This window comes from Hibiscus syriacus, unplaced genomic scaffold (assembly GCF_006381635.1).
Source record: "Hibiscus syriacus cultivar Baekdansim isolate YM2019G1 unplaced genomic scaffold, ASM638163v2 tig00112343_pilon, whole genome shotgun sequence".
In the NCBI taxonomy this organism is placed as follows: Eukaryota; Viridiplantae; Streptophyta; class Magnoliopsida; order Malvales; family Malvaceae; genus Hibiscus; species Hibiscus syriacus.
This window is the reverse complement of record NW_024063306.1, coordinates 263,493-324,440: the sequence shown is the minus strand read 5'-3', so window position 1 is coordinate 324,440 and position 60,948 is coordinate 263,493. Positions and strand designations below refer to the sequence as shown.

The window sequence follows — 60,948 nt, the reverse complement described above, 5'->3', positions numbered from 1 at the left end:
TAATTCGCCGGTTGTTTTAATAGTGAAAATTAAAATTATAATTATAATTTAAAATATTCGATTCAAATTACTTACTGTTGATGGGTTGAAAGTACTACTAAAAAAGGTTAAAAATATGTTAGATGGTATAATAAAAGAAATATTAAATGAAAATTAATTAAATAAATAAAACAAATAAATCAAAGAAGGAGAATGTAATGCAGCAGTAACTCATCCACTAAACATCTATTAAGTCCATGAATTTCCTTGTAATCCCAAAAATGTGTATAACATTTTATCCAGTGGATTTCTTGTTGGTCACCACATGTCCAAATTGCCAAACAGAGAAAACACCTATTCTTCTACCGAGAGATCCACGCGTCAGATGCTTTAAGATCCAGCAATTTTAAGTACTCAATTGTTCTATCAAGTATTAATATCATTTTAGACCTACCATGCATGTAAAATAATAAGAAGCAAAACATACCTACGAAGCATTCAAACCAATAGATGTTCTCAATTGCATCCTTGAATTGTTTGATCATTGCTTCATCAAGTTCCAGTTGACAAATGACACCTTTGTCCACATCCTTTTTGGAATGTTCATGGAAATGTTGCATTATCTGAGCTAACAACGGTGCTCTCTACATGTTTGATTTTACGCCTCAAAGAGTTTCATTTGTTGTTACTGCCATAACCTTCCCTTGAAAGAGTCTCTAGAGCGACCATGTTGCTATCTATCTCTTGTCGAAGCGACAATGTCCTCAGCTCCAACTTCTTTCTCTTTTCCTTGGCTTTATCCTTAAATGTCGAGTGAGTCGAAGCCAAACCAACAACGCACAGTCCATTCGGATGTCGATAAACCTACTGGTCGTTCCCTGGTTTCTTTTGGCTTAACTTTCTGAACTCAATCGTCAGGGACAATCTCGGCAGTAGCAACATGAAGGCGAAGAACTTTCGATAACGTTCAAACCCATTTAGTCTTTGTTGAAGTAATAGCCGATGGCTTCACCGCTTTCATCTCAACTTTTCCAATGATAAATGTTCATCACAAACGAGATGCGGAGAATCTAAACGAGGCGGGTACAAGAATAATTGTGGAGTTGGATGCTAAAGGGGTGGGTCGACACCTTGAACGTTGAACCGCCTGAGAAGCAAGCTGGAAATGTACTTGCAACTATACTGCAAGAGAATGTCAAACGCAAAACGGCCGCCACTTTTTAGTACGATTATTTAGAATCTTTGGAGGCGTCGGGATTTCCGCATCTTTGAGCTATATCCCCCCTCCCCCGTCAATCTCAAGTTTTCTTTAAATAAATAGCAAGGCCCCTTATCTGATGAAGCTCTCCACTTTCCTTTTGAGAGGAAAAAAAAGTAAGAAAACGTGCGAAGTGGGTGATCAAAGTGAGAGTAGTGGAGGTTGTTGGGTGTTTGAGTGGGTGAGGTAATGGTAGATAGTGGGGCTTGCAAAAAAAATAAAATTAAAAATATTAATAATAATAACAATAAATAATGTATATATATATAAGTCCGGTCAAAAACGGGTGTCTACAATATGGTACTCGAATTAAAGTCCTGAAAAAATTATTTTGAGTTTATTTAATTCATACTCAATTATTTAAATAATGAGAGGAAACAAGAGGTTGATCAAACTTGATATATATGATTGCAACATTGTTACAAAACATTAGTTTAAGATTGAATTAGGTCAAGTAAGTTATCCTGGAACAACCGCCTGAACCATAAGAAATGAATGCTCTCGGAGGGATGGAACGGGTCGAAGAACACATGACTTTTTCTGTCGGCGCAAGGAACACTGCTCGGGAGGCACGTACGCGATTGATCCCCCGCTACATCGATGCAACACGAATCATTTATGTTCGTGAATCCTACATTCAGCGACATAGGTATAGTTTTATATTGAAGATTAAATTTATTGAACTTTAACGGGAGGAAATAAATTATTGTTTGGGCATGCATGCATTGCTTACCGTATGTTGCGGGCTGAGCAAGAACGTCTTCAAACAATTTGTACATGTCAAACAGCACGAATGTGGATCCTTTCAAGGACTTGTTGAGTTTTCTCAGAATCTTATGGAGGCGTCCATTGAATAAAGCTGCTCTTTCATTCATATCTTCCAAAAATGAAGTGTCGTTCGTTTTTTGGTGAAGATTTACAGGCTGACAGCCGAATGGAAATGCGTTGTTCACAACGAATTTCCTTGCTCCTAGCTCATACATAGCCTGCATGAGAATCAAACATCGATCTTCGGAACTTAATCGAGGAAATTTTAAGAGAGTGATTTACCTCTAATCGACTGTATAACTCGTTCGATAAGAGCAGAGTGTATTTCTTCACGGAAAATAACTCTTCGTGTAACTTTCCTAATTCCCGGTACAAGGCAAGGTCATTGCCCCCTATATGGACGAAGAACAATGAACTAGACATGTAGGAATCGAAACTTTCGAGGCTATGGAATTGACCCTTCAAGTTCGAAACTGTGTGATTGAACAATTGTATCTGTTCATCGAAGCTCAAAACATGTCCCTGATGGAGCATTCAAATGAAAACGTCAATTAAACATGTACAGAAAAGGTGAATCTTGATGCCAAATGGAACAGAAAACTCACAAATATCGGTGCTAGAGACGAAGGCAAAGGCAATATCCCACCAGAAGAGGAACCATAATTTAAACCGGTAGTGATCTTCCTCTGGGATCCAGATAATCCCATAACAGGAGGAGGAAACGGCAAACCAACAACTTGAGCTGCAGGTAAAAAGAAATTAGATTAAAAAACAAGCATGGAAACACAGAAGATGTATAGCTAGCCGGTTCGTACCGATGAAATCGACGACGGTTCTTCCGTTAGTGGGACGTCCGGTCGCGACGCCTCCGAAATCGATTCCGTAGGGTGCGTAGTTGGCTTTGGATGTTGTGTCCAGATAGTTATTGTTACCGGCATCGATAAATGAATCTCCGAAGACATAAAGAGCTGGTAGATTGATTGAACGATAGTCTAAACCCAGATATCTGCAGATTTCAGCCTGTGGGATGTTGAATGGCGGTACTGGCAACGGTGGTAGACGCTTGGAATCAGTATGAAATGAACCCAGGGGAAGAAGAAACAGGGCAAGAAAACAAAGAGAAACATAATTCATTGTATCCTTGAAGGAGAGGAGAAGAAGATACTTGTAATGTAGGGTGCTGTGTTGTGTTTCTCCATTGCATAACTCACGTTGTTTATATACACGTTCCTAGAGATGATAACATCCGTGAAGGGTAAAATACACTCCAGTTCACTTAATTATGAACTCGGTAATAAATCGTTCACTTTTTTTCTAAACATTATATCGTTCATATCACTAAACTTTTAATTTTATTAATTATAATATTAAAATTTGATTTTTATTTCAATTATACAAGTGAGCTATTAAATTGTTAATAATCATATCATAACTACATCGTTTCAGTGACGTTTCTAGGTCATTGTGCCATTTATTATTTAATAGTTCAGTGATATAATTGAAATAAAAATAAAAAATTTAATATTATAGTTAGTAAAATTAAAAGTTAAACAGTATAGATGATACAACGTCTAAAGTTTAATAGTATCCGATGTAATTTACCCTAAAAATATTATTATTTTTATAACCTAATATTTAAAAATAAAAAAGAGAGACACGCGTATAAGATGACAATTTGTAAACCACCACTGCAAATTGAAAATACAAAGGCCGACACTTTTGACATTTGCTCCATCGTAAGGCCATTAATCAGACACGTAATATGCATGTTTCTTACAACTTTGTAATTTTTTTTTATTAAGAAAAAACCTTATAACACCCAATCATACGTAAAAGATACATCAATCACGCGATCCAGGTCAAGCTTTTCTTATTCCACCATTTCTCCGCGTCTTTCCACTTGTAGGTCTCTTATAGGACAGCCTAATTTATGGCTAAAAAACAACAGTAAATAAATACGATAAACATATTATAAAAATTATAATATTTTAAGTTGAGTAAAATTTAAAATTTATTTTTTTAATATTTTTATTCAATCGAAAATATTATGAAAAACATAATATTTTCTTTTGTTATCAATCGAATATGTTATTAAAAATGTTTTCAACTGAAAGAAAAAATCTTGACATTTTAAGTTACGTACAACCTAAAATGTTATGATTTTTATAATATTTTTCGTGCGCCTTTCTTTAGTCTTAAATTAAGTTGTCTCTCTTTAGGCTTCCCTTTCTTATACAAATAATATCATATTAATACTAATTTAATGATTAAATTATAACAAAATATAATAATACACAATCTATTTAATTTAATTTAATTAATATTATTATTAATAGAATATAAAAAACATAAAATTACATAGATTTAAAATATAATATTTTCTATAATAAAAAATATTTTTTTAATTACCTATGTAAAAAAAAGCTTAATGGGGGAAATAAGTGCCCAAATTATATTTTTTGTGTCGAATAGGTGCCTACATTATTTTTTAGCCAATCCAGATGCCCAAAATTACAAAATGTTATCACTTTAGATGTCTGAGTCGTCAACGCCGTTAGTTTTACTGTTAAGTGACACATGTCACAATCTGATAATTTTAAAATATATTTTTAGTTTTTTTTAATATTATATTTATAAAAAATACGTAACTTTCCTTATATTATAAAACAGTCCCAAAATCCCAAATCCTAACTTTAATCTGCTACTGGCGCCCTTTCCAACCACTAACACTGCAGCCGGCGTAGTCATTGTCGTCATCCTAGTTATATGTCGTTGTAGTTGTCGTCGGTTCATTTTCGTAATCACGTGGGATTGCGATTTTCACCCAAGGGTTCGTGAGATTTAAAATGTTGATTTTTCGTCGATCGGGTTGTCAACTGGTCACGATTTCATAGGGATTTTGGTCACTAGGGGAAGAGGAGGTTGGGTGGAGCTTCTTTGACGGCAAAGGACAACGGTCGACATGGGTATAGGGGTTTAAATTAAGGTTTTAAAGTTTAGGGGTTATTTGTAAAATTTATATGTTTTCTTTTTTTAAAATTACCAAATTATGACACGTGTCACTTAACTGGAAAGTTAACGCTGTTAACAGCCCGTATACTTAAAGGGGTAACGTTAGACACCAGGATAGGCAAAAAAAATAATGTAGGCACCTATTTAACACAAGAAATATAGTTTGGGCACTTATTTGAAAATTAAGCCGGAAAAATACTAAATGGAATCTAATTTAAACTCTAATACTAAGATCTAATAAGGACATAATGGGTCGGGTCCACTCGAAAACAATGGCTCATTCATTTGGCTTGGTGGCCGGCTGGTTGCTAAAATTCCGTGCTGACAGCTCACCGACAACCGTACAATTTACGGAACTACAGTCGGGTCCGCCATTTCCACGACAGCAGATACACGGCGTCGTTTCGAGCAGCCTAACACTATATAAAATCTTTCTTTTGCTTCTTTCCCAATTCAGCGGCTAACAATTCAAAGAAACTGCTACTGATTGTTCCTTTCTTTCTTTTAAAGAAACAAATTTTCTCCATTTTTAAACATCGAGTCTCATCGTCTCCCTTCTTTCGTTTGAGTCAAAAACCTTTATAATCGAAATATTTTGCATTTAAAGTTTCTGCAGGAAAAAAAGGAAGAAAAAACAGTCTGGGTACTTTTGTTTTTCTTTCCTTCTTTCTGGTTTTTTAATTTTGATTTCGTGTCATTGAGAATCAATCGACAACTATGGTGTTCGAAAAGCAACCGATCGCGTCTTCATCGTCGAATAACCTCAAGTCTCCTTTGCCGAGAGAAGACACGCCTCTTATCGGTAAAGGGAAGCCTTTGTCGTCGAAATCCAAGACTTTTGCCAATGTTTTGATAGCCATAGTTGGTGCTGGGGTTTTGGGTTTGCCTTACGCCTTCAAGAGGACCGGATGGGCCATGGGTCTGCTCTTGCTTTTCTCCGTCGCAGGCTTGAGCACCTACTGCATGATGCTTTTGATTCACACCCGCCGGAAGCTCGAGTCTTTTGAAAATGGTTTTGCCAAGATTTCTTCTTTTGGCGATCTGGGTTACGCTGTTTGCGGCGCCTTCGGCAGGTTCGTTCTTGTTTTGGCTAGGTTTCTCGATTCTGTCTAGCTTTTGGGGTAAATTTCTTTTGAGATGTGAAACACTAAATTGATAATTAAATTGGGTTTAGGTACTAAAAGTAAGTTCCTGTTGGCATCTTAGGCTGTTGTTGATTATGTTATTTGGTAGATCAATGAAGTTTCTGCTTTATTGTTCTTGCCTGAGCCGAGGCTTTAGACTGTGTTCTTGTGGAAATTGTGATTAATTTGGCTAATTTTATGATTAAGAAACACAAATGACTTGTATGGTTTTCTAATTATCGGTTCCTCTTTCAACAGTTAAAACTAAAAAATGAACGACTGAATTCTTGTTGATCTATGCCTTATTCACCTGGGAAGTGGGAACCAGATTTAATAATCTTCCAACGAGGAACTGATTTTGTTTAATAATGGATCGACAGGTTTGTTGTCGACGTTCTTATTGTTCTCTCTCAAGCTGGATTCTGTGTTGGGTACCTTATATTCATCGCCAACACTCTGACCAATCTTTTCAACGGTCAAGTATCCGTGGCTTCGAGCTTAAGCTTGGGGATGTCGAGTTTTACGGCGAAGAGTTTGTATGTATGGGGATGTTTTCCTTTTCAATTGGGATTGAATTCTGTTCCGACTTTAACTCATTTAGCTCCATTGAGTATTTTTGCCGATGTCGTTGATCTTGGGGCAATAGCAGTGGTGTTGGTTGAGGATGTGCAACTTATGTTGAAGCGAAGCCATGAGGTTATCGCTTTCGGGGGTCTCTCCGTTTTCTTCTATGGCATGGGTGTGGCTGTATATTCTTTTGAAGGGATGGGTATGGTTTTTCCGATAGAATCCGAGATGAAGGATGCCACCAAGTTTGGCAAGATATTGGCACTTAGCATGGGTTTGATTTCTTTGATATATGGAGCATTCGGAGCGCTTGGTTATCTTGCGTTCGGTGCCGAAACCAAAGACATTATTACTGCCAACTTGGGGGCAGGTTGGATCAGCACTATGGTTCAGCTAGGCCTGTGCATCAACTTGTTCTTTACTTTCCCGTTGATGATGAACCCTGTTTATGAGATTGTAGAGAGGCGGTTTTGGGGAGGATGCTACTGCTTGTGGCTTAGATGGCTGCTGGTTTTGATTGTAAGTCTGGTAGCTTTGTTCATCCCGAATTTCGCCGATTTCTTGTCTTTGGTCGGAAGCAGCGTGTGCTGCAGCTTGGGGTTCGTATTGCCAGCTCTGTTTCATTTACTGGTGTTCAAGGAAGAGCTCGGGTGGAAAGGATGGACCGTGGACGTTGGGATCGTGACCTTGGGCATTGTTCTTGGAGTTTCGGGAACTTGGTCAGCTCTCGTGGAGATTTTCTCCGTCAAGGTGTAGTGGTACATCGGCCTTTAGTCCGCTTTCATGGAGGTTTTTTATCCGTGAAGGCGTGCAAGTGCAGTGTCGAAATGGAGGTGATGTTTTGAGCTTCTTCTCGATATACTGCCTGCTTATTTTCTTTAATCATGTATGTAAAGGACCGGCAATTCGACGCAAGTGTGAGTCGTCGATAGCCTAGTGTGGGACATTACTTGTGCTATTATCAGTTTATCACCATTACCTATTACATACGCTGTATGATATTACAACATCTATGTGCAATGCAGCTATTCAAGTTGCTTTCAAGATTGATACTTTGTTTTACCTAAAAGTCATCCCTTTTCGGTATTCAACGTTGCAAGCTATTTATTTATATAAAAAAAACGTCGCAAGCTATTTATAAACGTAATTACTTAGATATAATTATTCAAAGTCGAGATCCTTACAACAAAAATATTCTCTTTTACTGTTTAAATCATTTAATAATTTCTCTATTTCAAAAATATTTTAAATTCAGATGATTTTGATTACTCTCATCTTTAAAAACCCAAGAGAGGTTGAGTATCAGCGACAGTGTGTGTGCCTACATTTTCATTTGCAGCTGTCTTGATTCAACCCGCTTTGATAGGGTCTAATTTTTTTTAAAAAAAAATCGAATTTGAGTCAGGTCAATTTGTAAGGATAGAGTCGGAAGGGGTTGAGTTCGGATAGAAGGTGAAAAAACTATGACTTTACCCGACCCGAGAATAATAATATAATTTTCTTAAAAATATTATTATTATTTTTAATTAAATCGTTATTTTTTATCCTATTGATTCATATTTATACTCTAAAAATTTTACGGAACAGGCGGCGGCGGAGAGTATATCGGTCAAGTTATGAGAGATGGGAAAGGGAAGACTTGAATGGCAATAACGGAAGGAAATTTTTGGTGCAATGGGTATGGAACCCTGCTATCAAAGCTTGTGCTGGTCCCAATGCCATGGATTAATTTTCCTTTTAAAAAAAAAAAAATCAAGTTCTTCTCTTAAGAATGTTGATTTTTTAAAAACATTTTAATTGGTTTTTAGGGGGAAATAATAGTGTTATTCATACGTACTATTGGACCATGGTGTAGATTATACGTTTTCATTAAAATATTTTTCTATTAATAATATAATCTAGGATAAAATAAAAATGTATTAATGGGTTGAAATGAAAAATATAAAATTAAGATAAATTTAAGGAACTTCTAAAATTAAGACAAGAAGCTCGTCCTGTACTGGACGTTGGAATTACGACAAGTACAACAGTTTGGGATGCTATTAGATTAAAGAAAGCTATTGTCTCCTGGCAGAAAATTATCTGGTTTCCCATGCACATTCCTAAGCATAGTTTAATCTCTTGGATGACTTTGCTTGATAGACTTCCTACAAGAGAAAGACTCAACCGTATGGGACTAATCACTGACTGCAAATGTATTTTCTGTGATGATCCTTTGGAAACAAGGGATCATATTTTTCTGCTCTGTACTATGGCTACATCAATCTGGAAAAATATTTTTTCCCTCTCAGGACTTCACTTCTACCCTTGTCCGTGGGACACTTTTTGTGCAAGGGCTTCCACTACTTGGAAAGGCAAATCAATGCTAACTCTAATTTTGAAGCTATCTTTTAATACCACTATCTACTTACCGTGGGAAGAAAGAAACAGGCGAATGTTCCAGGGTAGATCCAAGAATGCTCAATAATTATTCCATGACATCAGAGATATAATTGGACTGCACTTAAGCAATAGAAAATTCAATAGCAATGATAATGTTAATATTACTCTTTTTAGGAATTGGAATATAGGGTGATATTTGTTTTTGTGTTGTTGATCACCGCTACTTAGCCCTGATTCTTTTGTATCTTGTTGCTGTACAGGTTGATTTTGGGTAATAAAATTTTAATTATTCAAAAAAAAATTAAGATAAATAACAAACTCTTTTCCTGAAAATATCAGCTGTAATACTTCTGTCTTTGGTCACAATAATATATATTTTATTTTTTATTTATATTGATTTAGAATTATTAAATGAGTGAAAATCTATGTATAAGATTAACAGTAAAAAATGAGAAAATATTTATTAAAATAAAATAAAATAAAGAGTTAATCATATTCATTTATTTTTATTTATCTGTAGATTTTAAGTCTGTATAAAATTAAATAATTTTATGTATAAATCTACAGACTTAAAATCTACAGATAAATAAAAATAAATGAATATAATTAACTCTTTATTTTTTTAATGAATATCTTCTCATTTTTACGTAAAATTATTTTTCTTCACTTGCCCTAATTTTACGTTAAATTATTTAATTTTATACAGACTTAAAATCTACAGACTTAAATGAAAGAGAGTATAACAGTCATTGTCGACGGGGCAAGTGAGTGGTGGAAACCCCTAAAAAGCCAAAACTTTAATCTAATCATCTGTGATCCACAACTCGAATTGGACGCTTTCTTTTTTTTTATTAGCCCTCATACAAATAGTATACATAGGATTGATTTACATTATGGGACTTCCTACCCCTAGACTTTATCCTCATAGGGACACGGATGAGAAATATAAATTAGGGTAAAAAAAATGGCTGTCCCTTGTTCCCATATGTAATGGGGTAAGAGGGAGGTAAGATAGTAGGCTGCCCCCAACACTAGGTTGAGAGCAACTTCCGTAGGAGACCTCCAAATTATGAAATGCCTTCCATAGGACTCGATCCCACGACCTCCAAAATTAGGGTAAGTTATGTATTTAATACTTAAATTATCATTTTTGATATGTTTTAGTATTTAATTTTTTTTCTTTCAAAATCATATTTTTTTTGGATAAGTAAGATTTAATTATCCAATAATAAAGTTCAACAAACAACAAATATCCCAAGAGGGAGAAAGAAACCCCTATTTACAACCAAAAAAAAAAACTTAATCAAGACCCCAATAGTCACAAAGATTAGAGTTTACATTATCAGATCTATTGATATCTTTACCACTAAGTTGAATATGAACAAGCTCTTTGACAGATTGGAGGATTTGGTCTGTTGTTTTTGAACCACTTTTGAAAATCCTTATGTTTCTTTCCTCCCAAATCAAGTAGTTAAAAGCATTCCAAACAATTCTTAGAATGATGGAAAGTAAGGATTTCCCCTTCCATTTTTGAACGGCACCATCAATTCTTGAATCCCAAGTACTGTAATTATCACGTATGCTGGAAAGGATCATGATAGAGCTCCAGATCGAAGACGCATAAGAACAGTAAAAAAATAAGTGATTTCTGGATTCAAGTTCTTCATTACATAGAATGCATAAACGATGATCCCCATTCTGAATAGTCTATCCCGAGTAGGAAGCCGATCAAGGAGAATCATCCAAGAAATCATACTATGTTTAGGAATATGAAGAGGAAACCAAAGAATTTTCTGCCAAGGAACCTTGTCTCTATATTCCCTTATTTCTTCCCATATGTCTTTCGTTTTAGAGAGTCCAGAATAAATAATAGGGAGGGCCTCTTCACTAAGCTTAAGAAGCTTTCTGATGCTCCAGCTAAAGGAATTACTAACATTGATTTCACTTAAATCTCTGTTTTTAATTTAAAGTTTTTTAAAAAAGATTGAAAATTTAGGTATTAAAACGGGCCAAAACTGATAATTTAGATACTAAACGCGTTAAGTTTTTAACGGTGAGATACCAAAATAAAAAAAAAAAAACTAAATTTTAAGTATGGGTTTGAAAAAATTAAAATTTTAATACTAAAACAAACCAAAACTAATAGTTTATGTATTAAATGTGTAGTTTATCTTATAAATTAGTTAAGTTTATGTATAAGATATTTAATCAATTATACTTTACTGAGTGCACTTTGGATGAAGTGCAGAGCATGCATGCAGGTTGCTTGGCTTTACGGGCTGCTAATCCCATAGACAGAAACAATGATAATGTCAGCGACTGAATCTAGAGTTCTAGAATTTTGTAACGGAATGTGTATGGATACGTTTTTTTATATTTATTAATTTGATTTGAATTTAATTATTATTATTTTATTATTTTGAGTAACTATAATGTAGCATCTGTTCCAAGATAAACTCTCAAACTTTTAACATTGAATGCTCACAATCCTGACATATATGGTACTCGAATTAAAGTCCTGAAAAAATTATTTTGAGTTTATTTAATTCATACTCAATTATTTAAATAATGAGAGGAAACAAGAGGTTGATCAAACTTGATATATATGATTGCAACATTGTTACAAACATTAGTTTAAGATTGAATTATTCAAGTAAGTTATCCTGGAACAACCGCCTGAACCATAAGAAATGAATGCTCTCGGAGGGATGGAACGGGTCGAAGAACACATGGCTTTTTCTGTCGGAGCAAGGAACACTGCTCGGGAGGCACGTACGCGATTGATCCCCCGCTACATCGATGCAACACGAATCATTTATGTTCGTGAATCCTACATTCAGCGACGTAGGTATAGTTTCATATTGAAGATTAAATTTATTGAACTTTAACGGGAGGAAATAAATTATTGTTGGGCATGCATGCATTGCTTACCGTATGCTGCGGGCTGAGCAAGAACGTCTTCAAACAATTTGTACATGTCAAACAGCACGAATGTGGATCCTTTCAAGGACTTGTTGAGTTTTCTCAGAATCTTATGGAGGCGTCCATTGAATAAAGCTGCTCTTTCATTCATATCTTCCAAAAATGAAGTGTCGTTCGTTTTTTGGTGAAGATTTACAGGCTGACAGCCGAATGGAAATGCGTTGTTCACAACGAATTTCCTTGCTCCTAGCTCATACATAGCCTGCATGAGAATCAAACATCGATCTTCGGAACTTAATCGAGGAAATTTTAAGAGAGTGATTTACCTCTAATCGACTGTACAACTCGTTCGATAAGAGCCGAGTGTATTTCTTCACGGAAAAGAACTCTTCTTGTAACTTTCCGAATTCCCAGTACAAGGCAAGGTCATTGCCCCCTATATGGACGAAGAACAATGACCTAGACATGTAGGAATCGAAGCTTTCGAGGCTATGGAATTGACCCTTCAAGTTCGAAACTGTCTGATTGAACAATTGTATCTGTTCATCGAAGCTCAAAACATGTCCCTGATGGAGCATTCAAATGAAAACGTCAATTAAACATGTACAGAAAAGGTGAATCTTGATGCCAAATGGAACAGAAAACTCACAAATATCGGTGTTAGAGACGAAGGCAAAGGCAATATCCCACCAGAAGAGGAACCGTAATTTAAACCAGTAGTGATCTTCCTCTGGGATCCAGATAATCCCATAACAGGAGGAGGAAACGGCAAGCCAACAACTTGAGCTGCAGGTAAAAAGAAATTAGATTCAAAAACAAGCATGGAAACACAGAAGATGTATAGCTAGCCGCTTCGTACCGATGAAATCGACGACGGTTCTTCCGTTAGTGGGACGTCCGGTCGCGACGCCTCCGAAATCGATTCCGTAGGGTGCGTAGTTGGCTTTGGATGGTGTGTCCAGATAGTTGTTGTTACCGGCATCGATAAATGAATCTCCGAAGACATAAAGAGCTGGTAGATTGATTGAACGATAGTCTAAACCCAGATATCTGCAGATTTCAGCCTGTGGGATGTTGAATGGCGGTACTGGCAACGGTGGTAGACGCTTGGAATCAGTATGAAATGAACCCAGGGGAAGAAGAAACAGGGCAAGAAAACAAAGAGAAACATAATTCATTGTATCCTTGAAGCAGAGGAGAAGAAGATACTTGTAATGTAGGATTCTGTGTTGTGTTTCTCCATTGCATAACTCACGTTGTTTATATAGACGTTCCTAGAGACGATAACATCCGTGAAGGTAAAATACACTCCAGTTCACTTAATTATGCATTCGGTAATAAATCGTTCACTTTTTTTCTAAACATTATAATTTAGCCACTTAATAAAATATTATTACAAACATGTCACTAACTGTTAAATATTAGACAGATACAAGCATGACCTGATATAATAATAGTTTTAGTCTCCAACACTTATGCATTCTATTAATTTCGTCCTAATTCAAAATAATTTAATAAATTTAACACTTCATATTTGAAAATTCTATCAATTCAGTCTATGTTCTTCTCTTAGAAATGTTATATTACTTTTTTAGATTCATAATAGTTTACCAATAACTTGCTAACGTTTTATGGCGAAATGCATTTATTCAGCTCTTGTTTTAATTCAATGGATTCATTTGGTTTGACAATGCTAAAAAAGATTAAATTGATGAAATTTTTAAATATGAATGATTAAATTTATTAAATTATTTTGAATCATGGTCACATTGATAGAAATATATAAGTTCTGGGACTAAAAATGTTATTATACAAAGTAACATTAGACATTAGATTGAGTTTTAACGATTGATGACGTATTTATAATAATATTTTAATTAAATAAGTAATTTATATATTTTTTTAAATAACTCATTTATTATCAGACATATAATTAAATGACTCAAAATTTATTTTAGCCAAAAAAAAAAACGATATTAATAAAATTAAGTTACTAGTTTATTGAAAAATATATATTTTCACCTTAAAAAATTATCTTGTAACTCTCAAAATTATTAATAATGAATGCTTTATTTATTAAAAAAACAATTTAGCTTTGTAAGATTTTAAATTTTGTTGATAGAAAATAACCTAAATTTGTTAATAAATTGTCTACATTAAACATTCTAAAGCAAAACGGCAAGCCAAATACTTGGCATAAATACAAAACGGCAAGCCAAGTTGTCGTAACCGGTTTTCGTCCGGGCACGAAATATTAAATTTTGCGGGGAAGTTGATGTGAATAAATGGTTTTGAAAATAATTTGGGAGTCGCCATCGGCCTTTTGGGTTAGGTAGGTCGAATACCTAAAAATTATCTTTTAACAGAGTTTTTAAGAAAACATCAGTTAAAAGATGAACTGATCTGCGTTTATAACCAAAAATTCGTTCTTTTTAATAATAAAAAGGGATTCGTGGTCGGTTACGTTTAGGGAAGGATTAGCACCCCTATAACGCCCAAAATTGGTACTTTTTAATTATAAATTGTCTCTATTATTAAAATTTAAAAATTCAAAAATATATTTAATTTTTAATCTTATTATTTCAAAAATATATTTATTTATTTAAAAATATCAGAAAAGAACTTCTAGGTGCCTTAAGACAGCTCTTTTCTTTGATATTGATAAATATTAATTTAAATAATATTGTTTAATTTTAAATTTTAAAATATCAGAATAGGACATCCAGTTATATTAAGACTGTCCTTTTCTTCGATATTAAAAATAAATATTTAAAAGTTACTATTTATTATATATATTTATGAATATATATAAAAATATTTAACAATATAATAAAAGAAAATTCTATTAAAATAATATATTTAAAAACAATAAAATAAATTAAAACATATAAAATAAATGACTAAATTACAGTAGAACTAAAATTAAAAATCTAATTCATAATTAATCAAAACTATAGGGATTAAATATGTTATTTTTTTTATTTTTTTATTTAGTGACTAAAATAAAATTATCTAAAATTCATATATTAGAATAAAATAAATTAAAAATATGAACTAGGGATTAAAATATTATTTATTAAAATTAAGGGATTAAATCTGTAATTTATCCTAAATATATTATTTTAATATAAAGGACTAAAATAAAAGAAATTAAAATTCGAAAACTGAATTAAAAATATTATAAATTCAATTTAGTGACTAAAATGTAAAGTTTACAAGTTCAGAGGACTGCGGACGGGGTTTAACTATTTTATAATTACGCGCATAGTCCTTCCCGAAACGACGTCGTTCGGGAAGGACTATATATGGTCCCAAACCGGCTGGCCCGAAGGGCCAGCTTTCATTTCTCATTTCCCTCTCTCTCTCTAAACTGAGAGAGTTTTAAAACTCTCTCGCCTCTCTCTAGAAGCCGGTCACCGGAGGGAAGCCGGTCACTGGTCGGCCACCGTGTGCCGCCGTGATTATCACCGCCGGCCACCGCATCCGGTGGCCGGAAATTTTTTTTTTATATTAATAGATAGATCGGACCGTCCTAAGGACGGTTCCGGTATTGTTTCCTCCTAAAAAGCTCCCAATCGGAGCGAATCTACAAAAGTACCTTCGGTGTTTCGAAGGTTCCGGTGAGATCCGGTGACGGTTGGGGCTCTCCGATGACAGGGTAAGCTTTTTCCTCTCTTCTCTCTTTTTTTTCTTGCTGCGTTGATGCTGACTGAGATCGTTGGTTTAGTTGTTGTTGTTTTCCTTTCTCTGTTTTTTTTTCGTTCTCTGTCTCTGTCTCTGTCTCTCCCTTTTTTTTTTCGCAGATGGGGTGGTGGCTTTTATAGCCACCACCGTTGTAGCTGTCGGACCGGTCCGAAGAAGGGCTCTCGGTGAGTCACCGGACTACCAGTGGTGACTCACCCCGTAGCTATGGCGTGGACGGCTGGTGTTCTAGCTTCTGGATTCTTCGGTTGGGACGTGGCAGCGACGGAGGCGGTGAGGAAACTGTCGGCAGCCGCGTGGAAGCTGGGGCGGCGCCGCGTGGCCCTAAGGTATCAAACCCTAGGGTTTCCCTCTGGAGCCATCTGGACCGTTGGATCGTGCCAGATCCAACGGTTGTGATGAGGCGGCTGGTTTAGATTAGGGTTAGGAAACCCTAACTGGAAACCCAAATGTTTAGGGTTTCTGGTTTGATTTGGACCGGTTATGGTTGGTTTGTAACTGGGCCGGTCTAATTGTAATTGGTATGTAATTATTATTTATATATATATGTTTAATATATATTAATAATAATAATAATAATAATAATAATAATAATAATAATAGTAATAATAATAATAATAATAATAATAATACTAATAATAATAATATGGATAAAAAATTAATATCTTCAGCTGCCCCTCTTTGCTAACACAAGAATAGGGCAAAGATGAAAATATAATAAAATTTTTATCCATTTGGCTTCACTTGATTATAATGGAGATATTGAATAAATTCTTCTCTTTCTTCAGATGAGTTCTTCTCATTATGAACTTTCTGCTGGGGATGATGATCCATCAAATGATGAATTCAAGCAAAAGATTGAACAAGTTCTTCTCATTATGAACTTCTTCTTTCTTCTTCAGATGACGAGTTCTTCTCATTATGAACTCTACCTGCAATGTTGATCCATCAAATGATGAATTCAAGCAAAAGATTGAACAAGTTCTTCTCATTATGAACTTCTTCTTCCTTCTTCAGATGACGAGTTCTTCTCATTATGAACTCTACTTGGCAAAGATAATCCATCAACTTGATGAATTCAGGCAAAAGATTGAACAAGTTCTTCTCATTATGAACTTCTTCTTCCTTCTTCAGATGACGAGTTCTTCTCATTATGAACTCTACATGGCAAAGATAATCCATCAACTTGATGAATTCAGAAAAAAGGTTGAACAAGTTCTTCTCATTATGAACTTCTTCTTCCTTCTTCAGATGACGAGTTCTTCTCATTATGAACTCTACATGGCAAAGATAATCCATCAACTTGATGAATTCTGAAAAAAGGTTGAACAAGTTCTTCTCATTATGAACTTCTTCTTCCTTCTTCAGATGACGAGTTCTTCTCATTATGAACTCTACATGTCAAAGATAATCCATCAACTTGATGAATTCAGAAAAAAGGTTGAACAAGTTCTTCTCATTATGAACTTCTTCTTCCTTCTTCAGATAAGTTCTTCTCATTATGAACTTTCTCTGGAAAAGACTGATCCATCAAATGATGGATTCGGGTAAAAGATTGAACAAATTCTTCTCATTATGAACTTCTTCTTCCTTCTTCAAATGAGTTCTTCTCATTATGAACCTTCTCTGGAAAAGATAATCCATCAATTTGATGAATTCCGGTAAAAGGTTGAACAAATTCTTCTCATTATGAACTTCTTCTTCCTTCTTCAGATGAGTTCTTCTCATTATGAACCTTCTCCGGCAATGATAATCCATCAAGTGATGAATTCAAACAAAAGGTTGAACAAATTCTTCTCATTATGAATTTCTTCTTCCTTCTTCAGATGAGTTCTTCTCATTATGAACCTTCTCTGGCAATGATAATCCATCAAGTGATGAATTCAAACAAAAGGTTGAACAAATTCTTCTCATTATGAATTTCTTCTTCCTTCTTCAGATGAGTTCTTCTCATTATGAACCTTCTCTGGCAATGATGATCCATCAGATGATGGATTTGAACAAAAAGTTGAACAAGTTCTTCTCATTATGAACTTCTTCTTCCTTCTTCAGATGAGTTCTTCTCATTATGAACTCTCTCTGGAAATGTTGATCCATTGAATGATGGATTTGAATCTTTGCTAAAATCCTTGAAATTCCTGTCAGAATTCAACATGGATAAAATGAATGAAAATGCACCTATTTTTGCAAATGTCTAAATATGATGCATGAATGTTTATGCAATCTTCATTTGACTTCAAAGTGGTGAACTCGGTTTTCCTCCACTTCATCATTTATTGCCAGGTTCACCTCTGGATATCAGTGTAGCAACTTATGCTATCAAGCTTGAATTTCTGAAGAACCATATGATCAACTTGTATCTTTATGTCTTCTTTGCTTTATGAAAGTCTCAGAAGAATTGTTTCGTTTGTGGAACTCTTATAGTAATCAGAACTATGACCTTGATGCCCCATTTTGTCTTGGATAAAACCAATTTTCTTTGCTTGGAGTTGTGCAGAAATTCGATAAAGCTTTCATCTTTGAAAAGAGAATCTGTCATCTTTAAAAAAGGAATCTACCATCTTTGAAGAGTGTAGATGTAGATATGCCTGACTCAGCGGGGATTAATTAGGAGAGTAAAGTCTGTTCTGATTTGACTCTTGAAACACATCATAAGGAGAATTTATCTCAATTCATTTCATGTCTCCATATTTAATTGGTTCCCGAACAAAGCAACTTGGACCATATAATATGTCTCCATATTTAACTAGTTTCTTGTGGTTAAAATTTCAGCTCTCCATTTGCGGAAAGAAAAAAAAATCTTCATCATATCTCATCTTATAATCTTGAAGTTGAAGAAGACAAACTTCATCTTGGATCAAAAATGGAAACCATATGATCACAACATTGGTTCAGCACCAGAATAACTGGTTCGTAAAACATTTGATAACATATTCTTCATCTCATGTGGTTTCAGCTTAGATGTAAAACACTTGACAACACATTCATCCTTTTCTGTGGGATGTAAAACATTTGACAACGCATTCATCCTTTTCTGTGGACTCTGCTTAGATTTCTCAATTATTAAAGCTCTTTGCCTAGTGTTCAAAGTTTTTGTATGATATCACAAGATCACTTGAGAACAAAACTCAGTGGGGATATAAGTGTAATGTTGGTATGACCAAAAAGTTGGTCAAATTCACGATATATGCTAGTATTGAGTTAAATTAAAGATACCAACTGATCTTGATATCATCTCGAGCAAGGGCAAGTGTGATATTGATCACGTTTTCTTCTGTAATGAGCATTGTAGGAATTAGAAACACACTCACTATAAGAGCTATGTATGGAAAGATATCCGTGGAATTCTTGCTGCTGGGGATGAAACACACATGATAAAACCCAAAATAGATGGAAACTCAATTCATCTTGGCTAGCAATGATGATCCCAAATAACAATGGGAATAACAGTAATATAAGTGAGAGTCGAGTCTCCCTTTTCAATGTCATCAAGCAAGCAAAAACTGACGTGAAAAACAGCTTCATAATCTCAATAGTATGGTTGAAACTATTTGCTAGGAATCTCAAAGAAATATTTTCAATTATCACCGACACACAGAAGGCCATATTCAATGCTGAGATCTTAAGGAACTGAACCCTGGATGGAGTAGTCTGCCTGGGGATCATCTTTATTCATGCAACCGTAATGTAGTTTATCAAAGAACACACTGTCATGTGACATACGGTTAAGAAGATTAGGTTTTTGAAAACATACTTGCTGAGTAAACATTTGTTCAACAACATGATCATAATGTAACTGCCTGATGAACGAAGCAATTATGTATAGTCAGTTCGACTGTCACTGTTTCACCATTTTCATTCTTCATATCTTTCTGTCTCATTGGAAATATTTTTTCAAGTCAATGATCTTGACACAGGATGATATGGGCCTTCAGCATGCCCCAACATAGGTAATACAAGCGTGCATAATGCATCGACATTCTTGATTCTGATTGAAATGGGCTTTCAGCATGCCCCAACATTTACTTCTTGTTAATCTGAGCCTTCAAAATGCCCCACATGGATCTGTCTGAAGGAATCTTTAAAATGCCCCAATATTTGCTGATACAGATGCTAAAAGTATGCTCAACATTACTTCTTGTTGAGATGAGCTTCCAAGAATGCCCAAATATTCATATTGTTGTGAGCCTTCAAAATGCCCCAATATTCTATTTCTGGTGGAAATGAGCCCTCAAGATGTCCCACATGAAACATTTCTGTCTGAAATGGGCTTTCGAGATGCCCCAATATTCTGCTTCTGATTTACTCTTAATGTCTGTTTGACTGGAATATCATGATCCTCATGAGGTCTAATTTTGACAATGCACTGTTGTAGGTACTTGTGGATTTATTCGTGCCCCAAATCTGTTTATCTTGAATGTTCTCATTATGGTGTCACTGAACAGCAGTGTTGTCAAGTAACTGGAGGAATTCTCTTTATGTTGTCACAAACTTTAGAAGTACTCAATCATTCTGACGGAAATGTCTGAGATATGTGTCTTCTGAATGAGGTGACCATTTTCTGAATCTAGAGGGATTTAATCAGATAGAGTAGTAAAAATAGCTTGGTAATCCGTTCCAGGCTGACACAGTGGCTTATCATCTTTCAGTGAAGGCCATCTCTGAAATATACTTTTCTGTGGGAGAGAAACCAATTTATGCAAACAGTAATATGATGCAATACAAGACTACATATACAGTGATACAGGCTCTTCAAAAATCCACACCCATGCAACATGTTGATTCTGATAACAACTCATCTGATTATGAAGCGATCTTTCAGGATGATTTAACAGATATTGATAGTTCTTCTGATATCTAGGAAATCATGAATTCTGATTCTGATGAGGAGAGTAAACTGTTATACTTGACAAAAATGAGATTCTCAGAGGTTGAGGCTTCAATAACCATGGAGAGATGTGGTTCAGATTCATCAATTGCAGAATTGACAGATTTTATATGTGCTGATCAAATGGCTAAGGTTACTGATGCACTTCTTATGGTAGAAGATAGGAAGCCATTATGCAATGATCCCAATTACAAGCAAAGGCGGAACTTGGGCTATGATTTGTGGAAAAGGAAGAAGCAGAGGAAGTTTGAAAAGAAGCTTCTTAATGAAGATGATCATGCAGTTCATCTTTCAATTCCAATGATCGGTTCTGGGGTTCCTACCGAATCAGATCAGATAACTCAAAGAACACTTTCAGAAGATGCTATTGGGTCTCCTTATTTCTACTATGAGCAAATTCATTTTTTAAATCCAATGATTGGTTTTGTAGTTCTTACCAAACCAGATCAGATAACTCAAAGAACACTTCCAGAAGATGCTATTGAGTCTTCTTATTTCTACTATGAGCACGTGGCACTTGCTCCAGTTAATGTTTGGACTGGAATATCACAGTACTTATTCGATGTATAGCCAGAATTTGTAGATTCGAAGCATTTTCATGCTGTTACACTGAAAAGGGCTATATTCATAATTCTGCCAATTGAGAACAGATTTTCTCTTATTCTGCTTCCTCCATGTGCTGATGCTTTTCCATTGACAAAGAAATGATGGCCTTCCTGGGATCCAAGAACAAAGTTGAACTGTTTATAAACATGTACAGGAAGTGTCAAATTGACAGAAATGATCTGTAAGGCTCTTGAAGCTTATGACAATGAGCCACCTTCGAGTGTCCAGAAGTATGTTCTTAATGAGTGCTGAAAATGGAATCTGGTATGGGTTGAAAAGAATAAAATTGTTCCACTTGAATCTGATGAGGTGGAAATGCTTCTAGGTTTCCCTAAAAACCATACACAAGGATCTGTATAGAGACATGTTCCATGGTGGTATCAATGTCCTGTCACTTTTCTCTGGGATCAATGATGCAGAAGTTGCCTTTTACTGTCTTGGCATACTTTTGAAAACAAATGTGCAAGAACTGAATGATGATCGGTTGGAGCAATTGATGAGTAGTTTTGTCGAATTCGACCTTGTTATAAGTGGCATCCAGCGTAACAACCTTACTGGAAGAAATAAACATCATTGTGATGGGCTTGAAGATTTTTGTTGGTGCATTTACTTGCAATGATTGCTACAACAAACTGTCTCTTCTGCTGCTTCAATATGTCCCACTCTTTTCGAATTATGGAACGGTTTAGTTGACAGTAAAATTTATCATCTTTAACTTTTGGAATCCTGTAACCAATGTTACCCTATATAAAAGGCCTATAAGGGTAGATTCTGTTCCAATATCTTATTCTGTGCCCTAAGTCCTCAAATTCAAATTCAGCAATCTTCTGAAGGACATAATGGGTATCATCTTGACAAAGAAAGTGATCGGCATAGAAGAAGTAGCAATGATGTATCAAGACTTGAGCCAGCATCACGGTATAACCAGAGTGCAGGTAGTGACTTGCTCATGGTTCTATAATGTAATCTTCTAGAGAACATGAATTGATGGTTGGAGAAAATAATCTGTCTGGTGATCCTTATTGCCCTCAGTATGAGATAAACGATCTTTCTTGATGAGCTGCTAATAATGTCATAGGAGAGTGTCACAAGTTCAATTCTCCAGACTTTCTGGCTTCTTGGACCACTTGCCTTCAAAAATGTGAAGTGCTTCATTATTCTGGCTTCGTTCATTCTTTTTCTACAACAGAGGTAGAATAAGCAACAATTGCTTTAAGGACCTTCCTCATTTGAGACTGTACTGTTTGAAAATGTTTTTTCTCCTTTCTTTATTGAAGAATGAAAGAATTTTGCAAAGTATTACCCCTTTCAGGTTCACAATATAATCGAATCATAAACAAGGAGTTTAATGAATATCAAATAAATCAACTACACTTTTAAATCATTCAAAAATCATAGTCCTATGGCAAGTGTCAAAATTATTGACTGATTTGAGGTGTAGGTTGATTTTGGTAAAGTAGGTTCTTTCAAGTTGTTTCAGTATGTCGCTTCGGGCTTCCACTAACTTGAAGAAATGGTTGTTATGCTCATCTTGTAGAGATGCTTCTCGTTTCCAGAATCTCAGGAACGTTTTTGAGATGTGTGGTGCTTTATTAAGAGCTTAAGATCGTCTCTTATGTCGTTGTTGCACCATTCAATATTCGAGCCGCCTTTTCAGGTTTTCAACTCGAATCCTCCTTTGGTTTCAAGATGTTATTTAAAAATTTATATCTTGAACCCACCTTTATCATTTTTCATATCATGCATTAAAGATTTTAAAAACTAATTTTTGCAAATAAAAATCAATCTTGGAAGGCGGAATGAATTCTAAAGATATCATCTTTTACTTAGAAACCCATGTATGATTAGAATGGACTTTTCAGGTACGTAACGTAGGCCATGGCTTATGGTTACGAAAGAAAGGGATAAAAAGGCCCAAATAAGTGTTTAAGGGTCATCAAACCAAGGATCAATTCATTCTGATGCCATCAATCTTGTTTTGTTTGACTTGGATCTGCCTTGCTGGGGAATTTTCCATCAACTGGATCCCTCTAGACTGCCAAATTTTGGATTCATTTCCATTTTCTCATATCTCCAGCATTTCTTGCTCTTCTTGTTTGTACTTGATCAACCTTGTAACTTGAGGCTCAATAAATCACCCATCTTGATTCAATTTTCATTTTTCTTTTTTTTTCTTTTTCTTCTTCTTCTTTCTTTGCTGGATGAGTATAATACTTCAATTGCTTTGAGCACCTCTTTTTCCTTTTGCATTTTGGAGGTTTTCCATTATTCTTGATTGGATTGATCTTCAAGCACTCTGTATTTGACATACTTGTAGTTCAAAACTTTCATGACTTCATGGAAACTTGTCTTCGTAATAAAACTGTATTGACAATCTTTATTCTTGTGAGCCAATATCCTTTACCTTGCTCCCTAATGTAGAGGGTGATCCTTGGTTAGGGTTGAATTAGAAGAAACATTATTCAGGCTCAAATGGGGACAACAAAGGATATATATATATATATTAAAGGATAAATGAAACAATGCCGTTCATCATCTCATACACAGAAACGTTTGTAAAAAGAGGTATCCACAGGGGGATGAATATTCAAGATTAACTTTATTTACATGAAAAAATGTAATTAATGCATGATATATTTATTTCAATCAATCACTTTCCCCTTCTTCTTTGAGTATGCCCTAATCACTCGAAATTATCATCAATGAGTTGGTCCATGATGCCTCATCTAGTCTCTTCTTGCAGTAAAATTCACGGATAATTGAAAGTTTGGTTCTTTTGAGGTCTTTTGGTTTATGATGGTTTTGTGTTCGAAAAGACAAATGTGTGACTTTTGAAGTCATGTATATGGTGGAATGTAGTATCATCAATCAATTATACCCGAAAAGGTAAACATCTGGAGTAGGTGTAAAAACAGGTGGAGACATTTCTTCAGAATCTTTGTAGTGTCAGGATTTGGTTTGAGTAATTGGCATTGGATGTGATATTGAAGATATAATTTTACCACTTGCCAATAGATCTATAACTCTTGAAAAATTAAAAGAATATTTAATCTACTTGATACTCAATAATCTCAAGATTAAAATTTGACTCCTTGCTCATAACCATAAAAGAAACACATATTTATTTATTACACAAAAGGCGGAGAAAGGAACAAAAAACATATTCAAACAAGATGCTGAAAATAGAAAGTACTACAGTGGTAGATAACACTTCCACTTGTTTATGCATCATTACTCCTCTAATGTTGGATGTATATTTGGACCAGGGTCATTATCCTTATTTGCCCCCCATTTTTTTTGATCATTTCTTGTGTCAAGACTCCCTTGTCAACGAGTGTCTCTATTTCCTTTAACAGTGACCAACAATTCCCTGTTGAATGTCCAGATACTCCCAAGTGAAAATTACAGAAGCTATTTTGATCATAGCAATGAACATAAGGCTTTGGTGACACCTTCACCAATCTTGGTGTAATGTATTGACCTTTAACCAAATGAGGGTACAGGTCTGAGATAGATTCTTGAAACACCTTCAGAGTTTTTCTCGCTCGCGAGGCTATCACCTTCTTTGATCGTTCTGAACGACTGAATGCTCTCATGTTATCGAGGGGGTTCTGAATGCTCATTTCAGCTATAATTGGGGTAATATTAACCAGATTTCTTAAGTTGTCCTTTGCCTTACTGGTTTTTGGAAAATCTGATACATATATCTGAAGTGTCTTCTGGGTTATATGTGCCTCATTCTTTCTTAGACCTATAGGCCAATCTCGAATTACATCCATGGGAGCCTTTTGATTTCTTTTCCCATTTTCTTGTGCCCAATATTCTTCGTAGGATTTGGTTACATTAGTTTCTGTTGCAACAACGGTTTCTAAACATTGAACCTTAACCCCTTCTTTTATCTTGCATTTTTGAATTGCTTGCTCTAAAGGGTCTTGAAAATTTCCCTTAAGGTTACCAGGAACCTTAGCTGAACAATTTAGAATTCCAGTCTGATTTATCCAAGGAACTTCCTTATAGGTCCAATTCTCATTTGGAGGCCACTGTGATTGATCAAGTTGTGGAGTAATTGATCTGGCTAATAGCATTTTTGGATGCAATTTTTCACTCGAACAGTGGAAGGGAGGAAATTGAAATCCCTGCACATTCTTTTTCTTCTTGATCACTCTATAAGGTTTAGCACCATGTTTAACTGAATAAGACCTCACTGTATTAACCCCAGCTTCTTTCTTGACTTTAGTATTGTCAGAGCCTCTTATCTTGCCATTCTTGATAGCCATTTCGATGATTTCTCCACTTATGATGATGTTAGAGAAATTATTAGGGACAACCCCTATCATGTGATTAACATAAGGAAATTTTAATATACTGATGAACAAAGTAGTGAACTTTTTTTTCAATCAATGGTGGATGTACTTGAGAAGCAACGTCTTTCCATCGTTGTGAATATTGTCGAAAGCTTTCATTGCACTTCATATTCATGCTTTGCAACATTGTTCGATCAGGGGCCTTATCAGTCATGTGCTTGTATTGACCAAAAAAAGCTTGAGCTAAATCCCTCCAAGAACGTATTTGAGTACGTTTTAGCTGATTATACCATCTGGATGCAGACCCAGATAAACTATCTTGGAAACAGTGGATCAACAATTTTTCATTCTCTACATAGCCAGTCATATGATGACAATACATAGTGATATGATATGAAGGGCATGTGGTTCCATTATACTTCTCACAATCTGGAACCTTGAACTTTGGTGGAATAACCAGGCCAGGGGCCAAACTTAGTTCTTTGGCATCAAACCCATAAAATTACTCAACTGTCTCTATAGATTTTATCACCTCTTCTATATTTTCCAGTAGTTGAGTGAATTTTTCCTTCTCAACTGATTTGTTTAGGTCAAGGACCTCATTACTAATACAAAATTCATCAGGCTTCAACTCAGAAGTAGTAGGACAATCAGTGGGGAACGATGCTCCAGCTTGATATGGTGAGTTCTTAACAACGAAGTAAATCGGTGATTGAATTTCATGGGGTATAGAGGTGAACTCAGGAATATGAACAGGTGTAGCATCCAAAGAATTTCTGGGGTTTTCAACAAGACTCTTTCCAGCGGTCTAATGCTTCTCAATCATTTCTTTCATATTGTTCAGTAGATCGATATGAGAATTTGTGATATTAGCTTCAATTTGTGCCAACTTGCTCCTTAATTCCTCTTGTATTTCTTTCTGCTCTATCTCAAATTTGGCTAGCCTATCCTCATTTTCTTTAGACATTTTTCTTGTGTCGTGCTGAGCGTTCTTGCTTCAAGGAAAAACCAAGATCACTTCGTTTGAAATCCTTATTTTAATGAATGAATGTTTATATATTATGACATAAAAAATGCAAAGTTGCCAAATGCAAATGTAAATATGTGAATGTAATAATAAGAATACAAATTGTGCAATACAAAAGCAAACATAAAAATACAAATGCAAAGATGCCAAATGTAAATATGCAATTGTAAAAATGTAAATGTAAATTATTTAAAATACCAGAATAGGACATCCAGTTATATTAAGATTGCCCTTTTCTTTGATATTGAAAATAAATAAACATTATTATTTAATTAAATATGTTTTAATGCATGATGTAAATTTAAAAATGTAAATGTAAATACAAACGTAAAAATGTACAAATGCAAAATACAAATGCATGTATGAAAAGGTGTTACTCAAGAGTGATCATCTTAGAACAGATTTCATTGAACGTAAAAGTTTCGGTACATCAAACAAAACTTTACATATAGGGATATATTTTACTCCTAACTTTTCCAAAGCCAAATTAGTCTATCAACTTAAGGGACATATTGCTTGTCTGGACTGTAACCTCTTCCATGACATTCTCTTTCATTTTCTGTGTCACTTCTCGGAGTTGCTCATTTTCCCTTATAAGAGATCTTTTCTGTCCAAGAAGTTCTTGAACAAGATCTTCAAATATGTTGCAGCTCTTTTTCAGCTTGGTGACCCCCGTTATCCATTCTTCTGGGGTACCTCCTAGGCCAGCATTTTGAAAGGCTTGACTGATCTTATGAAAATCTTCATGCATGGTTTTCATTTCTGTGCTCAATTTCTTGTTTTGGTCGTTCAAGTCCTTCAAATAATATGCTTGAGCTTCATAAAAATCTCCACTACTCTGAATGCCCTGACTGATGCTCTTACCATAGATTGCTTTTGGTATCAATCTGGTAGGATCTTTGTTTAATACTTTTGGTATTAATATAACCGGTTCTCTATGTACAGAACTTCCCTCGATCCTCGTAGTTTCTTCAGGATGACTTTCTTTGGCCTCATAATATTTTGTTTGATCATAAAACTTTTTGTCCATTTACGATTTCTTTCCAATATGATGAACAATCTATCAAGTCAACACCTTTTGATTATGCCATGATCATGTAATGCAAACAAAAGAAATCAATATGAACATATTAGAGCAATGTAATATACATGAAAAAAATTAAAAAAAATAGAATAGTTAGTACCAACTAAAAAAAACTATATATCAATGTATAAATCTTAACCTCATGCTTTCTAGTTCCATGCTTTGTTTGGAAAATTTAACCTAACTGCATGATTTCTAGTTCGCATGCATTTATTCAGGAAAAAGAAATAAATTAAAAGCTAGAGTTTATTTCTCCTTTGTGTATACCTACTGACAAAATTTCGGCATGGTTTCAGATCGGGAGAGTTTCTAGGGTTTATTATATGCAGGTTTTCAGTTCTAGGAGTATAGGTACTCGAACTGTCCTTGTTGATGCCCCCTTAGGCTGCTAACCCTCAATCCTAGTCCATTACAGACTAAAGTGGATCGAGTTCAATTCGAGGGGATACATTTCTCTATGCCTGACACGGAGAATAAATTCTCACGAAGACATAGAGCATATGAACCCCGGAAGTTACTTGCTAGGTCTGACACGGAGAATAAATTCTCACGAAGACGTCGCTTTCACTCCCACTTAAAAGGGACAACTCAATTATAGAGCTTTATGTTATGCAATGCAAGTGTTGTGTGTGAGGAGAAATGTTCAAACCTTCGACAGAAAAATAAATAATGAAATAAAATACTTGCAAATAAAACATATAAATATTATGAAAATAATAAATATATATAAAAATTTTAAAAAAAAAAGAATTAAAAATTAAATATATGAACTTTTAATTTTTAATTAATAGAGACAATTTTATAATTGATTTTTAAAAGTTTGACCGGTCCCCAGCGGAGTCGCCAAGCTGTCGTAACTGGTTTTCGTCCGGGCACGAAATATTAAATTTTGCGGGGAAGTTGATGTGAATAAATGGTTTTGAAAATAATTTGGGAGTCGCCATCGGCCTTTTGGGTTAGGTAGGTCGAATACCTAAAAATTATCTTTTAACAGAGTTTTTAAGAAAACATCAGTTAAAAGATGAACTGATCTGCGTTTATAACCAAAAATTCGTTCTTTTTAATAATAAAAAGGGATTCGTGGTCGGTTACGTTTAGGGAAGGATTAGCACCCCTATAACGCCCAAAATTGGTACTTTTTAATTATAAATTGTCTCTATTATTAAAATTTAAAAATTCAAAAATATATTTAATTTTTAATCTTATTATTTCAAAAATATATTTATTTATTTAAAAATATCAGAAAAGAACTTCTAGGTGCCTTAAGACAGCTCTTTTCTTTGATATTGATAAATATTAATTTAAATAATATTGTTTAATTTTTAATTTTAAAATATCAGAATAGGACATCCAGTTATATTAAGACTGTCCTTTTCTTCGATATTAAAAATAAATATTTAAAAGTTACTATTTATTATATATATTTATGAATATATATAAAAATATTTAACAATATAATAAAAGAAAAATTCTATTAAAACAATATATTTAAAAACAATAAAATAAATTAAAACATATAAAATAAATGACTAAATTACAGTAGAACTAAATTAAAATCTAATTCATAATTAATCAAAACTATAGGGATTAAATATGTTATTTTTTTATTTTATTTATTTAGTGACTAAAATAAAATTATCTAAAATTCATATATTAGAATAAAATAAATTAAAAATATGAACTAGGGATTAAAATATTTTATTACAATTAAGGGATTAAATCTGTAATTTATCCTAAATATATTATTTTAATATAAAGGACTAAAATAAAAGAAATTAAAATTCGAAAACTGAATTAAAAATATTATAAATTCAATTTAGTGACTAAAATGTAAAGTTTACAAGTTCAGAGGACTGCGGACGGGGTTTAACTATTTTATAATTACGCGCATAGTCCTTCCCGAAACGACGTCGTTCGGGAAGGACTATATATGGTCCCAAACCGGCTGGCCCGAAGGGCCAGCTTTCATTTCTCATTTCCCTCTCTCTCTCTAAACTGAGAGAGTTTTAAAACTCTCTCGCCTCTCTCTAGCTTCCCTCACCGGAGGGAAGCCGGTCACCGGTCGGCCACCGTGTGCCGCCGTGATTATCACCGCCGGCCACCGCATCCGGTGGCCGGAAATTTTTTTTTATATTAATAGATAGATCGGACCGTCCTAAGGACGGTTCCGGTATTGTTTCCTCCTAAAAAGCTCCCAATCGGAGCGAATCTACAAAAGTACCTTCGGTGTTTCGAAGGTTCCGGTGAGATCCGGTGACGGTTGGGGCTCTCCGATGACAGGGTAAGCTTTTTCCTCTCTTCTCTCTTTTTTTTCTTGCTGCGTTGATGCTGACTGAGATCGTTGGTTTAGTTGTTGTTGTTTTCCTTTCTCTGTTTTTTTTTCGTTCTCTGTCTCTGTCTCTGTCTCTGGTTTCTGTCTCTCCCTTTTTTTTTTCGAAGATGGGGTGGTGGCTTTTATAGCCACCACCGTTGTAGTTGTCGGACCGGTCCGAAGAAGGGCTCTCGGTGAGTCACCGGACTACCAGTGGTGACTCACCCCGTAGCTATGGCGTGGACGGCTGGTGTTCTAGCTTCTGGATTCTTCGGTTGGGACGTGGCAGCGGCGGAGGCGGTGAGGAAACTGTCGGCAGCCGCGTGGAAGCTGGGGCGGCGCCGCGTGGCCCTAGGGTATCAAACCCTAGGGTTTCCCTCTGGAGCCATCTGGACCGTTGGATCGTGCCAGATCCAACGGTTGTGATGAGGCGGCTGGTTTAGATTAGGGTTAGGAAACCCTAACTGGAAACCCAAATGTTTAGGGTTTTTGGTTTGATTTGGACCGGTTATGGTTGGTTTGTAACTGGGCCGGTCCAATTGTAATTGGTATGTAATTATTATTTATATATATATGTTTAATATATATTTAATAATAATAATAATGATAATAATAATAATAATAATAATAATAGTAATAATAATAATAATAATAATACTAATAATAATAATATGGATAAAAAATTAATATCTTCACAAGTACTAGCATAAATACAAATAAATTTTTTAGTTGAGAAAAGATGATAAAAATGACTAATTGCTTCCCCCCCTCTTCAAACCATTTCATTCATTTATTTTGCAGATATTGTTGAAATACCACTTTCAAAGAATTTGTAATAACCATTTTTTACCTTAGCCTCCAGTAGCTGCCAGTATGTAATTTTAATTTTAATTTTTATTTCATCCTTTTTTATCTTGAACTTCTGGTCTTCGGTTAAATAACCATGTGTGTTCTTCATTTATGTTAAAAATTGTATTTTATAATATTAGCCATTAGGATACGTTTTGCATAAGATTTTGAAACCTTTGTGTTAAAAATATTTATAAAAACTTTAATTGAATTTGCACCCGACCAATTATAATATTAATTCACTCAAAGAGTTCATATTAGTAGAGATAAAAATAATTAATAATACTTTCATGTTATTACTTTGCGGTCATCTTTTTTTATGATTGTTCATGTATAAAAACAATACCTGACAAATACACTAAAACCTGGAAAGAAGGGGTGGGGGAGTTCAACAAGTTGAAATTCATGAATGTGTCGGCCAAAAATCAGAACAACAGAATTTTATGGTTCTGGTTTGAAAATTTTATTGTAATGGTAATATGTGCAGAGCTCATTTCATGCATATGGAAAGTTGTTTATGTTTACAGTTTGCTTCTCAATGTAGAACAGACAAGCAGAAAGAAAAATATCGATCTTACCTTTGATTCATGGCCGATGAATCAAAATGAGAATCATTCCTCCGGACAAATTGCAGAAAACACTGGTAGCCTCTTCTTTGGAGTAGGACCACCGTAGAGAACACCGTCAATGTATGCATCGATGTTTTCCCTTGATGGGGTTTTGCCAGGAAACGATGTTGGCAGGGTAACATCAATCCCATCATCTTGAGGTGACCAGTTGGCTCCAATGGTGAAAGTGGTGGTGGCAGTCGTATCGGGTCCGATGGTGGAGGTGGGGCTGATATTTTTGGCTCCATGTTTCATTGCGAAATTGGTATTGGAGCGGGTGGTTTCAGGTTTTGTCTCTTCAAGTCTGGTGGATGAGTCCTTTTGGGTTATGATGGGAGTTGCGAGTAGATGCAAAAGACGAGGTTTCGAGCCGAATGTGTTTGGCACGGTGCTAGCATATGACTTGTACACCTGTGCCTAAGCAACTCAGAGAGAAACTCGCAATGACCTACTAGTATTCAAGTGCACCAAATATTTTGGTATTGGAATATATATCATAAGATACAATTTCATTTATGCTAACCTCAGATTTGGTCCTGAATGGGAAACAAGTGGGGTGTACGTCTTCCTTTCCATGTGCAAACTGCGAAAAAAAAAGTAAGGCTTCTTCATAGATTAGTGAACAACGAACACGTTCCAATAGGGTTCAACCTAATAAAAAAGGATCATCGCAGCGCATGAAGTTACATACTTGGATCAGCTAATGGAAACGTAGCTTTGATTGAAAAATAAAAAACTACAAATTGTACAGCAAGAACGTGGCAAATGAAATTTCAAGTTCCGAAAGTCGATTCATATGCCTCAATACTAAGTATCTAATGAATTTTAGAAGTTCGTGATTCATGCCAACGAGCTAATATTCACATTCACTTTCTAAAATATTGAATCATTTTTCAACCAGCCAAATCTTTAATTTTTGGATTTTCTCAATCTATTCTCATTTTTTCCTATCAAAAGGAAATTAAGAAAGACACGCATCATAGTCAACATATGCAAAAAGACCAAATTGATCAATTCATCACTATTCACAAAGTAATTCAATCCCTCCGAACAACTAAAATTCACTAAATCGTTAAATTCAATAAACAACGGCACCAAATCAAAAAGCTGCACTAAGGCCAACCAAGTGCATTTCTTTTTTAAAAGAAAATTAGGTTAAAGTGTCTTGTCTTTAAATCTTTCATTTTGCAAATAATTTTTTCATAAAATGTTTAGATTAGTGTAGCTTATTCTAATTCATATCCAACTTAACATTAGGGTATGCTATGTCATTGACTTCATAGAGAATTACAAATGAGATTCAATATCTAAAGCTTAACAGAATACTAATGACTAATGAGTAATCAATCAATTGAGTGATCTCGTTTCTCATAAAGTTTTAGAAAACTAAACAAAAGTGTTAATACAGAATATATTTTAGTATCCAAAAAATTCACAAGGCTAAAGACCATGTGTTTGATAGCAAAGAGGCAGAGTTATTATAACATTAACACGATCTTGTGATTTCAATCATATTAGACAATTCAACAGAGAAATATACCTGACACTTGGATCCATATCGGCAATGGCCGAACTCATCCCAAGCCCTGCAAATTTCAGACTTATAGAAACCAAAACTACCCGAAGACGAAGAACCGGAATCTATGATATTAGTATCAGAAGCAACAAGAACTCCGTCCATTATAAACACATCTTCATCCACAACCTTCAGTGGTGTCTTCTCCGACTGTGGTGAAACCGATGATCTGAAGCAGCTTTTCCCGGAGGAGCTGCTATTGCCGCCACTACTAGACACAGAGTTTGAGCGTAGGTACTTTATGAGGTTATCCGGTGATGAATAGTAGTTGCCACGGCTTCTTACTGGAATTGTCATCAGTTTCGGAATGTTGCTACTGTTCAGGACGTTGAGTTTGTTGCTTTCATTGTAGAAGCTCGAGTCCATTGAATTTGATTTTTCTTCATTTAGTATTAATCATCAAATATCAGCAAAAAAGAAAACGTGAGTTTTGATCGAAATGTAGATGCTAGGTTTAAGGATTTTTAATTAAGTTCCCGGCAAAAAAAGTCGATGATCAGTTTTTTAAGCAACAAACTGGAATCGATCGGATGAACTGAATCGTACTCTCCGCTTGAAATTCAAATGTCAAAAAAAAAAACATCGAAGTACTTCTACGAACATTGAATAGCTAAATCTCGAAACATAGATGAGCAGCAAGTTTCTTTTCTACTATAATAGAGAAGGAGAAACAGATCAAAAACGATTTACGATGCAGAAAAAATCAAAATGAAGACGATGAAAAAGGATTGAAAACAGAACAAAGTCGATTCAGTTCAACGAATTCGATCCTAAGCGACACAATATATAAAAGAACCGCGCATTCAATTCAAATCTAAAAGACGATAGTCTTTATACCAAAAACCTTATAAAAAAGCATTAGAATCGAAAAATTGAGAATGGAGAAAGAAATTCAGAGTGAAAAATTACCTAGAAAAGAGTGGCGTTAGAGAATTTTCAAAGGCAAACGGCGAAGATTGAATCTTCTGAGGAAGTTGAAGAGGAAAAAATAGTTTCTCTTCGTGTGTATATATATACTGTTAGTGTTGGCAGAGGGAAAGAAACACAAAGAAGAGCAGCGCCAAGTCAGCCAAGTACAGAGAGGATCTAAGATTGGTTGAAACGGGGGCGTGGGGCCCCTTTGTTTATTAGAAAATGGCTACTCTGGCCACCCCCAAAAATAATAATTTAATATAAACCCTTTGAACCATTCAGTTAAATGGAAATTTTACATTTTTAACCCCTGAAATTTTATAATTCATCTCAGCCCAGCTAGAACTTCTTGGCTTCGTCCCTGGCTGAAGCCTTTCTAATTAATAACCTTATCAACAACAACAACAATAGGCTAATGAATGTATATTATAACCACTTTGGGACATAAAAGATTACAACATCATGCATAACTGGTTCTATGCTGAATTTCTTGGGATCGTTTTGGAGGGGACAACAAAACCAACTGAAAAAGAGACAAATGACTCGGTAATTTGACTATTCTAATGGCACTATTGAACAACACAAACCATATGTGTCAAGTCTTTTGACAGCAACCAAATTTTATGAACAATTTCAGTCCCAATAAGCCAAAGAACCAAACTGGGTTTCTACATGTCACGAAGATTTTGACTTCAGGTTCCATCAAAGTGTTTCTTTAGATTCCCGCCAAGCAAGGACATGAGACCACCACCATGGACCCTACCCTACGGAACCGAGAAGTCAAAGGTATTGTTATTGACACCACCACTGATGTCCACATCGTACACATTTCTTCATTCCTCTCGCTTTTCGGCATCGAAGAAACTCAAGTAAGAGGATGAGGACTTCATAGATAAAGGAACCAATACCTGAGGCGGTATGAGTTGTTGCCTTTTCGCTGGTCTGTTCAGGGAATCGATACCATCAGAAATAACACTAGTCCCTGGGGATGAGTGATTGTTGTCCCAGCTGCTTCTAGTGGCTGTAGCTGCTGATACAAGCCCTTGGAAGACTCCAGGTGCGATGAGTCCTCCCTTGCTTGCCTCCCACTGTTGCACTATACTGCTATGAGCAGCGGATAGACCACTCCTCCTGCCCCTTGCAAATTTCTCGCATTTGCTCTCCCCCCAGGAGCATCTTTTTCCCCCACCATGGGCCTTGCAGAAGTCCGCGCTTCCTTGGGCACTCTTGCCACAATTCTCAATCTTGCATCGTTTACCACCACTGTGCCTGACACAACAATCAGTTCGACCGCGTGCACTCTTTGTACAGCCTGACACAACACACCTCTTCCCACCACCATGGGCAACACAGAAATTGGTGCCTCTATGCACACTCTTGGGACAAATGCCACCACCATTGTAGAGGCAACGTTTTCCCCCACCGTGTCCTTTACACAACGACGTGCTCCCTTTAGCGCCTTTGGTACAGCCTGCAAATACACAATGTTTTCAACCACCATGAGCCTTGCAAAACATTGTACTTCCCTGAGCACCATTACTACATCCCTGGAACTGGCAACGACGTCCACCACCATGGGAGATGCACAAACCAGCCTGTCCTTCAGCACTGCGTGTGCAACCTTCCACCTCTTTCCCCCTCCATGTCTGATGCAAATCCCTGATTTACCTCGTGCTACCTTTGTGCACCCTCCGGGAAAGCCACATCGTCTGCCTCCACCATGTGCTATGCAAAATTCTGTTTTCCTCTCGGCACTTTTAGTGCACCCCAAGTGTTAACACCTCCTCCCTCCACCATGAGCCTTACAGTAGACTGCGGTTCTCAGAACCTTTGTTACACCCTGGTTTTTGCCATCTTTGTCCGCCCCCATGACCAATACAAAGAACAGATGCCCCTCTTGCTCATTTTGAGCAGCCAGCAAACTTGCATTTCTTTGAATTGCTTACTTGATCATCTGAGGACGTCATAGTGGTGGTTTGCTCAGAGAGTGTGTCTACAGAAAAGTTGGTCTACGAAGAGGGCTCACAAGTTTGATGAAATTCATGACAGGGAGATTTATCCCCAAACTGAAAATGCTCTTGTATCTGAACCAAAGCTTTGCGACTATCCATTTTCAAAGCAAAGAGGAATGATGGCATATAACCACCAGATTTCTTGGCTGAAGTAGAACCCTCATCAACAACAGGTACTGCAAGTCTACTATCTTCCACAGAAACCTGTTTTGAAAGTGGCATACTAACATCAGTTTCAGATGACAGAGGGAGTTCAAACTGACTCATACTTTCCTTAATCCCACCAGAAAGGCCTAGTTATAGGATCGAGTCATCCTCGGGCGACAAGCACTGGGTGAATAAAGTTGCTGCTGTTTTGTTCTTGTTGAGACCAACAGTGTAATAATTATCCAAGTATACACTCGGAGTAGGGCCTAACCCCAGAACCAGCCTGCAACCATCATCAGGTGCGTTAGAAAGATTAACATTAAGATTGCTTTCTGTAGTTCCAAATCTGGCCACGTTGCTTCCTCCATAACCGAGAAAGTTCAGGCATAGGGTTGTATCACAAAATTTTCATTTTTCGAGAGTTCAGATACATGATAAATCTGTATGTTCTTATTCAAATCCATACCCTTTGTAGATGCTGCAAACAATATCACTAAGAAAAAAAGGCCAACCTTTCAAAAAAGTCTTTAATACATCCGAAAATATATCAGAAACAAATTAGGAAAATATAAGAAACTCCAATAACGTTCCTCTTCCACTTACAAACCCTGATGTATCTGCTCGGTCCATCTTATAAAGTATCTATGCAACATCACTTGCTTCAATCGTGTGAAAGCTTAGACGCCAATGTATCTGACAACTTTTCTAGGAACAAACCCTTTTATTAGAACATTCAAAGTGGATGCAGAGAGAAATCAGGGGTTTCTTCTTCTCCTTATCGACAAATAGATTAGCTTCATTAACCCTAACAAGAATAAACAATCAAAGTAACTCAATCAGGCATACTTTTTACAAATCAACAACATGCAATCTTCTATCCAATGAAAGAAGATCAAGTATACGTATGACCACCATGTTATAAGATGCACCAACAACACTTTCAGGACGATCGTCGACATCCAAACAATGAAATGAGATTAATACAGTTACATTAAACACAAATATAGGATTAAATAGTTCTGTAAAGGTATCAACATTCCCCATTTCAGCTAGGAACTGCTGTTATACGAAATATAAATATTTGTTTGAAAATACTTTTGTATCAGTTGTAATTATCCCTAGCATACTAAAAAAACAAATTATTATAGAAAACAAAATCTTACAAACAAATTTAAATCTAAAGATTTTGTATCCCCTTGCCTTGAATAGAACAAAGACTGAAAAGCTAAAGAACTGTCAGTAACACCACCTGCGCAGTAAAATGAAAGAAATTTCTAAGGTCGAACATAAGAAATCAATTTCTTCAAAATAAAGTAATAAAATTCCCTCTAAATTAAGATTTCGAAACTTTAACTAAAATAACAAAATTTTGGGATTAACCATTTAGTAAAAGCTAAAGCAGAACAATTTTTTTTATTCTCATCAATCTAACATGTAAAGATCACAATTATTATTAACAATCAACTTTCAATAGTAGTCTTACAGTCAGTGATTAAGCCTTGAGATCCAAATAAATGTTGGATTTTTCATTATATATTCAAAATTCGACGACCACCAACATGTTTATCAATTGTCAGGCTGATCCCTTGGTACTTAAGTCAACAACATCTCTTAGAATCTATGAAAGTTAATCTAAAAACCAAATTTCTTCTAATAAGAATATGTATTTAGACAAAGATATGTTCATCAAAGAAAATTATAGACCAACTGTGGCCAAAATACAATGAAAACAAAAACTTCAATATTAAACATGTGATGTAAAACTAGAAAGCCCACAAATAACTCAAGAGTCAAGCTTCAAAAACAAAATAAAATTACTGAAATACAACACAGAAACAATTAAATAGAACTTGATAAAACAAACCCATATTATTTTCAGTCAAAAACCAACGACCAAACCAAGGAAATTTCACCAAACTTCCTTCTTTAATTTCTTCAACAATACCATCGTAATAATAAAGCCATGAAAACATAACAACACAAAATCATGCATACATGGCGCAAAAACCTAACCCCTCATGTAAACCACAAGCTCGTATGAAACAGATAAACAAACATACCCTCCAAAAAAAAAAAGAGAATAAAATTCCAGAGCAAAAGTACTTGCATAAAATATGAAAACCGTGAGCTAATAACAAGTAAAAAGATTAAACTTGGGAGAAATATAAAGGAAAATTCGTGGGAATACCGTGAAGAATCCAAAATCAGAGAAAACGTGGAGAAAACTGAAGGATCTGGAGAATCTTTAAAAATTACAGAGAAATTAAGAATTTTTTAACAAAGCGTGAAAACGGAGGAAGAAGAGACAGGAAGAGGAGAAACCAAAAAAAAAAAGTTACAAATATAGATACTGAATTTTAATTTAAATGTTTTTAATAATATTATATGGGCGGTTGTAACGATTTATTTATTATTATTATTATTATTATTGTTTTTGTTTTTTTTCTCTATGCAAATTGTAGGAGGGTACCTTGGTGTCAAAAATAGCCTTGCAAAACCGGCGTTTTTACTCAAAAAGCACCAAAAGAGGTGACATGAATTTCATAGTGTATTGTATAATTTTGAGAAAGAAATTCATACATTATATATAAGTTAATTGAAAATCATGTGATTATGTGTATTTGATTCAAATTTGATAGATATGGATCTGGTTTGATTATATAAAATTAAGGGTTTTCTTTATACGAAAATGAGTTCGAATTATATTTTTTCGAAGATAAGATCATGTTATGTTCAGGTTTAAAATAAAAATATTTGATCCAACTCAAGAATACTAGTATAACCGACCTTTATATATTTAGATATAACACAAGCCTTTGTGCTAGTTGCCACCCTCGATATTTCTAATTTTCCTTTAATTTCTTATATCAAATATAATTTTTTTTATTTCAATAAATTTATCTTTATGACACGATTTTTTTTAATAAGGCAAAGCCAAGGAAGCTAAACTAAGCTTGGGTTACAGTAAGAAGAACACTTATATCACGCCTGAAGACATCTTGAAGACCGGCTGAGAGCTAGGAGAGGAGTGTAACATTGTGCATCAAAGGAGAAAACAACTTTGCGACGCCTTCAATAAGAGAGTTAGACTTGCGAGGAACCCAAGTAACTTCAATCACCCATGCCCGCTGGCAGTGCTGGAAGATGGATCGCACCAGAGAATGGGGGCTAATCGAACTATTAGGATCGTTGACAAGATTCACATCATCGGCACAATCAGATTGAATCAAGAGAAGCTCAAACCCTTGACTCCAAGTGACCTCCAGACTGTGGAAGATGACACGATTTTATCTGTCTTTATGACTTATTTATCTATACTTAAATGCCTAGTTATTGTATTAATAGTTATAATAAAATGTCATCATTATATAGTTTTTCATATTTCTTGTAAAACTAGCTGTTTGTATAAAAAATATAAACCTTTACCTTAAAATCAATTGAATATATCAAAATTTTAATTTAAATCATGATTATCCCTAAACTTACTGTTATTTTCCATATATTATTATTTTTAAAATGTATGCTAAGAATATAAGCAACATTTTTTTATTAAGCTATAGTGATGACAAAGTAATATATATTGTACATACTCTCAATCATTTGATAATAAACATCTAATCATCCTACCGTAGACGATGGTGTTTGAACTGTAGTCTCTAACAAAATCAATAATTCCTTTGATACTAAAATAAAAATAAGTTGGTTCATGCGTAAACAATATATATATTTTTAAAGAGCGGAGCTGTTTTTTTATTATAATCGGAGGAGTAAAGGCTGCAAGCATTGAAATCGACAGTTTGTGAGCTTCCCACTCTTTTATTTTTCCCGGGAACCCAGTTTGGAAATCTCAAAAGCCATGGTTTTTGCCGCGAGCATTGGTAGTAATGATGGAAGATAATTTGTGGTTCGAAAATGGAAGATGATTACAAAGCACTTCCGGGATGGGGAATAAAAAAGAAACAGGAAAAAGAAAACACCGGTGAAATACTTCAATCTTCAAATTTTGTCTAATGCTTTCTGCCTTTCCAAGTGTACAGGGTTAGGTGTTCAGTTGTTTTCCATTTCCTCTCACTTTTGTTCCTATCTAGTAGTATCTTTAGTCTTTCATTTTGTTTTGTTTTGTTTCATTCATTTTTTTTCCGTTTTGAAATTGCTTAGATTCACATTATAATTTAACATAAGATCTAAGACTAATCTGTTCACATTATAATTCGGGTATCCTAATTTTTTTCGGATTTTCGGATCGGATACGGATCGACCAAAATCTAATTTCGGATTATCCAAAAACCCGAAAAAAATTGGGCTATATTATTAGCCCAGAGCTGTTTGGGCTATATTAGTAGCTTCCTTTCCTTCAAGTTCCCCAAAATTTGGACTATATTATTATCCCAGAGCTGCTGAATTTAGCAAAACAAGAGTTTGGGTTTTGATCTAAAAATGGTTTTGGGTGAGCAGATTTCAGGTTCTTGAATGCGTTGAAATACTGTAGGGGTGGAGTCTTGTTGTGGAGAATCTGTTGAGAGCCCAAAATCATGGGAGTTGAAGCCTTCCAACATTGTCCTACACACGAAAGACTCAAATGCAAAGCACCTATGACTTTCTTTCGCGAAAACAGCTCCAGGTTCAATGGTTTCGACAGCAGCTCCGATATCGCATTTTGCCAACTCCATTTCCTTGACCATCATCTTCACAAAACTCCGTGGATATCATCAAACATCGACAACGGGGCACTGACGTTTAATTTCCTTTCCAAGGACCTGTTAAAGGCAGTGCAATCTAGAAGTCGCTTGTGAAGCAAAGCAATGTCGGAACCTTGGACGATATTCACAATTAAATCATATCTACTCACTTGCTGGCAGAGTTTTCTAAGTTCCAGCTGATGAACAACATGGCGAAGTACAGGGCACCCAAGGAGAATATGATGTGAAAAAATCCATAGCTATAGCGGATATCATCCTCTACTTTCACCATATATTTGCTAAACTGGGAAATCATAAGAGCTATTAAGTGTTTTTTATTTGATTAATATTTTTATTATGTTGATTTTTTTGTAAAAAAAAATCGGATTCGGATCCAGATATTCCGATATCCGATCCGAAATTTCGGATATCCGATTTTTTCGGATCGGATACGGATCATTACTTTAGGTGTACGAAATTTTCGAATATCCAAAAATTCGAATCGGATAATATCCGATATCCGATAATGCACACTCCTAGTTCATATGGTGGATATGTCGTATTCAACATAATTTCTTTGTTATTCAGAGAAGTACTATGGGGTTGATCTTGTTTATGGAAGTCAATATGGGCTTTTTTCCCACAATAATTTGGGTTAGACTCAAATTGCATTTGAATAGGTTGTCATTTTTAGTCAAGATTATTTTTTTTGTGGCATTTTCTGGTTGGTTACTTTGAAGTTTCCTGGAATTTTGGTTGTGGCATGCAAAGATGATCTTTTAAGAATTTGTTTTTTGAAAGAAAAAAAAACTTTTGGAGAGCTTATGAAATTTAGACTGGATTTTTTCCACATGAATTTTGGAACTTTGTGGTTTCTCTTTTGGATGGGTAGAATACGTGCACCCAAGGAAATAATTGGGGCAGATATGTGATTTTATTTTAATGATAAGAAACTTTTAACTCAAGATTTTCCTATGGTGCATGCACTTACGTGATGCAAGACATGAGGGAACAAACACTCACTTGACTTATCACAAAGGATAAAAAACTTGTATCTGCTTAGGGGGTCAATCCCTGTAGTAGCCTCTAGATTGTGCTGCATTTCTACTTTAGCATTCATGTGGCAGTATAATTTTTCCAATACGTGGCTAGGTGATCAAGTCGTAAAGGTCCATAATTATTAATGCAATGGTTTCGCATAAAAATTAAAGGTTGATTCCATTGGCAGCTTTTATGAAGTGAGTGGAAGCTGGACTTGTATTAGCTCTTCTGGAAGTTTGAATCGCAGGGGGAAAACGTCATCGCGATATTTAGGGAGTGCCTTATCATTCACTGCCTAGGAAATATTTTGAGAAGTGACTTGAGTGAGAGTGCATCATGCATAAGGCTCAGTAGGATCTCTATGTTCTTTTAGAACATTTCATTTAGATTGGTATATTTTGCTTTCCCTTTCAAAAGGGATGCTGGGACTTTAATTATTTAAAATGCAAAAAATTGAGGAAAGTTTGGATCCATTTTCCTTGTGTGATAGAAGGCAAGAGCATTTCACGAAAGAGGAAAAAGGAGTAAAGGAGGAAATTAGATGAAGCTGTGGAAATAGACATGTCATTCTCTGCTGAATTTCTATTGAAGTATTAATGTATGCTGTAGTCCAATAACTAATGTCAGGATGAAAAGCTCTGGACACCTACTTCTGGTCCGAAGGGGATCACTTAATACCTCTATTCTTCCTAGGCTACCACATATCCATAAATCGAGGCCTTGTCAATATATCCTTCAATGTGAAGCTTTTGATTGCTGGTTGACTGCAGTGTGATCCTATATATTCGTTAATACAGATTGGGAACAATTCTTGTTGCTACTCTTCTAATGTTGAAGCAAGAAGATTATAAGAGATTGTCTTTTTACATGTATATGTAACCAAAATGTGTGTATATGCTATGGCTTGCTACTAGGGGTTGATTGACCTTTCCATGCATAGGAAAAAAACTGTGTCTAGACTACTTATGTGGCTTGTGTAAGCTAGCGCAGCTTGATTGACAAGGTATGGAATCGAGGGTTTTCATTGAAAGACATGAATTAATGTTCCTTTCAAAATGTTCCATATAAACCAGTAAAGTTTTCTTTCCCTTTCAAAAGGGTATTTAACACTTTTAAGGATTGCAAATGCCGTGTTGAAGTAAAAGATCGGACCATTTTCCTTGCACTATAGAAGTAAAGAGCATCACACAAAGGGGGGAAATGAAATAAAGGAAGACATTAGGTGAAGGTGTGGAAAATAGTCTTATCTCATTTTGATATAGATATTACTATTAAAGATCAATGCATGCACTAGTCCAACCACTATTACATCTGGTGTGAAATGGCCAAACACACCTATACTTCAAAGCACTGACTTTTGCATGTGTCACTTCCTTGAAATTGATAATATATCTAGGTTGATGGTGGCATATAGTTTATTATAAGAACTTTTTGTGTTGTTTGACAGTGGCATGGGTCTGTATATATTTGTCGAAGTGGATGGGTTGCATTCTTACTACTCATCCCACACCGTTGCAAGAAGGTTAGAGGAGCTTGTGGTTTTTCTAAATATCCAAAACCAAAATGTACAAGCTATCAGCTTGCAGTTCTATGGCCTGTGGAATTTCCTTGCAGACTATGATGGTCCTGGCCAGGTACATGCTCTTAAAATTATAGTTCAAAATTTTTTCTATCTCCTGCTACTATTTTATGCATTGCACTCCAAAATTGTTCCATTGTTTGTTGATTGGCATACAGTTGGAAAGTTCGTAATTATAAGCAGGGAAATGGTATGTGCCATGTATTACATTTGTTTGTATCCATTTTTGTTTGTTGTTTTTCATTTTCTTATAAGGTTTCTTTAGCTACAAATTGGCATGAACTGTTTAATTTGTTTCCTGAGGTTATTATTAAAATCTCATATTACTTCATTTTTTCCAGGAATTAGGTCATCTATTCTAACCAGTTTAAAATTTTAGCTTCTGCAAAGTAGCTATCCAGTATAACAAGAGTGGAGAATACGTGTAGCAATTTTTGTCAATGGTTCACCCTGCTGTTTTTCTTTCTAAAAGAACAGAAATCATAGTCCCCCCCCCCAATTTTTTTTAATGATCGAATTGATTCTTGTAGCACAAATAGTTGCTTTTTTTTCAGCTTGCCCCTTGGCTTTGTACCAAACTCTTTACTTATTCTAAAACTACTCTAACCAGATTTCAAAGCGGGAGCTACAGCACCTGGAAAAGTACCCGAATGCAAAAGTGATTGGCCTTGGAATTGGTAACACCACAGAGCCCATTCCTGAGAGAATCAGCCTTAGCATGGCGAATGTAAGTCTTGATCAGTTCCAGTCTCTTTTAATTTGTGCTGCTATAGTTGTTGAAAAATCCAAATAATATTTCGGTGGAAAGCATGCAAGCACATACAATTTTGGTGGAGATGCACTTTCGGTGCAAGTGGCAGCAAATGACAACAAAAATGTTGAATTTTGAAAATAGTATAATCTCACATTTAGTCATTGTAATTTAAGGTATTTACAAATTAGTCCTTAAGCTTCAATTATAAATATCCTAGCTCATTTAGCTTCAAAATCATCCCAAAACATTCTAGCTTTCTTCCAATACTAGAGAGAATTTAGAGAGTTTCTTGAGAGTTGTTTTCTCCTATTTATCAAGAGATAATTAACATTGTTTTCTCCTTGGTAGATCGAGAGAAGTTGTAATTCTTATTTTCTCATAGTGAAATTCTTCTATCGTTGTCCGTGGTTTTTACCTTATATTATTTAGGGGTTTTCCACGTAAATTTTGTGTATCTTTTATCTTCATTTTTATTTTCTCAAATTATCAGTTGTTATTTTGTTCTATCCGATAGCCGTCTTCCGCAACAATTGGTATTCGAGCCAGATTAGAGTGTGTAATATATGCTTATTGTCTTTGTGGTTGCCACCAAAAGGTGGATCCTCCAACATAAGAAAATAAGAAGTTATTACCCATTCTTTGAAGGTTCCAGAGAACTATTCACGATAGTGAAATAGTGGGAGCTATCCGTAAAAAAAGCTATGACAACGAAATTTGATATTGAAAAATTCAATTGGAGAAATTTCTCATTGTGGAAATTAAAGATGAAGGCCATCCTGAGGAAAGACGGTTGTCTATTAGCTATCAGTGAAAGGTCGGTAGATTTCACAGATGACAACAAATGGATCGAAATGGACGGGAATGCTATGACAAACTTTCATCTAGCATTAGCAGATGAAGTATTGTCAAGCATCGAGGAGAAGAAGACAGCTAAGGAGATATGAGATCATCTCACCAAATTGTATGAGGCCACATCGCTGCACAATAAAATTTTCCTTAAGAGAAAATTGTACTCTCCATATGCCAAAATTTACTTCAGTGACGGAGCACTTAAATACACTAAACACTTTATTTTCTCAGTTTACATCCTTAAGCTGTAAAATAAGAGAACAAGAACGTGCTGAACTTCTACTTCAAAGTCTACCAGATTCGTATGATCAACTCATCATCAACTTGACAAACAGTAATGTCACTAATCTAGTCTTCGATGACGTTGCAGTTGTTATTCTATAAGAAGAAAATCGGCGCAAGAACAAGGAAGACAGACAAGTAAATCTGTAACAAGCAGAAGCATTGACAACGATGACAACGATGAGAGGGTAATCAACAGAACGTGGCCAAATCAGCAGCCACAAACATGGTAGATCTAAGTCGAGGAGCAAGAAGAATTTAAAGTGCTACAACTGTGGAAATAAAGGTCACTTGAAGAAGGATTGTTGGAGTCTAAATAAAAACTCCAACCCACAAGGTAATACTGCGAACACTTCAGATGATGGAGATGTTCTATGTTGTGAAGCGTCAACCACCGTAGAAGGCAGAAAAAGATTTGCAGATATATAGCTCATTGATTCGGGAGCAACATATCACATGACCTTAAGAAGAGAATGGTTCCATCATTATTAACCTGTCTCAGGAGGATCTGTGTATAGTTGCAATGATCATGCCTTAGAGATCATTGGCATGGGAACCATCAAATTGAAGATGTATGATGAAATAATTAAAGTTGTTCGAGATGTGCGGCACATGAAAGGCCTGAAGAAAAATTTATTATCTTACGGATTGTTAGATAATAACGCAAGCAAGATTGAAACACGGAAAGGAATCATGAAGGTGTTCCGTGGAACGCTTGTGGTGTTGAAAGGTGAAAAGATAGTAGCAAACTTGTACATACTGAAGGTGGAGACTTTACTAGAAGCAGAAGCCTTTGTTGCCTCATGTAGTTCAGATTCTGTAATGCTATGGTATCAGAAACTTGGACACATGTCAGAACAAGGAATAAAAGTCCTTGTGGAGCAAAAGCTACTTCCGGGCTTAACAAAGGTATCACTTACTTTGTGTGAGCATTGCATAACAAGTAAGCAGCACCGGTTGAAATTCAACACATCAAATTCCAGAGGCAAAAGTGTTCTAGAATTGGTTCACTCTGACGTATGACAAGCACCAGTTACATCCCTAGGCGGAGCAAAGTACTTTGTCTCATTTATTGATGACTACTCCAGGAGATGTTGGGTGTATCCTATTAAGAAGAAGTCAGATGTGTCTTCAACTTTCAAAATCTTCAAAGCGCGGGTGGTACTTGATTATGGAAATAAGATCAAGTGTTTCAGAACAGATAATGGAGGAGAATATACAAGTGAAGAATTTGATGACTTTTGCAGGAAATAAGGCATTAAAAGACAGTTCACAATGGTAAACACTCCTCAACAAAATAGAGTGGCAGAGCGGATGAACAGAACTTTATTAGAAAGAACAAGAGCAATGTTAAGGGATGCATGCCTAGAAAAATCATTCTGGGCAGAAGCAGTCAATACCGCATGTTATTTGGTGAATTGAGCTTCATCAACTGCAATAGAGCTGAAGACACCAATGGAGATGTGGACTGGTAAACCAGCTGATTATTCAAACCTCCATGTATTTGGAAGTATTGTGTACGTGATGTACAACTCCCAAGAAATTTCAAAGTTGGATCCAAAATCCAGGAAATGCAAATTCTTGGGGTATGCTGATGGAGTAAAGGGGTATCGCTTGTGGGATCCTACTGCCCGCAAAGTGATCATCAGTAGAGATGTTATCTTTGTAGAAGATAAACTACAAAGAAAAGAAGACGATGATAGCGTTGAAAAGTCAGAGACTACTCAGATACATGTGGAAAAAGAGTTTGAACAAGGAGATTCTTCTGAAGCAGAACCAACACATGATGAATAAGAACCAGAGAGTTCTGAAGCTCCAACAACTCGTCAATCAGATCGTGTGAGAAAACGTCCCAATTGACACTCAGATTATGTTATAGAAAGTAATATTACATACTGCCTTTTAACAGAGGACGGTGAGCCATCAACATACCAGGAGACAATAAACAATTCAGATGCTTTACTGTGGATGATGGCAATGCAAGAAGAAATTGAAGCCCTTCATAAAAATAATACATGAGGCCTTGTGTCACTACCACAAGGAAGGAAGCCAATTGGTAACAAATGGGTCTTCAAAATTAAGCGGAATGGTGACGATCAAGTTGAGAGGTATCATGCAAGACTGGTGGTCAAAGGATATGCTCAAAAAGAAGGTATTGATTTCAATGAAATATTTTCTCCTGTGGTTCGACTAACAACAGTTCAAGTAGTTTTGGTAATGTGTGCTACATTGGACTTACATCTAGAGTAGCTAGATGTTAAAACAGATTTTCTTCATGGAAATCTTGAAGAAGAAATTTATATGTTCCAGCCTGAAGGTTTTGAAGAAAAAGAAAAGAAGAACTTGGTTTGCAGGTTGAACAAATCTCTATACGTTCTAAAGCAGGCGCCGAGGTGTTGGTATAAGAGATTTGATTCTTTCATTATGTGTCTTGGATACAACAGATTTAATGCAGACCTTTGTTCTTATTTCAAGAGGTCTGGTGATAACGATTTTGTTATTTTGCTGTTGTATGTGGATGACATATTGGTTGCAGGACCTAACAAAGATCATATTGAAGAATTGAAGGCACAACTGGCTAGGGAATTTGAAATGAAGGACTTGGGATCAGCAAACAAGATTCTAGGGATGCAAATTCACCGAGACAGAAGTAATAGGAAGATTTGGCTTTCACTAAAGAATTACTTGAAGAAGATCTTGTCACGATTCAACATGCAAGATTGTAAGTCAATTTCTACCCCTCTTCCTATTAACTTCAAATTATCCTCCAGTATGAGTCCTAGCAGTGAAGAAGAGAGGATGAAGATGTCTCGAGTACCGTATGCATCAGCAGTGGGAAGTTTAATGTTCGCTATGATATGCACAAGAACAGACATTGCACAAGCAGTGGGAGTGGTTAGTCGGTACATGGAGAATCCAGGCAAAGAGCATTGGAATACAGTAAAGAGGATCCTGAGATACATCAAAGGGACCTCAAATGTTGCATTATATTACAGAAGATCAAACTCACTAATCAATGGGTATGTAGATTCTGACTATGCATGGGATTTGGATAAAAGCAAATCTATTGCAGGATATGTGTTCAAAGTTGCTGGTGGAGCTGTAACATCCTCCATGTCGGGTGAGTGATTAATTTGCAAAGTTTCAACATTTGATGATTAAAGTAGAATATTTATATAGTTTAAAAAGTATGGTTAGTAAATATGAGATGGAGGTAGGGACCAAATGGTCATTTGTAAGGAAATTTTTAATAAAAAAAATATATGTTATGGGTTATATGAGAACCCACGTGGAGTATTAGGTTCCAGAATACTCTCATTCCTTCTTTCTTATTTCTTCTCTTCCTTCTCCAAACGTGGGCTTGCAATTAAAGGTAAGAATCTGAACCTTGGTAGTTTCTTTGATTTTTAAGATTGGAAATGAAAGCTTGGATGTTATATAAGCTAAAGGAAAGCTTATATGACATTAAAACAACAAGATAAGTGATTTAGAGAATGATTTGGAAAATGAGTTTTTAGATGAAATTTTGATATGGATGAGTTTTTGATGTTTAAATCAGATTTTTGACTTGTCAAGAAGCTAACTAAGAAGTATGAGGTGTTAGAATTCAAATTAGAACATATTGGAATTTGGGTTGGATTCTTAAATTCTACATGGAGAATTAGATTTCTAGGTTTTAGAGGTATTTAATGGATAATAATCAGTTTAAGTAAGTGTATGAGAGCTAAGAGTAGTAAAGGGATTGAAATATGTAAGTTTGAGCTGAAATGGGATGATTTCCGAGCTCAAATTAGGATTTCTGGGTTAGGGGAATCGGTACCCATTCAAGGGGAACCGATACCCCCTCAACGAAATGAATTTCCAGAATGCTAGAGGGGAATCGGTACCCCCAGGGGGGAACCGATACCCCCTCATCGTATATGAAATTCCAGATTGCTTGGGGGGAATCGATACCCCCAGAGGGGGAACCGATTCCCCCATGAGAAAAAGAAGAAGAAAGAAAAGAAAGCAAGACTAAGCTATAAATTCTTTAAATTAGTAAGCTATTAAAGCTTAATTTCAAGACATAGACGTCTGATGATCATCTTAAAAATTATGTTTATGTAGATACCGAGCCTACTCGAGTTCGGGAACAATCTACAAGTAGGATCGATCGAGGAAAAGGCAAAGAAGTATAGGTGAGTGCATATGCATAGCATGAATATAGTATTATATTCAGTTCTAGACTTGTGATAAGTCTAGATTCCATATTTTGACATATGATCACATTCCATATTATGATACATGACATGAATTTATATTATGTGTATTGCATGACATGAATATGCAGAAAAGTTATATGAGCTATGTGATAAGGTATGTAATGATATGTCTATGTGATAAAGGTATGGAAATAATATGACTACGCGATATGAACTACGGGAAATGTAAGCCCATGTTATGTAGATGAGAACTATAGGTATAGTTGGCATGCCAAGGGTAGAGGGTATACTCGGTTCTTTAGGACATATGTATATCCTTTGGAACCTGTGTGAAGTCTTAAAAGACACATACTTTATCCATAGTATATGTATATGATTCTTAAGGAATTCTACGTGGTCCTTATGGACATAATTCTACGGGCACTTCGGTGCAATTCTACGGGCACTTCGGTGCAATTCTACGGGGCACTTCGGTGCATTTATACGAGCTGTGGTGACAGCATAGTGCACAACCTCACATTACTCAAATACCTTAGGTTCTCAATATGCTATCATGGGCCAATAAACTTATTAATACAGAATAATGAATGTTACAGTCATACGCTTACAGGTATGGATATTGATGAAGTATACTATATTGATTAAGTACATGTTTGCATCTCATCTCATATGATCCTGACATTTTCATTACATTACATTGCCTTATTATTATTGCCTCACTAAGTCGATGACTTAGCGTGTGAGTGTTTCACACGTAGGATCCGAGGAATTAGACGAGACAGGTGAAACAACTTGACAGTATTACTCCTGCAACCATCAGATCAGAAGCAACTTAATCAGTAGGTCATTTTGTTATGTAAATGGCAGTTGGCATGTAATTAAAGGGTTAAGTTGTGTATGCTCTGAATATTTTTGTAAACTTATATTACAGTATGTATATTATTGTATTTTCTTAATATAAGTTCAAATATTTTACTATTACTTATTAAGAGTTATGTTTTAAAGTCGATGTAGTATCTCTGACTCATATCCGGGTCGGGTATGGGTTGGGGGTGTTACAGGAGCTGTAAGTTGGGTTTCAAAATTGCAGTCAGTTGTGGCTACGTCAACAACAGAAGTATAATATGTAGCAGCTACACAAGCCAGTAAAGAATAAATTTGGCTAAAGATGCTATTGGAGGAGCTTGGGCACAATCAAGAGTATGTCTCTATGTTTTGTGATAGTCAAAGCGTCTTGCATCTAGCAAGGGATCCAACATTTCATTCAAGGACAAAACACATACGAGTTCAATACCATTGCATTCGTGAAAAGGTGAAAGAAGAGACGGTAGATATACAGAAGATCCATACCAAAGACAACATAGCAGATTTCATGACGAAAGCGATCAACGCTGATAAATTTACTTGGTGTCGATCCTCTTGTGGCCTGTCAGAGACGTAAGCAACATGAAGGTACAAGGTAGAAAGAATGATGTGAAGATATGATTGTTCCAATCAAATCTTCAAGTGGAGATTGTTGAAAAATCCAAACAATATTTCGGTGGAAAGCATGCAAGCACATGCAATTTTGGTGGAGATGCACTTTCGGTGCAAGTGGCAGCAAATGACAACAAAAATGTTGAATTTTGAAAATGGTACAATCTCACATTTAGTCATTGTAATTTAGGGTATTTACAAATTAGTCCTTGAGCTTCAACTATAAATACCCTAGCTCATTTAGCTTCAAAACCATCCCAAAACATTCTAGTTTTCTTCTAATACTAGAGAGAATTTAAAGAGTTTCTTGAGAGTTGTTTTCTCCTATTTATCAAGAGAGAATTATCATTGTTTTCTCCTTGGTAGATCGAGAGGAGTTGTAATTCCTATTTTCTCATAGTGAAATTCTTCTACCGTTGTCCGTGGTTTTTACCATATATTATTTAGGGGTTTTTCACGTAAATTTTGTGTATCTTTTATCTTCATTTTTATTTTCTTAAATTATCTGTTACGATTTTGTTCTATCCGATAATTGTCTTTCGCAACAGTTTTTTAGGTTAAGAATCCGAGATAAGGATCTCGAAGGGATTGGCTTATGTTAACATTAACTTCTTTTGGAATTTTCAAGCGTATGAAGAGTTTGATGGCGTGCTAGTTGATAGCAGTCTAATTCAGGGTTCATCCCAGTGCAACTAAACTTGTTCAAAGATGTTACATGTCCCCATGATTTATCATCCCTGCATTTGAAATGTTTCTGAACCTGTCAATATATTTAGGAAGTCATCATTCTGTCCTGACTGAGTTTAAGCTTTCATAATTAGGAGAGATATTCTTAAATGAAGAGTTCATGGGATTAGACACCTGTCTTCCTGCTTGCAGAAAGTGTTCTTTTTCTTTTTTACCATTTTTTACTTGAGGCCAGTGTTGTCTTGTTGCACAACTAGGTGCTGCACACATACAGTGAAGCACCTATAATCAATATTATGATTCTTGGACCTTTCTGTTACTTTGTATCCAAATCACGCTAAGTAATCGACGGTAGTATAATTTTCTCTTTATGTATTAAATTAATTTTATAAGCTTAGCTGGAAATTCAGTGGAATCATTTACTTATCCTTCTTCCAGTATACAGTTTTGAAACATAACCATGTTTAAATGTGCAAGATTAAAAGGTTACACTGCTCTAATATGCTGAATTACCTTATGATCTCCGAGTGTAATTTTGCACTGCTTTACTTTTCTAGGAATGATTCTTTAAGCAACTGTTATCAGGTAAAGTTTTCGAATATTAACTTTGTATACATAACAGGCATTGAGGAAAGCAATTGCAGAAACTTAGCTTTGAAAGGAAGTGGAATGGAAAATGTTAGAAGGAAGAAGGAGAATAGTATTTGGTAAGATAGTTTTAGGTTTAGTTCATGTGTAAAATATAAAAACAAGGGAGAAGATTTTCAGTTGAAATAAAACGAGTAAACTATACTTTAGGTCTCTATATTTTCAAGCACATATGAATATAATCACGTTACATTAATCTTTTGGGCCCAATACAGCCCAAATCCACTTAACTTTGGTATAAGATATTTTTAATAATTCTAAAATGGATATCGAATTGACTCAAACTACTAATCTGAGTTTTGGAGCGTTACAAACGGTCATCTATATTATTTACCATATTTTTCACTTCTTCTTCTTCTTCCTTTTTACCTAAAAAATATCATATAAAGATTATTTTTACACCGACAATGATTCCTTATCTAAACTAAAAAGAATAAATTACAACAGCCAACCTAACTAATTTTTTCTTCCGATAAGTATAAACATAAAATCAAGGCAACCATTGAAACAAAAAAAAACGTAGAAAAAATGTATAGAAAGTCAGAAATGAAAATAGAAACAATTACACGAAACTCATTCAGCAAATTACTTAATTATTTTAGGTTTTATTGACAAATAAACAATCAAACTATAATTTTTATTGTGTTTGATGATCAATTTTTTGTTGATTGGAATAATTGTTTGATTTTTTATTTTAGGCTTAATACAAAAATAATTCTTAAAGAATGCATCCAAAAACGTTTAGTGCTTAAAGAATTTTTCGTTAAAATTGGATGCTTAAAGTTTTTTCAGTTATATTTTTAAGTGTCTATCGTTAAAAAACCGTTAAGTGACAATTGTTACGTCCAAATTTTTTTAAAATATATATTTAAAAAAAATATTTTTTAAAGAAAATATAAACGTGACACGTGTCACTTAATGCGCTTTTTTTAACGGTAGCCAGCTAAAAGGGTAACGGAAAAGGTTTTAGGCAATTATTTTTAACGATAAATTCTTTATGTACCAAAAATTTAATTTTGAGTATAGTTTAGACACTTATTTTATATTATTCATTTTTTATAAATATTTTCAAACCACTTACTAAAAAATTCGTATACTGTCATGATAAATTTGTTAAATTTTTTAATCTAATTTGTCTTTATAAATCAAACAGAAATATTTCGAAATTAATAAATTTTGTGTTTACTTTTAAATAGATGAGTTTACATAATCTAACACAATTTTGATTTCAAATAGGATGAACGGTGGTCTTAAATGCAATTAAAAAGAAGGGACCCACAAAGGAGAATGATACCCAGCAACCAAAGGATCAAGTTCCACGTGGTTTGATGTGGGTGGACTTTAACTCCCCTCATTGGTCCGAAATCTATCCTGCATACTCTCTCAGATATCCTCTCGAGATTTCTTCTATCCCACTTGTCGCTCTACAAATCCATCCTTTGATTCATAAACAAACACCCATACCCCAAATTGTCCACCACAAACTCCGTCGAGAAAATCTCTCCGATTTTGCACAACCGCAATGGCTGCTACTTCAGGGGCGGTTCTTAATGGGTTAGGCTCATCGTTTCTTTGTGGAGGAAAGAGAACCCAAGCCCTTCTGGGTGCTAAAGCCTCCCCTTCCTCCCCTGCCGTTGGAGCTAGGAAGTTCTCCGTCGTTGCAGCCGCCGCACCTAAAAAGTCTTGGATCCCCGGCGTTAAAGGCGGTGGCAACTTCATTGACCCTGAGTGGCTAGATGGATCGTACGTGCTTCCTCTTCCCTGAACTTCCATTTTTTTTTTTTGCTTCGTAAGTCTGGTGTTACTAATGTTTTCTTTTCAGGCTCCCCGGGGACTACGGATTCGACCCTCTAGGTTTGGGCAAGGACCCAGCATTCCTCAAATGGTACCGAGAGGCGGAGCTGATTCATGGACGTTGGGCCATGGCAGCCGTCGTCGGAATCTTCGTCGGCCAAGCCTGGAGTGGTATCCCTTGGTTCGAGGCCGGAGCTGACCCCGGTGCCATAGCTCCGTTCTCCTTCGGCTCACTCCTCGGGACCCAACTCATTCTCATGGGTTGGGTTGAAAGCAAACGCTGGGTTGATTTCTTTAACCCGCAATCACAATCGGTGGAATGGGCGACTCCGTGGTCTAAGACCGCCGAGAACTTCGCCAACGCCACCGGCGAGCAAGGTTATCCGGGCGGCAAGTTCTTTGACCCGTTGGGACTTGCGGGAACTATTCAGAATGGGGAGTACGTGCCGGACGTTGAGAAGCTGGAGAGACTTAAGCTTGCTGAGATTAAGCATGCTAGAATTGCTATGTTGGCCATGTTGATTTTCTACTTCGAGGCTGGGCAAGGAAAGACACCACTCGGTGCTCTTGGCTTGTAAGGACGTTATTGGTCATGTTTATGTAGATAACTGAGTTTTATGTCTCGAGTACGTGTAGTGAGAGAAAACTAAAACTGGAAATGGTGTTGTTTGTTGAGCTGATTCATGATGATCGTTCTAATCTCACTGATTAAATACACTACTACATATTCATCTAACAAATCCAAATTTACAGTAATTTTTTTAAATTCATGCATTTAATAAACCTATAGATTTAAGAAATAATGATAGAGTATTATATTTCAAAGTATTTTATTAGTCGATTACAAATATATTTGAAAATTTAAGGGTAAACTACATAAATAACCGTATAACTATGGTTTGAGTTATGAAATGATCTTCATTTTTAAATTTACGTCAATATGATTATGAAACTATTTAAATGAAACTATTTAAATGATTTCAATATAGTCTCGTGTATTGTTAACGCATAACGAAAGTGTAATAAAATTGATATAATTAGGACATGAATCCTCGTTATGTATTCTTGATATTGGAACCCTATTTTATTTATTTCCATTTTGGTCACTAGTGAATGGTTTGTTTCTTTGGATTTTCATTTAATGCAATTTGATCCTAATTATCTTTTTAATTTGTTTAATGCCTTAATTTGAGCATTAACTTTAAAATCTTTTATTCTAGTCACAATTAAATTTATAGATTAAATCTCTTAGATTTTAGAATTAATCAATTTGATCACCAAGAATAACTTTAATTCTTAATTTTTAATTAGGTCCTAATTTCAATTTAATTTATAAATTTATTTCTCCAATCAAATTGTGACATATGTCACAATCTGATTAAAGGACATTTTAATTTTAATTTAATAAATTTTCAATCCAATCAGAAGGTGACATGTATCACCTTTTGAATTGAAGTGAAAATAAACAAAGACATTAGACAAATTAAAAACATAATCAGAATCAAATTGAGTTAAATGAAAATCCAAGGAAACAAATCATATACAAAAAGAGACCAAAATGGAAGATAATAAAACAAAGTTCCAGCACCTCGAATACGTAACTTTAGAAGTGTCCTAATTATACCTAATTTTGTTAACTGCCACGTAGACACTTTCGTTAAGTGTTAACAACATGTGGCTATAATGATACCATTTAAATAGTTTAGTGGTCATGTTGACTCAAATTTAAAAATGGTAGTCATTTTGCTACCCAACTCATAATTATGTGATCATTTATGTAGTTTACCCAAATTTTAATTCTCGAACGTTATATAACCAGAACGAAAATTTAATGAGTTTGAAATTATATTTTACTACAATTTATCATATTTGACATTCAACCTACATCTGATTCGATACAATTATTCTTCATTTGTATTCATGTTAACGTGTATAGTGCATTTATTTTTTCAAAGTTGTTTGTTAAATATTTTTATTGTTATTTTTATAATTTTATGAATATTGAATGATAGCATGAATGAAAGGTTTTCGCTAAAATAGGCTTCTCTCTCCCGGACATGTTTGAATCCTGAACTAACGAATTGATTTTGCTTTTTTTTATTTTTGCTAGATTCAGGGTTTTATTACCTCATTCTCAAATGTTTGCTAGTCATACTTCGTCGTAGTTGCTGTTAAGATTGAGTGAGATCACGATTTTCATCTTAGGGTTTGCAGGGTATAAAATGTCAATTTGCTGTCGATCGATCATGATTTCATAGAGTTTTGATCACCGAGAGGAGGTGAGGTCGAGTGGAGCTTCGTCGACGACAAAGGGTGACGACCGACATGGTTTTAGGGGTTAAAATGAAGGTTTTTAAAGTTTTTGGAGTTATTTCAAAATGTTTATGTTTTTCTTTAATATATATATATATATATATATATATATATTTAATTTTAAATATATTTTTTAAAAATACTAGATTGTGACACATGACACTTAACGTAGAAATTAACGTTGTTGTCCAGACACTTAAATGAGTAATGTTTATAACATTATGTACCTAGATGGGTCAAAAAATAGTTTGACCTATTTAAAAATTTAGGTATAGTTTGGGCACTTATTTTGATATTAAACCTATTATAAATAGATAAAGTAAGTGATGAAAGCATTACCTTTTTTAAATTTAGTGACCAAAAGTGTACATTTATGAAATGAAAGAGGTTATTTTAGTAGTTTACCAAAAAAAGATTGCAAGATAATTCACATGATGTCCCCAAACTACTAGCTATATTCTAAATTAGACCATAATTTTTAAATATTCTATGTCAATCTCTAAAGTATGCCTCGGTGTAAATTTAAAACATTCAATGCTAATTCTCAAATTGCTAGTATCATTATATTTTGAATTTTTAACGTGTTGTTAGTTTTATTGGTTGAAAAATTAATATATTTTTAAAGGTTGTGTGAATTGAATCTGTGACCTTTTAAAAGAATTCACAGTACCTTCAAAAATAAATTATTTTTTAGAGGGTTATAAGTTCAATTCTTAAGATATTTAAAAACATATTACATTTGCCAACGAGTGTTAGCACAAGTGGTTGAGATTCAAGAATTTGAGCTTGTAAGGACAAATTCGAATCCTACCACCGTCACTCTTGGTGGGTAATTTGTAAATTCCTATGTAAATCCCAATTGAATCTTAAGTATGTACTGGCATTGGATTGGGGAGTCTCCTGTGACCTAAACTTTTTTGTATAAAAAAACATATTACCTTTTTAGAAAGTTGTAAGTTCAATATTCATGATTTTAAAAAATCAATAGAGTTAATAACAATTTGATGAAAGAATAGAAAATGATACAAAATATTTTAAAATTAAGGATCAATTTATAATAGAAGTTATTATTCGGGAACTGATATAGAATGTTTTAACATTTACAGATCAATTTGGAACGAGTGTCACAATGTGGGAACCTCCTCGGCAATTAACTGAAATATTACCTTTCTTAGACTCTGGTAAACAAAGAAAAATAAAAGCCAAACCCGGGCATAGAGAAAATTCAATAAGGGCAAGCTCTTGCCTTCTTCTCCCTATTTATTTTCTTTCTGCTTGCCCCTCCGAAGACTTTCATTTCCTTTTTCTTCCTTTCTGTCTCAGTCACTATACTATTCAAAGCTTTTGTCTTTATTTTTTTTCTGTTTTGAGGACAGAGGAAATAGTCAACAATTGAGGGAGGTCAAGTCTTGTACGAGCTGTGTGGTCTGTTCGTTCTTTTTCTTCTTGGGAATTTGCGTCTTTTGGTGGATCGGTAAGGGAAATTCAAAGAATCCCAGCTCATGATTTTTTATTGTTTTCCTGTTTGTAGGAATCTCAGGGGTTTTGCCTGTTCTGATGATCAAGATTTTTCTTTCCTTGATTATGCAGGTTGAGGGCTTCTGGGGAAAGTTTTGTTTTCTTTTTACATGTTTGGTTATTGCTGAAGAAGGTGAGAAATCTGGAGAGGGGTTGAATTTTATGGATAATCTATGTTGCTTCAACTCTGTATATTCCCAGGTCAGCTCATTTTCAGTTCAGTCCTTTCAATTTAGGTTGGTTTGTCATAGGTTTATATATGATTGGGTATCTTTGGTCGGTGATTTTTATTAGATTTTTGTAAGGGCGTGATCTAGTTTGGTTGTAGCTTTGACTTTATGCCATATTCTGTGTTTCTTTCACTTTGAGTGCATAGGCTATTGTATTTGTAGCTTAGATTTAGATGATGGAACATGAAATGAAATAAGCTTTTTGAGAATTTCAACTTTCAAATGCAAATTTCTTTCTTACAGAAAATCTATGGTTTATGGTAGTATTTGGCTTAGATTATTGTAGTGCATTGGGGCATTTTCTTATTCGAACTATTCGAATATAACAGGAAAGGGTTTTTTCCCTTTCTTTTTCCTGGTGAGAATACTGAAAAATAAGCTTGAAACAGCTCTGATGCACTTTTCTTGTAGCATTTTCATTTGTTCTGATGCTATAATATGCAAAATACGGAAGATATACCCCCTGGTTATTGTGTTTTTTTTTTTGGATATTGTGTTTAGAGTTCATTTAGGGTTGTTATTACCTGCCCTACTCATCATTTGTATTCCTTTTATCGCTAGCTTTGTGCTTGTATTCAGCAAATACTGTTGCATCTTCCTGGTTTCAATGGTTCATGATTCTCAGGAATCAGTTGAAAGCTTTATTACCTGATTCGGCTTTGAATTTGATGTCGGTCTCATGAGAACAGGTTCTTGTGGAAATTTTCACTTATATGGTTTGCTGGTATTAGAAAGGCGATAACTTGGTTGCAGTTTTTTTCTTCTCCTTTGCTTTCCTTCAATTTGTTTTTGGCTGCAACTAGATTTGAAGTGTCTGTGATATATTTGATAATGGGGATAGAAATTTTGTCTAGTAGATACGGTGGCTTTCATTTCCTTTAACCTTATTACATAAAGTGCTATCGTTTTTGCCTTTCTTTACCATGGACCTGCTTCAGTATCTCTTTATTGCATTTCCTCCTGTCAAATCATGTTTCCGATTCTTTTCAAGTTTCTTTTCTAACTCCATTAAGTATGAAAATTCGTAAAAGATTTTTTTTATCATTTAGGTTGTTGGAAGGCGTTCTTCATGTAGCTCTGGAAAGGGTAGAAGCCATCAGGGTCCTGTCAAGTATGGTTTCACCCTAGCAAAAGGAAAAGCAAATCATCCCATGGAGGATTATCATGTTGCCAAGTTTTCTCTGCTCCGGGGACATGAACTTGGGCTTTTTGCTATATATGATGGCCATTTGGGAGATAGTGTACCATCTTATCTGCAAAAGCATTTGTTTTCCAATATCTTGAAGGATGTGAGTTCTCGATTAATCCAATAATTTGTAGGGGCTTTGGATACCACGGTCAAAGAAGATTATTCCTGTCAGTTAAATGTCGCACTTGAAAGGAGCGTCTTTTTTTATCATGACCCCAACTTGTCTTATGCAATACCAACTTTCGAGCTATGTTTATTGGTTGTAAGTTGTAACTATGTCCTTGTGTTTATAATAACTTGTAGGAGGAGTTTTGGACTGATCCCGGCAGGTCCATCTCTAAAGCTTATGAGAAGACAGACCAAGCAATTCTCTCACATGATCCCGACTTGGGTCGCGGGGGTTCCACTGCTGTCACTGCAATTTTGATAGATGGGAAGAAATTATGGGTTGCCAATATTGGAGATTCACGTGCTGTTCTCTCAAAGAAAGGGCAGGCAATACAGATGAGTATTGATCATGAGCCGAACACAGAGCGTGGAAGCATCGAGAACAGAGGCGGCTTTGTCTCAAACATGCCAGGTTATTTCATAACTCTCCCGTGCTTATTTCTGATTTTCTCTTTCAGAGAAGTTAATATTACCGAGGGAAAATAAATAAGTTCACTTCGGGGAGGCTTACATCTTTTATGGCTTTCCATGCAAACTATATGGAGAGTAGGAGACATATTTCTGATTCTCTTTGTCATCAGTTTAGTTATTGCCTCCGAATGCAAATTGATCAGCACTAAAATTTTATATGATAATGAATTACTGGTACGGTTATCGATTGTTAATTTATCTTGTTGCATTCTTTCCCAGGGGATGTTGCAAGAGTCAACGGACAACTTGCTGTTTCTCGCGCTTTTGGAGATAAGAATCTTAAATCACACCTCCGATCCGATCCTGACATGAAAACTGTTGATATTGAATCGGATACCGAACTTCTCATCCTTGCAAGTGATGGGCTATGGAAGGTGATCTCTCTCTCTCTATGTTCGGAACCAATATTTTCTAGTTTGTGGCTTATTTTGTTCTCTTGTTTCTTGTATGAAAACTTGATCCAGGTCATGTCCAATCAAGAAGCCGTCGATATCGCAAAAAAGACCAAGGATCCGCTGCGAGCAGCTAAACAGCTAATGGCCGAGGCATTGAACCGAGACAGTAAAGATGATATCTCCTGTATAGTAGTCCGTTTCGAGGGTTAAACGCCAAACCGAAAATGCAACAGGAGAACCCTTCCGGGATCGCATAAGATAGGGATCAATGGGTAAACAGCAACTAGCACTCATTAAAAAGTGCATAATGCTGAAAGAAGTTGTAGATTCCAATCCATTTGGTATAAAAGGAAGTAAAGACGCCAATAATTCCCGGTTGATATTTGTTCGCATCGATGTATGGTATGTTATTTTTACTCGAATTATTATATTAAAACTTGTGTTTCAGCGAAGCCCCTATAGCTCAGTGGTAGAGCGTCAGTCTTGTAAACTGAAGGTCTGTAGTTCGATCCTGCATGGGGGCATTGTATTTACTTATTATTTTATTTGCGAGAAAAAGTGGATCCTCATTTTCCTTCACTTTCTTTCCTACCAAACACTATAAATCGCAAAGATTCATTGAACTTTTCTGTGAA

General features: G+C 35.3%; 7 protein-coding genes, 1 non-coding gene and 1 pseudogene across 8 annotated transcripts; 4 read left to right on the top strand and 5 right to left on the bottom strand.

Moving 5' to 3' along the window:
* Window positions 1-1,538: 1,538 nt before the first annotated feature.
* Window positions 1,539-3,182, bottom strand: LOC120177957 (GDSL esterase/lipase 7-like). The gene is made up of 5 exons (XM_039183934.1): window positions 2,821-3,182; window positions 2,611-2,747; window positions 2,288-2,527; window positions 1,971-2,223; window positions 1,539-1,868 (listed from the first exon to the last, which is right to left on the bottom strand). Exons 1-5 carry the CDS (start codon window positions 3,137-3,139, stop codon window positions 1,672-1,674), a joined length of 1,146 nt encoding a protein of 381 aa, XP_039039865.1. The 5' UTR covers window positions 3,140-3,182; the 3' UTR covers window positions 1,539-1,671.
* A 2,304-nt stretch (window positions 3,183-5,486) lies between these two features.
* Window positions 5,487-7,718, top strand: LOC120178014 (amino acid transporter AVT3B-like). Its single transcript, XM_039183988.1, has 2 exons — window positions 5,487-6,090; window positions 6,522-7,718. The coding sequence occupies exons 1-2, from the start codon at window positions 5,735-5,737 to the stop codon at window positions 7,462-7,464; spliced, it is 1,299 nt and encodes a 432-aa protein (XP_039039919.1). The 5' UTR covers window positions 5,487-5,734; the 3' UTR covers window positions 7,465-7,718.
* Window positions 7,719-11,735: 4,017 nt separating this feature from the next.
* LOC120178022 (GDSL esterase/lipase 7-like) lies at window positions 11,736-12,650 on the bottom strand. The gene is made up of 3 exons (XM_039183993.1): window positions 12,339-12,650; window positions 12,022-12,274; window positions 11,736-11,920 (listed from the first exon to the last, which is right to left on the bottom strand). The coding sequence occupies exons 1-3, from the start codon at window positions 12,588-12,590 to the stop codon at window positions 11,736-11,738; spliced, it is 690 nt and encodes a 229-aa protein (XP_039039924.1). The 5' UTR covers window positions 12,591-12,650.
* Window positions 12,608-13,197, bottom strand: LOC120178021 (GDSL esterase/lipase At2g03980-like). The gene is made up of 2 exons (XM_039183992.1): window positions 12,872-13,197; window positions 12,608-12,798 (listed from the first exon to the last, which is right to left on the bottom strand). The coding sequence occupies exons 1-2, from the start codon at window positions 13,188-13,190 to the stop codon at window positions 12,608-12,610; spliced, it is 510 nt and encodes a 169-aa protein (XP_039039923.1). The 5' UTR covers window positions 13,191-13,197.
* Window positions 13,198-31,394: 18,197 nt separating this feature from the next.
* LOC120178020 lies at window positions 31,395-33,333 on the bottom strand. The gene is made up of 3 exons (XM_039183991.1): window positions 32,932-33,333; window positions 31,915-31,974; window positions 31,395-31,808 (listed from the first exon to the last, which is right to left on the bottom strand). The coding sequence occupies exons 1-3, from the start codon at window positions 33,331-33,333 to the stop codon at window positions 31,395-31,397; spliced, it is 876 nt and encodes a 291-aa protein (XP_039039922.1).
* A 1,123-nt stretch (window positions 33,334-34,456) lies between these two features.
* LOC120177969 lies at window positions 34,457-38,350 on the bottom strand (annotated as a pseudogene).
* A 15,304-nt stretch (window positions 38,351-53,654) lies between these two features.
* LOC120178012 (chlorophyll a-b binding protein CP24 10A, chloroplastic-like) lies at window positions 53,655-54,608 on the top strand. The gene is made up of 2 exons (XM_039183987.1): window positions 53,655-53,978; window positions 54,058-54,608. The coding sequence occupies exons 1-2, from the start codon at window positions 53,758-53,760 to the stop codon at window positions 54,605-54,607; spliced, it is 771 nt and encodes a 256-aa protein (XP_039039918.1). The 5' UTR covers window positions 53,655-53,757; the 3' UTR covers window position 54,608.
* A 2,943-nt stretch (window positions 54,609-57,551) lies between these two features.
* Window positions 57,552-60,863, top strand: LOC120178010 (probable protein phosphatase 2C 9). Its single transcript, XM_039183985.1, has 6 exons — window positions 57,552-57,816; window positions 57,933-58,061; window positions 59,140-59,379; window positions 59,583-59,859; window positions 60,138-60,292; window positions 60,383-60,863. The coding sequence occupies exons 2-6, from the start codon at window positions 58,023-58,025 to the stop codon at window positions 60,521-60,523; spliced, it is 852 nt and encodes a 283-aa protein (XP_039039916.1). The 5' UTR covers window positions 57,552-57,816; window positions 57,933-58,022; the 3' UTR covers window positions 60,524-60,863.
* On the top strand, window positions 60,766-60,837 carry TRNAT-UGU. The gene has a single exon. It is a non-coding gene; the product is annotated as a tRNA-Thr (tRNA).
* Window positions 60,864-60,948: the final 85 nt, after the last annotated feature.

Coding starts and splice junctions, on each gene's coding strand:
- LOC120178012 (XM_039183987.1), top strand. CDS start 53,758: ATGGCTGCTACTTCAGGGGCGGTTCTTAATGGGTTAGGCTCATCGTTT. Junction 53,979..54,057: donor CCTGAGTGGCTAGATGGATC/GTACGTGCTTCC, acceptor TTTTCTTTTCAG/GCTCCCCGGGGACTACGGAT.
- LOC120177957 (XM_039183934.1), bottom strand. CDS start 3,139: ATGAATTATGTTTCTCTTTGTTTTCTTGCCCTGTTTCTTCTTCCCCTG. Junction 2,748..2,820: donor AACCGTCGTCGATTTCATCG/GTACGAACCGGC, acceptor TTTTACCTGCAG/CTCAAGTTGTTGGTTTGCCG. Junction 2,528..2,610: donor CGTCTCTAGCACCGATATTT/GTGAGTTTTCTG, acceptor ATGCTCCATCAG/GGACATGTTTTGAGCTTCGA.
- LOC120178020 (XM_039183991.1), bottom strand. CDS start 33,333: ATGGACTCGAGCTTCTACAATGAAAGCAACAAACTCAACGTCCTGAAC. Junction 31,975..32,931: donor GATATGGATCCAAGTGTCAG/GTATATTTCTCT, acceptor TTTTTTTCGCAG/TTTGCACATGGAAAGGAAGA. Junction 31,809..31,914: donor CATTCAGGACCAAATCTGAG/GTTAGCATAAAT, acceptor TGAGTTGCTTAG/GCACAGGTGTACAAGTCATA.
- LOC120178022 (XM_039183993.1), bottom strand. CDS start 12,590: ATGCTCCATCAGGGACATGTTTTGAGCTTCGATGAACAGATACAATTG. Junction 12,275..12,338: donor AGTTGTACAGTCGATTAGAG/GTAAATCACTCT, acceptor ATTCTCATGCAG/GCTATGTATGAGCTAGGAGC. Junction 11,921..12,021: donor TGCTCAGCCCGCAGCATACG/GTAAGCAATGCA, acceptor CGCTGAATGTAG/GATTCACGAACATAAATGAT.
- LOC120178010 (XM_039183985.1), top strand. CDS start 58,023: ATGGATAATCTATGTTGCTTCAACTCTGTATATTCCCAG. Junction 59,860..60,137: donor CTTTGTCTCAAACATGCCAG/GTTATTTCATAA, acceptor ATTCTTTCCCAG/GGGATGTTGCAAGAGTCAAC. Junction 60,293..60,382: donor CAAGTGATGGGCTATGGAAG/GTGATCTCTCTC, acceptor AACTTGATCCAG/GTCATGTCCAATCAAGAAGC.
- LOC120178014 (XM_039183988.1), top strand. CDS start 5,735: ATGGTGTTCGAAAAGCAACCGATCGCGTCTTCATCGTCGAATAACCTC. Junction 6,091..6,521: donor GTTTGCGGCGCCTTCGGCAG/GTTCGTTCTTGT, acceptor ATGGATCGACAG/GTTTGTTGTCGACGTTCTTA.
- LOC120178021 (XM_039183992.1), bottom strand. CDS start 13,190: ATGAATTATGTTTCTCTTTGTTTTCTTGCCCTGTTTCTTCTTCCCCTG. Junction 12,799..12,871: donor AACCGTCGTCGATTTCATCG/GTACGAAGCGGC, acceptor TTTTACCTGCAG/CTCAAGTTGTTGGCTTGCCG.